The sequence below is a fragment of the Lycium barbarum genome, chromosome 1 (genome assembly GCF_019175385.1).
Source record: "Lycium barbarum isolate Lr01 chromosome 1, ASM1917538v2, whole genome shotgun sequence".
Taxonomy (NCBI): domain Eukaryota; kingdom Viridiplantae; phylum Streptophyta; class Magnoliopsida; order Solanales; family Solanaceae; genus Lycium; species Lycium barbarum.
This window is the reverse complement of record NC_083337.1, coordinates 136,651,193-136,723,281: the sequence shown is the minus strand read 5'-3', so window position 1 is coordinate 136,723,281 and position 72,089 is coordinate 136,651,193. Positions and strand designations below refer to the sequence as shown.

At 37.6% G+C, this 72,089-nt stretch overlaps 1 protein-coding gene across 7 annotated transcripts; it reads left to right on the top strand.

Moving 5' to 3' along the window:
* Positions 1-32,155: 32,155 nt before the first annotated feature.
* On the top strand, positions 32,156-65,592 carry LOC132639068 (MADS-box protein AGL42-like). Of its 7 annotated transcripts, none has more exons than XM_060355615.1 (8): positions 32,156-32,497; positions 32,718-32,903; positions 59,533-59,620; positions 62,925-62,977; positions 63,064-63,163; positions 63,547-63,588; positions 63,680-63,721; positions 65,142-65,592. In XM_060355615.1, exons 2-8 carry the CDS (start codon positions 32,722-32,724, stop codon positions 65,301-65,303), a joined length of 669 nt encoding a protein of 222 aa, XP_060211598.1. In that variant the 5' UTR covers positions 32,156-32,497; positions 32,718-32,721; the 3' UTR covers positions 65,304-65,592. The 7 variants fall into 7 exon arrangements, with proteins under 7 accessions (XP_060211598.1, XP_060211599.1, XP_060211602.1 ...); XM_060355613.1 differs by having other exon boundaries at positions 32,166-32,383; positions 62,916-62,977; XM_060355612.1 differs by having other exon boundaries at positions 32,169-32,497; positions 62,916-62,977.
* The last annotated feature ends 6,497 nt before the right edge of the window (positions 65,593-72,089 follow it).

The following is a 72,089-nucleotide window of genomic DNA, read 5'->3' as shown; positions in this document are numbered from 1 at the left end:
TAGAAATTGTGAAAGAAAATTTTGACTTTCACTTGTTTAAGCATAAAAATTTGATGAAATTGTTGAATTTCTTGTCATATGGATTGTTGTTTGTTGTTGAGTGATGTGAGTTGAGAGTTGGGTGTTGATATATGAAAAACAATGGGGCAAAATACGTGCTTAAAATCATTGAATTGAAGCCCCAAAAATCATGCCCATAACCTGTTTGTGAAAATGCTTCTGAAAATCTGAAACGACTCAGCGCGATCGCGCTGACACATGACGCGAACGCGCAGATGCAAATGAAATAAATCAACGCGAACGCGCTGAACAAAAGGCAATGAAATGGCGCGGACGCGCCTTTTTGTTGCGCGAACGCGCCTGTTTGTTGCGCGAACGCGCTGAAGAAAAAATGGCAGCTGACAATCAGAATGCTCGCACAGAGCTGCTCAAAACTTCTGTGACCAATTTCTTTGCCCTAATTGCCTCATTATACATCGTTCTAGGTATTCATATGTATTGCTTTTGTTTTGTAGGTACTTAAGCTTGAAAAATGGCTTCAACATCCAATGTTGCCCAAGTGCCCTTCATTGAATACTACGACACCACCACCTTTCCGTCAGCAAAATGTTCGAAGCTATATGATAGACTGCTGGGAAAGAGCTTCATCGAAGAGAGGGGCATCGTAACAGAAAATTTGGAAGAAAATATGCCCGAATTCTACGAAAGGCTAGTAACAAGCGGATGGATACGCTTTGCGGATGAACCAATCAAGGCAAATTATACCCTTGTGCGGGAATTCTACGCAAATGCTGCAGAGGCAGACATTACACATAGGGCAATTTTCAAAGTCAGAGGTGTAGATGTCCTGTGCAATGCTTCTCGAATCAATGCCTACTACAATCTGCAGGATGGTGACAACAGTGAGATGGCACAGAGGTATGAACAAATGAGGCAACAATGGTTTGTGACCCACCTTCACGGTGGGGAGCAACCAAAGTGGTTGACCACAATGCAAAGGAAGATTGACTCCACATAATTCACTGCTGAGGCCAAAACTTGGCTAGATATTGTGACATCCAGGGTGATGCCTTCTAAACATGATTCAGAGGTGCCCCTTGAGAGGGCTAAGTTAATTTGTGTTGTGATGGAAGGATTGCCGGTTGATGTGGGGAGGCTTATTATGTGAGAAATACGGGAGGTAGTGCTTGAAATAACTAAGAGTCTATTCTTCCCGTCATTGATCACTTATTTGTGCACCACTGATGGGGTGCCCACAAGGCCAGGTGACAAAGAAAAGGGCCTCGGTGGACCGATTCATCCATTGAAGAAGAGAGGGCCCGGGAATGTGCAGAAGAAAAGGAGGATTGTTGTAGCAGCCCCGTCATTTGGGCAGTTCACCTCCACTGCATCGGATTCGACTAGTGGGGCACCTGCTCCTCCCATGGGTATACCAATCTTTCCACCACTGCAAGAAGCCGCCAGGCCTTTCCAGTATATCACCACCCAGGTCCATGGGGTGGACAATCGGATTCAGCAGCTAGTGGCTAGTCTCCCTTCGGGCCCATATGGAGAGGGCACATCTACGGCTCCCTCTGGTCCTGGTGGTCTGACATTAGCAGGTGTGGTGGAGGACATGAAGCATATAAAGGAGAAGCAGGGTAAGATAGAGAGGAGGCAGAAAAAGGCAAGAGAGCATGCCAAAAAGCAAAGCAAGTTTTTGAAAAAAATGATGACTATTCTGAGGAGTGTATGCGGAGCACAGCATGAAGCGGAGGAAAATGAGGAAGATTTTGTCCTGCCAGAGCCCAGCAGCTCCAGTTCCGAGGGTGAGCAGAGATGACCATAACACCCAGTGCTAGTAGGTATGCCTAGGATTTTTATTGTTTTTAATTTTTTGTTTTTTGTATGCTTATGGGATGCAGTGAGGACACTGCAAATTTTTGAGTTGGGGGTGGCTATCTGGTAGTGTTGTATCATAAATATGTGTTTTGTAACCCCCTCGGCCTTTCTTTGCCAGAGTTCTTTTCCTGAGGGGGGTTTTATTTTGTTGAAACTGGCATGCTTAGGATATTACTTAGGTTGAGTAGAGTAATTTTGTCGTACTTGGTACTACTTGGTAACTAATGGCATGTATTGTGGTTTGTTGGAAATTTTGGACCCCTCGAAATTTTGAAAAATGCATTCTTAGAACAGGATTGATTAACATGATTGATTCTTTATATGACATTATTATTATTGGGGTATTGTGTGTGATAAATGACTACTTAGGAGGTCACAAGTGTAAAAATAATTGTCCTTAAGCCAATGTGTGTGTGAGCTGTTAGTTTGATTCTGTTTATGCATGTATAATCTAGAACTTGCCCGGTTGGTCTTGTATGAAATCCGAAAGTTAGTTTGGTTGTGAGATGATCTTAGGCTTTCTTTGTTGAAATAGTCACTTTGCCTAAATAAGCCTTACCAAAAGTTTTAAATACCCCTAGTTTCCCTTTTTGAGCCTTTTGACCTTTTTCTTGGCTAGCCAATTATGAAAACTTACCCTTTGTGCAATTAATCCATCTTCGCACCTGTTCCCTCCTTGATGCTACTAGTTAGATGAGGCAAAATGCCTAAGTTGGGGGTGAATTAAATGTGGAGTACATGTTAAAAACATAAGTTGGGGGTGGTGGAGTTTGCTAGTGGAGATTCGATGTGGTAGTTGCGTATATATATATATATATATATATATATATATATAAATCAGAAAATTGTAACACAAAAAGATTTGTAAGTTGGTTAGGAGTAAAACCACATCGAGGTCGAAAACTGAAAGAAAATAAAGGGGTGGAAAGAAAAGAGGCGAATTCAGGTGACAAGATGTTGTAGTGTTCAAGGAGGGTGAGTCACTAATATCCAAAAAGTATCCGACCCGTCCCTAAACCTACATTACAAGCCGAAACAAGTCCTAATGTGATCATAACCGAACGAGCCTAGGATGAGAACATAGAAAATAAGGGTAAGCCTATGGTATTTGCATGTGTAGATATGAATTTCTTTGTGAGTGTGAGTGTTTTTCTCTCCTCTTTTGTCTTCGTCCCATTCTTGTCGTATATATGTGTGTTGGGACATTCTTTGGTCTATGTGAGGGCATAAGGATGAGAATTGAACAAAATAAAGTGACCGCCTAAAGTAGCGTTTGTGTGCACCATAATATGTTCGATAATGTAATGTCATTCATTGAAGCTTCATTGTTAGTCGTAGTGTTCTTGAGTTGTGCATATTGCTTTAAAGTAGAAAGTTGGGGTGGTCGTTTAAAGGAAAACATGCATGCCGGTAGTTCAGAGTCAAAACCAATGTAGACATTGTTACTCTATGATATCTAGGTGTTAGATTGAGTCGTTGTTTTGTATGGCTTGCTTGAGGACAAGCAAATACTTTAAGTTGGGGGTGTTGATGTGGCGTGATTTTACGCCACAATCGACGCTTTTCGGCTATAAGTTTTACTTGTTTTTAAGCAAGTCTATGTTATTTTACGTGGTTTTTAGTATGTTTCAGGTAATACGGGGTCCCTAGAGCCAAAGTGTGGAAAACAAGCAAAAAAGCTGCAAAACTGGAAACAATTGGACATTCTGGAAAATTTCGTGGAAAATTACTCTGCGTGTTCGCGCAGGTATCCATGCGTTCGTGCCCACGCACGTTATTAAGTCCAAGCGTTCGCGCAGGAACGACACGCGACCGCGCTTCATGAAGAGCGTGATTCCACGCGTTCGCGCATAAATGTGGCGCGTTCGCGTAGAAGGATTTTCTGCCCAGTTCGATCAGAACTTGGGCTTTGACGATTTCTGCCATTCCAGTTCCTATAAAAAGCCAACTAGGGTTTTCTAAACATACCTTTGGCAGTTTTCACAAGTTTGGAGGCTAGGGTTCCTACAAAAATGTTCTCTCTTTTATTTAATCCTTGTTGATGGAAATCTCTTGGTGACAATTAAGATTGACACTCTTTTTATGCTTATTTATTCATCTGCATTATTCTTAATCAAGAAAGTTCTTGTTATTTTAATTATTCTTGTTCTTGAATGTTTTTCAATGGATTTGCTAACCCTTGAACTCGCCCATTTACTTTGTTTGAACCTCGGAAGAGGAAGAACGGAGTTGGGATAGAATAATTAACATGAATTTGGGGCGTTAACCCTCATCTAATGGAAATTGCCCTAGGAATAGGCAATACCACTTGTAGCTATATGCGGGTGTTCTTAATGCTCCTAATTGTTTGAGGGAACTTCAATTGGGTAGTCTAGTTAATCTTCGGAAGAAGTTAATTTAGAGTCATTATCCGAGGCTAAATAACATAAACTTACTATTATTTATAATTCGTGAAGTATATTGGATCGTTACTTGAGAAGTAGTTTCCTTTATCCCATTCTTGTTGCCATTGATCAATTTTATTGCTTTCTAGATTAGAATTTACATTTTCGTATTTTATCAAAACCTTATCAAAAATCACCATTGATGCGTTCGGTGTAGCTATTGTTAGTGATAATTCCTAATTTGCTTAAATCGCCTACATATTGTTCTCTGTGGCATTCGACCCCAACCTTGTTGGGTTACTATATTTGACAACGTCCGCGTTATACCATTAATAGGTGTAATTTGAGCGTATCAAAGGACCCTCTTATTTAATTCTGTTTTTTTTATTCGACAGACGGTATGTAGCCTTAGGGTATTTTCAAACTTTTATTCCAGACTATGTTTAGCGCTCTTGTACTCTTTGACCAGATTTTTGGGTTGTCGTGACATTTCTAGTTATGATAAGTATTTAAGGCTTGATAACTTCTTCTTATTTAATTTTTCGCTTATTTAACTTGTTATTAGTAATGTGGTTCGCCTACTCGGAGGGATAGTGTAGGTGCCACCATGACTCGCGAAGTGGGTCGTGACAAAAATTTGACCCATACGTTTATATTTTGTTAAAAAAGACCCATAAGTTGGTAGATATATTTACCAATCATGTTTACCAACCATTTGTATTAAATATTAATCTGCAAGTTGGTAAAATATATTTACCAATCATGTTTACCATGTGGGAGGATTATATTAAAGAGTAGTTACCTTACTATTCATGTTAAATTTTCCTTTTTATTGAACTAAAGTTTGATCAATTGATGTTGTATTTTTTAGAAAGAACTTTTAGTAGCGTATTAAATTTATTATGAACTATGATTTACTCATTTGATAAAATTGTATAAGAATTGGGAAACTTTTGATGGTTTTCACAACTTGTGGGGTTTTTATGTTTATAAAAAAAAACTGCAACTTAAGAAAACCAAATTGCGTGTCCAAACATGATTTCATCTCATGAGATGAAATCATGTCCAAACGGCTCCTAACTTTAAACTAATAAGGGAAAGTTCAACACTCAATATACCAACTTTATTGATTCATTTGCTTACTTAGGAGGGTCCCATAAGACATGGATTCTCATAAGGGAACCCCAGCAAGTTAGGGAGAGGGATTAGAACTGAGTTTGTTAGAAACTTCAAGTCCTTCTCCCTTCCCCTTAGTCCTAGGTAAGTCACACTCATGCTTATCCATCACCTAAGTGACAACTCTTTAACATAGTCTTTCAATCTCACAATGAGATGCTAACATGTGCATCATACTTGGATCCATATTTTCTTTTGCAATTAGTTTCTAGATGACAAACATACACAGCGAGGAACAGATGCAAGAGTCACATACTAGTCATGGCGTCAAATTAGGGAAAACTCATAGGGTGATCAATATGCATTTGGATTAGGCCAGATTATGGACAAGCACCTAACACAAACAATCATCAAAATATCCAACTATATGCAATTTTGTCAAATTCATGCTAACAGGTTTTAGGCTAAAATAGGAAACATTCATGTGGTCACATATCATAACAATGAACCAAGCAGGACCAAATTTAGCAATATACAAGAGCCAAATATGGTTCCTTAGGGACAGTACATAGGGTCAGGACACATGGGCATAGCATGTGGTCCTTAGTAAACATTAATAATAGGGATTCAGCCTAACAGGATAGGGGATAGTAGGTTAATATTTTACGCATGATCAGATCTAACAGAAACAAACTATATAATCCCAACAGGCTGAGTATTTTGTCATTTAGGCATTCAAACCCTTTCTAGTGTTATCCTTCATCTTAACACACTATAAGAACACATTTGACACAACAAATGACCCAACAATAACACAAATAGGACTGTATCACATGCTTGGGAAGAAACATAGGTAGAAACTAGACTAATATATACTTTATAGCATGATCTGAAGCTAATAATACCTATGATCCTACCACATAGTGACTAGACTAAACAAAACTCTATTAAGACAACACATAAGCATGCTTAACTAGAATGAAACAATCTACACCAATACATAAAACACATTTAACCAATACAGATTAAGCTAACACATAACATCATGCCTGATTAAACAAACTAAATCATAAAACATACGTAACTAAACAGACTAGACTAAGTTTACATACAAGATATGATTAGCGAAACAAACTTAGAAGAAACTAACACACAAAAAAAAAACATACTTAACTAGGCTACATAACCAAATACAGAGATTAGAAAGAAATTTTCTAGAAATAAAGAAGTAGAGATTACCTCTTTTATGCGCAGCCTAATGTCGAGAATGGACTTGGAGATTCCCTTTGCTTCCTCACAATCCCAACTCAGCCAACCCACAAAGAAAACAAATATTAAAATCCAATTCAAAGTCTGCCTAGAAAGTGTGAATTGGGGTTCTATTTATAGGACCCCCAAATCTCAAAAACCCTTTTCCCATATCGATGTGGGACAAACGTAAAGTGCGAGAAATGGCTTTGTTTTGACCATCAAAGGTCCAGATCCACGCATGCGAGTACATCAAGGGTTAAATCGAACCACAAAAGGTCAACCCCCTTGATTCTCCGTGAACCAATGAAAACCCAAAGTTCAAAATCGCAAACAAACAAGAACAATTAAAGATTGCAGTGCAACGTTTGAAGAAAAAGCAGAAAAAGTAGATAAAGGGGATAGATATACCGTGTTTGGGGCTGTTTGTGGTGGTTTTGGTTGAGAAATGACAGAGCAATAAATGCTCTTGCCATTCTCAAGCCTACAAAAATCGTACCAAAAAATACAGGGCCACAAAGTTGATATTTCCAGCAACTATGATGTCAGCGATGAGAGAGAACGAGAGGCGGCGCTAGGGTTCGGTTAACCCTGAAGAGAGAACATGACGTAAGGGGTCGTTTGTTTCTCTTGAAAGCAAAATGGGAAATAAGAAGGGTATATCCCCTTTAGTCTTTGCTATTGGGCCGGGTCATGGCCATTGGCCGGCCGACTTAAATTTAAAAAGGAATTGGGCCAACTCATGTATACATGTACATATTGTATATACACGCGTATATACGCGTATATAAGAGGGGAAAATGCAATTTTGAATTAAATAACAAACTTTGAAGAAACGTCACTAATCCCATTTCAATTATAGCCAAAATTAAACTAATTTAGCCTGATTTAAATAATTTTAAAACAAAGACAGCTAATTTTTTTTTGTTGCAAAGTTTCCGTTATGGCGTTAATCGTCTTTAAGTCATTAACTTCACCCATTTCAATTATAGCCATTTTGAGCATAAAAGTACAGTTAAACACATAGCTACATTCATGCAAAAATTAAAAGATTAGAGAAGTGGAATAAATCTTATTTAATTAATCAGACTTCTTGCATTAAACAGAGTAAGATGCTCATTAATTGATTTCTAATAATTTAAATTATTCCCTTGATCAATTTTAACAAATATCTCATAATTATTGCAAAAATATGTAAATTAATTTCCAAATGATTTATAGTATTATAGAAACTATTTTGCCAAATGAAAAATGACAAAATATTAACTAAACCATTTTATAAAATCATTTTGACTATGTAAAAAAAATACATATTTTACTCCGTTTAATATTCAAGGACTCTGGGTAATTAAAGTAAATTATGGGAGGTCAAAAATTAGGTGTCAACAATGACCCTAGTGGCAGTGGCATGAATCGTGCAGGTTTGGTCTACAAGTTGCGCCAATATGGTTCTCAAGTTTTCACTAAGGGACCCAGGCTGGCCAAAGCCCTCCTCGGATCACCAGTTTCGGGGTGTGTGTCCAGGGATTTGGTATTGGTATCGGCACGCTCCCGATCGAGTTAAAAATGCTCTGTAACGCTGTGAGCGGGGTGAACTTCATCCTCGTCGTCAACATTCACTACCCTGCGGCTGGCCTGCACTTCCCTCCATGCTTCAAGAAAGCAGCACCGCGTCCCCACTCGGGAGCCTATTCCCTCGGCTGAAGTCCTAGCAGGTTGCGAAGGGCTACGCGTCTTGCGCTTCCAGTAGCCTGAGTTTCGGGTGGCAGCAATCATGATATTGGAAAAGGCGATTTCACTAGAAGGGTCTTCTGGGTAGGCGATCGCTTTGCGGGGATACTTGTGTAATATTGGAAGAAATTCGTAAGAAGGTAGGGAGAGGCTTATACGAGAACGTGATGGCGTAGGATCGGTTATATTACCATGGTTTTTGCCCCTCCACCAGTCAGCAGTGAGACTCTTCCATGTCCTATTTAATCCCTAAGTAGCAAGTAGCAGGTCATAACCCAATTGAACATTCCGTGCACGTAGCCGGGGGCTATAAGAGCGGCGGTAAAATAAGAGCAAGTTATGTATCGGTGCTAACAACAAATTCGAATAAAGAAAGTAGGACAAGTCGGACTTACGGGTATGGTTCCAGACTTTCGGGAAGGGCTCCGGGGAAGCATGATGGAGAAGATATGTTCTAATCATTACAAATTGGTCACATTAGCCTCTGTCGAAGTCATTCTCTGCACTGGTTATTACCCCGCGGGAGCCCCGGGGGAATAAATGAACCATTTCACCCTGGAATAGACAGGGTGAATATAGTTGCATAAGGTGGTCGACGATAAAAGCAAGTCAGGTGCGGTCAGCAAAGTTCTGGATGCAGTAAACAATCCTCCATAATTGACGGGAAATTTGACCTAAGCAAACCTAGTACTTTCGGCAGAAGGTCTCGATCAAACGAGGAACTGGTAGAGAGAATTCAATGGTGAAGGGATAGGTGTGGACGATGGAGTATGCTTTAACGTGGTTTGTCATCCTTCCTTCTGTGCCAATTAGAAGGGCCATAACTTCGGGTCCCAGTCCCAATCCTGAAATACTTTAGGGAGAATTTTATTGGTTATCAGCGAGTTCATCTCACCTACTGATTCATGGCGGGTATTAATTTGAAAGTCTCCCAAATATGTGTAGTTCATCGACAGTATCTCTGCTGCAAGGGACCCCAGGTAAATTTTCATGGCAGTAGATGCCTCGGGTGCTTTCCCTTGCCTTTGAGACGGGGAACTTTCAGAGGAGTGAGAAGAAAAAGGAGAGGAGTTCGTAGGGCTGCTCAACATTAGTGACATAACAGGGATTGTATGCGCTTTTCTCAGTGAAAAGATTAAAAGTTTTCTACAAGGAAAGGTTGATGCATAGAAGGAAGTGAATAATTCACTCTAATGTGGTAGATATGGAGAGAATATTGGAATTTATATAAGGAAGGGAAATCTTTGAACTTATGTTGGAACGAGAAGTCCGCAGACATCTGAGGTGTTAATTGACACCACTGTTTCCATTGATTGCGACGATTGAGGTGATTAGACACCTCCCTTTCCCGCGTAATTGGGCCAAGTTCAAATCTTTTCCACTTCCTGGTCCCGATTATTTGAATCCCAAAAAGTCAGGGGACTATTTATATCAGACTAAATTCCTGCAACACAGCTGGACCTGTATCGTTAGGACACGTAGCTTAAGGAATAAGTCAAAGATGAGTCAGCATTGAGTGGCACCGGAGGAAATGCCTTTGCACCGGAGGAACCATTTGATCTGGTAGACTGTTGGAGTAGCTCCGGAAGAAAGCTCAACCGGCTACCGTTACGGATCAAGTTGAACGTAATGTACCGGTGTTATTAGGCTTAATGGTCCTCTTTATTGCTCATTATAATTACTCAATTAAAACTCATTATGAGCAGGGGTGTCATACATGGAATGTGTGACTCTAGCTCCTAGTATAAATAGGGATTGTCATTCCCATTGTAAACAGAAGAAATTCAAGAGGAATACACTCCATTTATACACAATTTCTTCATTTCTTTAGTTCTTTATTATTTTATTGAGTGTTTAGTCACAAGCTTGGCCGAAGGAACTAATACCGGACTCGATTGAGCCTCAAGCTATTCTCAACTTTACTTTTCTTTATTTTGTTTATATTCGATTTACTTGTATATTATATCGATTTACTGGTCATTTTGATACACGTGTCCTTGACCACGAACAAAAATTCAACTAAATCATTTTTCCAGTAAACATGATTCGTAAAGAGCAGGCCCAAATCAAAATAATTAGGTCACGATTTTCTGAAAATTCTCCTTGAAAGGATCCCCAAGAATTGGGGTATATGATACCTTTAATATTTTGGTTAGCTTCGTAAGACTTCAATCAGTTTCTATATAAGAAGGTGATTGAAATTGTGGAACTTCAAATGTGGATGCAAAAGTGGACTCCTGATTTCAAGCCCGATGAAGATCTTTCCATTGTTCCAGTTTGGGCGTTACTAACAGGTTTACCCTTTTATATGAAAAAATGGTATTGCATGAAACAGATTGTGGAGAATGCTGGAAAACCTATTGAGTTGGACACTGCTACTAGAAGTATGAACAAATCTAGTATGGCTAAAGTAAGAATATAAATTGATCTTTTGAAACCTTTAGTCCATACGGTTTGGATAAGGGTTGAGGATGAAAATTCACCTTTAAAGGGATTTACACAAAAGATTAAATATGAAAACATCCCTAAGTACTGTAAGAAGTGTAGGAAATTGGGTCACAATGTGGCTAACTACAGAGTTTTGGAAAGGAAAAAAAATGAGGAAAAGCTGTAAGTTGATCCAAAAGACAAAGGTAATAATAAAGCCCCTATGAATAATATGGAGAAGGATATGAAAAAAACATCACCCTACTAATGAAAATAATAAGGATACCCATGGGTAAATACAAAGGGGTAGAGAAGTGCAGACTAACAAGAACAATCATGTGAATGCTCGAAGGGGAAGAAGTGAACCTCCTAAAGGAAAATACATGCCTACTGGTGCTATATATGGAGTAGACAAGTCTTACCCCACTAATGAAAATGAGGGTAGAAATAACAAGACCTCTGCATATAATAATGACAAAGGAAAGGATAAAATTGCCAATGCAAAGAATGACACAAACACTCAGAGGACTTCACAAACTAGCATAAAAGATCAAGCTCTGGTTAACTCTCAACCATGTATATCTGGAGATAATCATTTAGCTCAGGCAGTTACCAATATTCAGTTGCAGATACCAGTGAACAAAGAGAATACCACACAACAATTTTGATCAATAACCTTAGTGAGCTTCAAGTTGATATCTTTAAAGGGGATTGGCAGGAAGTGAAGAGTAAGAGCTCAAGAAGGAATACTAGTCACAAGAAAAACAGCAAGAAGAAAAAAGGAACAGGGACAAAAAATGTAATTGAACGACAAGGTCAACCTTCAAACATAACCCAAAACTTTTTTGATTAACTAATGGAGGATGAAGAAATGGAGAATCAAGGAAATAATGAAGTCTCTTCCAAACAAAAAGGAAAAGCCCCTGAAGGAAAAGATGATGAGAGTACACAAGATGAATGGGATGATGTGTCTTCTTTAGAGGATGAACCACCTTTGAGGAGTCTTTGGAGAAAAATGATGGACCTTCAACTCAACCCAAAGAAGATAAAATGTTGGTAAGAAATTTGACCAGATTGAAAGCAGCACAAGAGAGTTCCAGGGATCCAAGAATTAGACAAATACTCAGAAAATTGGCCAAAGTACCAGAAAACCTCCTGTCATTAGAAGACAAAAGCTAATTTTATAAAAACCACCCCTTCAATCATCTTAATGATTAATATTCTCAATTGAAATATAAGGGGTATGATTTCCCAAGCCTCCGCTGAAAGGCTAAAATATTTGATCAATTTCCATAAAGTCTCTTTAGTTACTATTCAGGAACAATTTGTGAAAGATACTAAGATTGATACATATAAGAACATTCTTGGAATGCATGGTTGTTACGCAAATTGTAGTAACAAAATTTGGATATTTTGGGGCTTAGACATTACCTGTAATGTTTCTCTAGTGAAGACCAAATGGTTACTTGTAAGCTGAAACATCATTTTACTAATCAAGATTTTTAGTTAAGTGTGGTGTATGCTTAATCAAGATCTAGAGGTAGGGAGGAATTGTGGAACTATATGAGAGGTTTTGCTTCTATTATCACTAAGTCATGGACTGTTTGTGAGGACTTCAACACTATTTTTAGTCTTGTTGAAAAAGTGGGTGGTAAACCTCACAGACTTAATAAGAGCATCCCATTTATGGAATGCTTGTTTGATTGTGGGCTTACTAATTGTGGTTTCACTGGTAACAATTTCACTTAGAGTAATGAAAGGAAAACTGATCCGATCATATGAAAAAGACTAGACAGGGTGGTTCTTAATGATAAATGGACTGATCTTTTCTCTATTACTGATGTGCAGCATCTTTCTAGAGTAGGATCTGATCATTTTCCTATATAGATTACAATTGGTAATTCTCAAGCCACATATATTAAATAGTTTAGATTTTTAAACTTGTGGCCTGATCATGAAGATTTTCTGGACATTATGAGAAGTAACTGGGTATCTCAACCTATTGGAAATATTCTGTGGGATATTCATCAGAGAATTGAGAACACCAGCAAGGATCTTGGTATATCGTCAAGAAGCAAAATTGGTGATATCTTCATTAATGTCAAAGAAATTGGCCTAAAAGTGTCCCAACTAGAAGATAAATATGTTAGTACTTTGGACACTAATGTCAGAATCCAACAGGATAAGGATTAGGCTGAACTCATTTCTCATCATAAACAAGTTGATGCATTTTGGAGGCAAAAGGCTAATCTCAAATGATAACTAGAAGGTGATCAAAACACAAAATACTTTCATTCTATTGTGAAAGGGATAAGACACCATATTCATATGCATAGAGTTCTTGATGGAGGGTTATGGATCCAAGGTAATCAAGACATTGGTTTGTCTGTTGCTTCTTTCTATCAACAACTGTTTTCTCAAGATAGAATTGACATTGATCTGAGCATTCCGGACCATATCCGCAGCTTAGTCACTCATGAAAATAACTTGAACCTGATGAGTACTCTACTCTCCAAGAAGTTAGAGATGCAATGTTTGATATCAATCCCAATAGTTCTCCTAGACCAGATGGTTACAGTAGTCTTTTCTTCCAGAACACCTCGGATATTATAGGTAGTGATATGCTTAAAATGGTTAAGGTTGTCTTCAATGGCTTTCTTATGCCTAAATTCTTCACTAGTACTTGTTTGGTATTACTTTCTAAAGTAGATTCTCCTCAGTCCTTTTTTGAGTTCAGATCAATTAGCCTCAACAATGTAACTCAGAAGATTGTCTCTAAGGTTATGAATAATAGATTGGCTAAGATCATCCCTAAAATTATCTCTCCCAATTAATGTGGTTTTGTGAAAGGAAGAACTATTGGGGAAAATATGCTGCTTGCACAGGAGATCATTCATGATATTAGAAATCCTAACAAGGGTGAAAATGTGGTGTTCAAGATGGATATTAACAAAGCATATGATTTCTTGGAATTTGATCTGTGTTCTTATGAGAAAGATGGGGTTTTGTGAGGAATGGATTCATAACATTTGGAATCTGATCTCTAACATGTGGTATACTATCTTGATTAATGGTAAAAGACATGGTTTCTACAAGTCTTAGAGAGGGACAAAGCAAGGGGATCCCATTTTACCCTCTCTGTTTATTATTGCAGTAGAAGCATTATCCAGGATGCTCAATAACCTTTAAAATGATCCAAAATTCATTGGCTTTGCAATGCAAGCTAGTGGACCTAATTTCAACCACTTATCTTATGCCGATGATCTAATTGTATTTCGTGCAAGAAAATATTACCCTTTGAACAAAGTAATGGAGTGCTTGCATAACTATGTGAGTAATTCAGGGCATCTGATCAACAGAGACAAGAGTTGTTTCCTAATTTCTAGCAATGCTTCTCCTAAAAGAACTAATATAGTTGCTAATATTTTGCAGGTACAAAGGAAGGATTTTCCTATCAATTATTTGGGATGCCCCCTTATACTTGGAAGAAGAAAGATTGAATACTTCACAGATATGGCAACCAGAATTCTAAAGAGATTAGGAGCTTGGAACTGCAACTTATTATCTACTGGAGGAAAGATTTAATCAAGCATGTCCTCTCTGCTATGTTAATTCATCTACTGTTTATATGTCTACCTCCCAAGGGAATTATGAAACACATTGAGAAAAGTTTTGCTAATTTTTTGTGGGGAACTAAAGATGAAAAGTTGAAGCATCATTGGGTGGCTTGGCAAAAGATGTGTTATCCAACTGAGGAAGGGGACATTGGTGTAAGATCTATACAACACATTGCTGATAGTTTTGGGGCTAAGTTGTGGTGGCAATTTAGGACTAAAACTTTCCTTTGGAATGAATTCCTAAATACTACATAAGCTAGTAGAATCCATCCAGTAGCCAGAAAATGGAACTACAACCAATCCCATTGCTGGAGGAGAATGATGCAGGTAAGAATCAAGATTGATCATCTTATCCTGTGGAAGCTCAATAAAGGTAATTCTAATTTCTGGTGGGATAATTGAACTGGCTAGGAAAACTGGCTCAATTTGCCTTGGCTTCCACGTCAGTCAGAGGTCAGGTTTCTGACTACTTTCTTGATAATGGATGGAATATGCAAAAACTTCTTTGAATTCGTCCTCTTATTATAGTTTCAACCATCATCAGAATTACTTTTAAATTTACTGATATAAAGAATACTCCTATATGGACTCCTAATTCAGATGGTAAATTTACTTGCAAATCTACCTAAAGTCTTTAAGGAACTGTCATAATCCTTCCTTGTTTAAAAAATAGATTTGGAACAAAAATCTCCCTTTTAACGTTTCTTTTTTCTTATGTAGGGGTTTCAAAAAGAAAGTAGTTGTTGACTTGAATCTTGGAAGGATTGGTGTCAGTGTCCCTTCAATAAGATCTTGTTGCACTAACCTTGTGAATGTTCAGGAAAATGAAGAACACTTGTTCTACACAAGTATGAGTAGCAGAGAGGTTTGTGCACACTTTAACCAATTTTGTGGAATCATTCAAAGGAATTACTCTCGCAGACAATGAACTGACACTCTGATGGATAACAAAAGAATATAATCCTCTTCATGCTTTGGCTTTACAATGCATATCAGCTATTCTTGTATGGAAAATTTGGAAAGCAAGGTGCAAGAGTAGGTATGAGAATAAGGCCATAAAACCCAACAGAATTATTCAACAAACTCACCAGTAGCTTATTTTGATTTCCCACAAGAAGTTTCCTATTATTATCCCATTCTTGAGCTGGGAAGTCTATAGAAAATTGATGGATCATGTGAAATACCATTCTGTTTCTACTTTTGTTGTATGGAAATGTCCAAGGCTTGAATTTGTAAAACTCAATTCTGATGGTTGTTCAAAAAACAATCCGGGCCTGTGTGGGGGTGGTGGGATCATTACTGATGGTAATGGTCATCTGTTAGATGCATATGTTGTTGCTTTCGGCCAAAATACTAACAACATGGCAGAAGCAACGGAACTCAAGATTGGTATTGACTGGTGTATTCAGGAAAGAATCAAGAAGGTCGAGATTGAATGTGATTCCAAACTAGTTGTTGATTGGATCAAGAACAAGACTAATCCACCATGGAACTTATGGGATATTATTAATGATAGTCTCAAAAAACTGGAGGGATGGAAGATTCAGCACTGCTACAAGGAGGGAAACACTAGTGCAGACAAGCTAGCAAACTTGGGTTTACATTCCAATGGTAAAATTCACTTCACCAGATTTCAAGATCTTCCTAAAGAAATTAGAGGGTGTATTAATATGGACAGAATGCATTTCCCATCATTTAGGATTTGTACACGCAAAGGATCCATATTTTTGGATAGGGACATGTATAGAATTTATAACTTTGATGTCCCTTGATTGTATATGAGTGTATAGAAGAGGTATGTTGTGTACCTCTCAAACTTCACCTTTTTTGTGAACTTACTAGGAAATCCTACAGTCTTAGAAGAATGGAGCTTGTTCCATTCTCTATAGGTTCAGGGAGATTTTCTCCCTCTCTTGTAATCTTTTCGGGTTATAATACAGGTCCATCTCATTGAGATGGATACTTGATAAAAAAAAAAAGAAGTACTCCTTCCCTTTCAATTTATGTGGCATGCTTTTCTTTTTTAATAAGTATGTTATAAAAATAATGTCACATTTCTATAATTAGAAAGAATTTAATTTTAAATTTTCCCTTTTATCCTTAATCAAACGATTATATTCACACAAATGTTTAAGGTTTGTTTTAGATCAGAAATTTTAAAAATCTTTCTTTCTTTCTTACGTAGAGTGCAAGTTCAGTGCGGAGACAAGTGATACGGATGTGGAAGTGAGACTGGACTCACAAGTCGTACCAAGGAGAGAGAGAGTTTCAAGTACCTGGGGGCTATAATCCAAGGTAATTGGGAGATTAATGAGGATGTCACACCATATTGGGACAGAGTGGTTAGGATAGAGGCTCGCATCTGGGGTCCAGTGTGATACGAAGGTGCCACCAAGACTTGAAGGTAAGTTTTACAGAGTAGTGGTTAGACTGACTCAATTGCGTGGGTGGAGTGTTGTCCAGTTAAGTGTCACGACCTAATTTGCCTAAGTCACGCGGGCACTTACCTTTTCTACCTCGCCCAACAATAAATTAAGACATAAATAAATAGTCGAGTAAGAGGAAAGAATAAATATTCGGTAAGTCTCACGATAGATATATATAGTAAAGATAATGCAGAACAATAATAATAATACCCTCATGGTCTAGTCTGAGTAATACAAGAGCATCTAAAAGGAATAAATACATGTCTAGAATAATAATAAATAAACTGTCTATGTCTCTGAATAGAAATAGGACATAATAATAGAAGAGTATCCAATGCAGTGAACGGCCATGCTTATCCTGGAAACTCGGTGCCAATGCTGAAGCGACTATTAGCCACGTGAAACGGAAGCAGATCCAACCTGATACACTGCATTCATAAAGGAATGCAGCAAGTGCAGGTCAGTACAAAACAACAGTACTGGTAGGTATCATCGGCCGACTAAGCATAGTTAACACAATTCAGATAATAAAGCCAGGTAGAAAGATAAACCAACAAGTATAAATCAAACATATTCGAAGCCAAGTATGCGTCATTGCCTAAGTAGAGCATCTAATCCCAAATGTGCCAAGTCTCAATATATCAAGTCCGAAGCCAACATCACAAGTACATACCCAAACATCTTAATGTAAGCCATGATACAATGCAATGCAATAATATATGGATGCAATGCAATGCCATGCAAATGTTGTACACATGTACTCCGGACGAAAATATCGACATCTCGGTAGCACAACCCAAGGTGACTCGCGAAGTTTAAGTGCCACCCATCCCGGATCTTTGCCCAACAGACAGACGGGACCCCGAATCTTTGGCCACAGGGGAGTTCTCACCGGCACCACCCTGGGGGACCCACGGATTCCATGCACTCACTTAATCCACGATTCCGGAATGAACATCGAATATCGGACTCTCACATCACTCAAGTAAAAATCGAGTCGAACTTATCACAGTGTTTTATCAAGTACCATCGGTATCTCAATAATATATCATGAAGAATGAGAGTGCGTGCAAGGCATGTATCCACATCAATAATCATGCTTAATATCACAAGTACCAACAATGGGTATGCCAACAATATATCTGAATCACAAGTACCAACAGTGGGTACGCAAACAATATATCCGAATCAAAATTACCAACAGCGGGTATGCCAACAATATCATAATCAAGAAGGAATAACAGATGCCAATATCTACTAACAACACGTGGCATCAAGCCAACACTATAGAACAAACAATCACAACACAACGGGATGGCTAGTCCCAAACACACAACAGGGCCCAACCTAAGATAATATCCAACCCATCTTCATACCCGAAGATTCACATACTTTCTCCGACGATATAATCTAAATATGTGTTTCGTTATGTGAAGTCTCACCAAAGGTAAGCCATAACCTACTTGGATGGTCGAACCGCATCACCAACAACTCACTCATTTGCCTTGCCTTTCCGTTGAGTCTCAGAACCAAAGTAGTCTAAGCATAATCGAAATCTAGATTAGAAATCATGAAGAATGATACTAATAGTGCTACCATTCAATTTAGGTCAAATCCAACCCTAGGCAACACCAACAACTCACTCTTTTGCCTTGCCTTTCCGCTGAGCCTCAGAACCAAAGTAGTCTAAGCATAATCGAAATCTAGATTAGAAATCATGAAGAATGATACTAATAGTGCTACCATTCAATTTAGGTCAAATCCAACCCTAGAATTTGGGGAAACGGGGCCCACAAGGTCAAAACGGGAAATTCGAAAGCAAAATTTCAAATTAAGCACTAGGTGATCATAACTCAACCACTAATTGCTAAGTTAACTTATAGATTTATCCAATTTTGAATTTGAAGCAAAACCCCCAATTTGGGTGTAAACCCTAACTCTTTGATTCAGAAATTCAATACTAGAAATGGAAGATATATGATTATTAAGCTTAGATTCATGAAAAACTAGCATAAACCCCATCAATTTTACCATTAATAAGCCTAGATAGAACATCCATTATCTCCACTTTTATCTTCCATTACTATGGAATTACTAAGGAAAAGAGTAATCTATGATGATTAAGATTAATGAAAAAGTAAAAGGATTAGCAAGATTTACCTCCAAGAGTTTTCTCCAAATATCTCCAAGAACAGTCCCCAAAAGCTCTAATTTCGAAATGGAAATAAATGAGGGACTAAAGGCTTTTAACACTTCATTAATTATACTCACTGTCCGTCACCTGCTTTAGCGACACTAGGACCGCCCCAACGGAGCCGCTCCAGTGGTACCTTGACTGCTTCAGCGGTCAAGCCCAAATGGCTACCGCTACAGCGGCAGGGTGATCGTTCTAGTGGTACCACTGCAGCGGTGCTGGTGCCGCCAAAGCGGGCACCAAACATCAGAAAATCCACCCAATTCCACAATTCAACCCGATTTTCTGACTAATTCCCGAGGCCATCTGCTCACATACCACACACATAGACACACATAAAAACATGATACGAACGCGCTCGTGGCCTCAGAATTCCCAACGGAGGTCTCGTTGACCGAGTCAACCCCCAATGCCTTAATTCCAATTTCCCAACCCAAGTCCAAAAATGCATTCGAGTGCATTGGGAACGAAACCAAATACACACACAAATTCTAAATGACTATCCGAACCTCTCGGAATCGATGGAATTCCGAAAAAGATCGGTTTACCCAAAAGTCAACTTTTGGTCAACTATTTTTCACTTTAAGACCAATTTCACCAAAAAGTTGCCCGAATCCGATCTAGACACCTCGGGGTCAAAAGTGAGCTAATCAAGCTCGGAAAAGGGCAAAAATGTCGGAAAGACTATAACGATCAAACGGGTCGTTACATTAAGAAATCTCATATTTAGAACATGAAAGTTGCAGAAATGAGGATGTTGAGATGGATGTGTGATCTTACTAGGAAAGATATAGTCAGGGATTCGGGACAAGGGTGGAGTTGCCTCTGTGGCAGACAAGATGCGGAAAGCGAGACTGAGATAGTTCGGATGTCACGATCCAATTTACTAAGTCGCGCGGACACCTACCCTTTCCCACCTCAGTAGGGGAACCCTGATCCAATCATTACTCCATACAATAAGGAATTAAAAAAATACGGAATCATAAGTCTTAAGCGTACTAATATACGTAAAGTGCGGAAACCATAAATATAACCCCTAGATTGGTCTGAATAATACAAGAGCACTAAATGATATGTCTCGAATATACAAGTCTCAAAATAACAAATCTGTCTCTGAATAGGAAATAAAAACAGTAAAATAGAAGAGTCATTAGGTATCGGCCATCAAATGATCACCTTAGAATACTCGTAAGTCTACCTCAGAAATCAATCTCGGAAAGTGAAAATGGAACCTCTCTCAAACTCTACACCCCGAAAAGGAGTGTAGCAGGGTAGGATCAATATAAACAACACGTACTGAGTAGGCATCATAGGCCTACAACACTTAGGTAACATACATAAAAAAGCGATACGAACTCACCCGTGCCCTCAGAATTCCCAACGGAGGTCTATTTGACCAAGTCAACCCCTAATGGCCTAAGACCAACTTTCCAACCAATAACTCAAAATGCTCTCGAGTACCTTAGGAACCGAACCGAATACCTTACTAAGTCACAAACGACCATCCGAAACTCTCAAAATCGACAAAGTTCCAAAAAAGGTTCGTTTACCCAGAAGTCAACTGTGGGTCAAATATTTTTCACTTTAAGGCTCAAATTGTCAAAAGTCACACTAAAACTCATTCGATTATCTCAGGAACCGTACCACCTATCCCCGCGGGTCAAAATGAACTCATAGGACTCAGGGAAAAGTCAACGGGTGTAAATGGGTCAAAAACACTATAACCACCAAACGGATCATTACATCAGATACCGGTTAAACAATCATTCGTCCTCAAACGAAGAAAGAGAGAATGAAAGCGGACGGTAACCAGGAAATCATTACCATAGCAACACGAAATCCTCCACGACACGAGGTACGCCACAATCATTGCCCTCCTACCTTATCAGTCAAGCCCCCTCTAACTTAGCTAAAAGGCCCAATTCCTATACTTTCATACTCAAGTTCCTCTAACAACTGATACCCGAATAAAAGAGCTGCTTTCACCAAAACTCTCTGATTCGATATAACCATATCCCTAAAGCGACCAATAGGTCCCATAAATGTTCCTCGAAACAGCACAACCTTTTTTTGAGTCCTTAATATCCAAAAGTATTCGCCCAAGATATCCAGTCAATATTACTCGTAACATAAAACACTTACCACGAATACGATCCTATCTCGAGAATATAACTCTAGCCCTCACATAATAGGAATTTTCACAAAATCCTTTCTCTTAAAACCACACTAACTCATTCACTGTGGAGTGTTATGAAACTCTCAAACAGTGTACCACACCAGCCACTTCCTATAAACCTTAACATGTCGGTTACTTTAAATTCTTCTTACTAGTCGCCGATCACGAAACCTCACGGAATTTCATCATATCACTTAATCCTTTTCTGTAGACTCTTTTCTTTAAGTGTACTCACGGTCACACTTCATCTGAAATATGCAAAACCTCCCCATAACCTATATTGATCCAAGTAATCCCGAAGATGTAACTTGTTCTTACTGATTTTCGATCAACTATACCTTTTCTTGACTCTTCAATTCCTCAATTTCAATCAGACCACAATCATCGTCACCGTTTAACCATTTCCCGAACCCACACAATAGAATACTGCATAATCATAAGTCTTGCAAACTATCCGAGTCAATCCTGGAGATAGTAATGTACCACACACTCTACCCACTAGAGTTCCCTTAACTCACTCAACTCTAAAACTGAATACTCTCTAAATCCAGCGTATCACGTACACAGTCCTACTAATGTCCCCACGTATCTCTACCAAGGTGCCTTTGCTCAAATTCCCCTATCTTAAATTTCAAAATATTCTCCACAACTCGAATTTATTCAAACTTTATTATTGATTTACCACTTTGAACGTCCCAATTGCCGAACCAGAACACCCCTAACCATTCACGCGATTATCCCTTTCATTTGATCAACTCAGCCGAGTAGCAACACCAGTAATAGTAGGAACTAGCCGAAACTAACACAACAGGTGCAAATCTCTCAACCCTAATCCAATATTAGATGCAACACCCGATAGCCCCTTGAGTACTAAAACTTTACACTTTCCCAACACTAGAGTCATTTTATTAATCAACCACTGTCTCCCACTGGCCCACACATACCAACTCAACATTGAACCCTTATATCTATTTTACCATGCATGATCGTAACATAATCCTCAAATCGACTAGCTCTTGATCCCACGATCTCCTTATCGTTCCTCTAAACACGGCAAGTAACCTTGTTTTCTGATTTAGAACCAATAATCACTTTCCTGGAAGAACCAGCAAACCTCTACCATATAGTCACGTCGAAGACCAACTTAACTTTTCATGACTAAATATGGAATCTACTCTCGTTATAATTGCAACCTTATCTTGACAAACACGGCAGATACTAATTTTTTCCTTCCTAATAGCGGAGAGTGATCTATCCCAATTCTCTTCCTTGCTTCTCCCTCGCATAACACAAGGTACTCTTACCAATAAACCCATAGAAATCATACTTTGCTACTCGTTTTTCCCTAAATGTCATCCTTTATGTTCTTATCCTCAACCTCTCTTCTTTATTACACGCGGTCACTATACTTTTACCAAATTTGATGATCCTTATCGAACTTACACTCGTCCCCATATATCGACATCTAGTACCCTACTACTGATGAATCATAGACATGCCATTGGTAAACCCGTGCCATGCAAACCACTATAATCCCCCGATGAAGTTGAAACTTTTCCCATAACCAATCATATCATCGAATAAATCACTTTTGTTAAGCAATAAATGAACTTTTACCTCTTCCGAACAACCGAACAATGAAAACATGGAGATCATTTAACTCTTTGTACCATCTTTCTCATTTCTCAAGAAACCCCTGCAATAAATGAGTATTGACCACGATCCCACACAACTAAAACCTCAAGCTATAGCTAGAAACTGAACTTGGTCACGCGTCCGAATCAAGATGACACATCTCGTACCATACCAAGCCACGTCATAACGAAACCGATTGCATAAGAATTTAAGTACGAATTCCACCCTCCGTGGGCGATTAAGATAAAGACATTCAGATACCAATTGGAATCGACCAGATACCAATTCGAATGAAGTAGCATGAAGGAAAGAAAGAATTGAAAGTTTCCTAAATATCTCATAGCCTTTCGCAGATAAGTACGGAGCTCATTATACCGATCTGCAAGACTCTACTAGACATGCTGTAGTACTTATAAACCGTGTAACCTATGGCTTTGATACCAACTTGTCAAGACCCAATTTACTATGTTGCACGGGCACCTACCTTTTCCCATCTCGGTAGGAGAACCCTTATCCGATTGTTACTCCATACAATAAGGAATAAGGGAAAAGCGGAATCATAAGTCATAGTCATACTAATATACATAAAGTACGAAAATCATAAATGCAACCCCCAGATCTACTCTGAATAGTACAAGAGAACTAAATGATATGTCTCAAGTATGAAAGTCTCAAAATAACAAATTTGTCTCTGAATAGGAAATAAAGACAGTAAAATAGAAGAGTCTCCGGGTAGCGGCCATCATATGCTCCCCCTAGAATACTCGCAAGTCTGCCTCAGAAATCAGTTTGGGGAAGTAAAAATGAAACCTATCTCAAACTCTACACCCCGAAAAAGAGTGTAGCAAGATAGCATCAGTACAAACAACACATATTGAGTGGCATCATAGGCCGACAACACTTAGGTAACATACATAAAAACGCAATACGAACTTACCCGCGCCCTCGAAATTCCCAACGGAGGTCTATTTGACCAAGTCAACCCCCGATGGCCTAAGACCAACTTCTCAATCAATAACCCAAAACGCTCCCGAGTGCCTTGGGAACCGAACTAAATACCTGCCAAGTCACAAATGACCATCCAGACCTCTCGGAATCTATGAAGTTTCGAAAAAGGTCCGTTTACCTAAAAGTCGACTGTAGGTCAAACATTTTTCACTTTAAGGCTTAAATTTTCAAAAGTCACACTAAAACTCGCCCGATCATCTCGAAACAGTACCACCCATCCCTGCGGGTCAAAATTGAACTCATAGGACTCGTGGAAAAGTCAACGGGTGTAAATGAGTCAAAAACACCATAACGACCAAACAGTTGTTACATTGGACATGTCCAGATGAGAGGCACAGATGCTCCGGTGAGGAGGTGTGAGAGGCTGGCGTTAGAGGGTTGGAAGACATGTAGAGGTAGGCCGAAGAAGTATTGGGGAGAGGTGATCAGGCAAGATATGACAAGTCTTCAGCTTACCAAGGACATGACCCTAGATAGGAAGGTGTGGAGATTGAGGATTAAGGTAGAACGCTAGTAGTAAGATTATTATTATTTTCCTTTCTGGTAGGATCAGCATTATTTTCGTCATATTTTGTTTCTTTATTTTAGTATTCACATATTTCTTATTCTTAGTCTCTACTATTACTTGTTGTCTTTTCTGCTTTAGTTTTCTTGCTATCCTGATGTTGCTTCTACTTTACTTGAGCCGGGGGTCTATCAGAAACAACCTCTCTTCCTGCCAAGGTAGAGGTAAGATCCGCATACACTCTACCCTCTCCAGATCTCACTTTGTGGGATTACATTGGGTATGTTGTTGTTGTTGTTTCTTAAATTTTGAATCTAATCAAACGATGCCATATAAACTGGAACCGAGAGAGTATTAAATTATGTCTTCAAACACGCAATTTTGATTCTTTTTCATAGTTTGATAAGTAGAATTTTTTTGATGCTAAGTGCTAGTGAGACTTAGAAATAAAAATTCACGCGTACTTGCTCTTGTACCATACTGAGATGTGTGTGATCATTTTATCCAAAAAATTAAATTGTTAGAGAATTGTTTTCTTTACTTAATTATATTTTTATTATTTTTTATTAAAAACAGATCTTATGATATCTTTATTATTTTTAATTAAAAAATGTGCACTCACATTAATTCTTTTACACTATTCAATTAGATTGACCTACCAACAAATAACCTCTCAATATTAAGCAAGATATATATTAACAGGAAAAATTGATCAATTGATAGTGTCATATTATAACAGATTAAATTGCATTGAGTTTACACAGTAATGTGTATATAACTTAAACTCAAAAAGAAAAAAAAATTCTATTGTTTTTTCAGGTAATGTTTAGAACTCCTCTTCTACTAACAACACTTCTATAATATTCTGTTTCTGCCTGTGCTAATATTGTGAACATTTTCCTTTCATTTGCTTTTAGAATTTTCATTTGCCCAAACTGAGATGAGCAAAAATCTTTCCCCTCTTTTTAAATTTCGTATCCAGATATCACATAAAGAAGAACGGCGAAAGTTATATTCCCTCCGTTTCAATTTATGTGAATCTTTTCGGAGTATGAGGATCAAACTTTATAACTTTTACCTTCAATTTTGACATAGATTTTTCAAGTTTGTAAAAATAAAATTTATATATTTAGAAACTACATAAAAAGTACTATAAGTCGTGATAATTTATAATTCAAATAATTTAGAAAAACGATTAAAAAAAGGTGGTCAAAGAACAACCTCGTAGACTCCCCAAATAGTAATAGGTTCACATAAATTGAAACAGAGGGAGTATAAGATAATTTATAATTCCTTTTCTGGCTCCGTGTTATTCTTTGAGTCCGAAACCAAAATGGCCCAGTAAAAGATACATTGAACCAAAATACCCCCCCCAAAAAAAAGAGGCGCAAAAGTACCTTTAACACAGTAAGATACTGTGTTAAAGGACCATAATGGCACGGTTAAGTCCTTTAATATAGTATTTTACTGCTTTAAAGAATATACCTTCTCTCCATTAGCGCAGTAAAATACTGCGCTAAAGGACCTATGTGTTTTGGTTAAGCTCTCTTTCTTTTACATTTTCACACTTTTTTACGTATTTTAGTTGTATACTATGTGCGATTAATAAGGTAGGCTCAATACATCAAGGATATGCAAAATTTCTTATTGTCGTTTTAGTGGTTGAAAAGTGCTTGAAGTCCTTTTTTTTTTTTTTTAAACTTGTTGTCATTAGCTTTAAGTTATTTATGTTTTAGGATTTCGTGTTATTTTTAAATTAATGCGTAACTTTATTTTAAATATGTCACGATTTTTTCTATTATCAATTTAGGAGGTGACGCTATAAACGATAATAAAGACTAAGATAATATTTATACATATAAATAGATACGCAAAAATATATAATGTTTACTTAAATTGTATAACACTATTGTATATACACTATCATGGATGGGTCCCATGTGTGGTATGCCTGAGACTATCCTTAGGCCTAAGGCTCGTACCATCCCCACCGCGCTCGCCATTGTCTCTATCCCCCCTTTTCTTCTTAATAAGAGGGTGCTCTAAGCCATGATCATCCCTCACCCTTGCGCCCTTCTGCAAAACGTGCTTCTTCTTGGGATCTAGTCTCGCTGGTACGCTCAGAATCTCAGGCTGATCTGGGTCTGGAAATGAGACCCATTCTCATCAGGAGATGCCACCGCAAGCGTCAAAGGATGAACCTGAAAAATATATAAAACTTAGTACCATTTCTTAATTATATTGAATACATTAACATTTGTTGAATAATCAAACTAGTGTATCGACGGGTGCCTGAGCAGGCTCCTGAGATAGGTCTGGTGTAGAATATGAAGTAGTCTCATGGACGAGATGCTGTTCGAGGTCCAAATAAAGGTTAAAAATTAAATAAATATTCACCTTATATTAAATAAAATTAATTTTTACTAAAAATATTACCTGTGGCTCGATAATCTCATAAGAAGACACCTCTGGCTCGGTAGGCCCACGAGAGTGCCTGAGTGGGTCGCTCTGGTGGACCCACCGGCGCTGAATCCTAAAATATAAAAAATTACGAAATAATAAGTAACATATATATTTCAAATAAGTACTTTAAATAATCAAATAAGTATTTTAAATGCAAACCGGGATTAAAAAGTCATTGAAGTCAAGCTGCTCATCATCTAATGATGAGCAAAATGCCGCCCAAATAATGTCATCACGTTTCTCCATGTACGCATTCTGGCTCGATTGAGATGAAGACCTAGGTATCTCCGCAAGTAGGCGCGCCGGCGTAAACGTAGGTGACTGTTCCGCTGAGCTGCCACTGGACTAGAACGGTTGCGGATGCACTAGAATGGGAATGACCTCTGGAATGGGAGTATCTTCATCTGCCTCATCTACTAGATGGTGTCCTCCACCACTAGGTCCTCTAGCAGCACCGCACCCTATAGCAGCACTGCGTCCTTTGGCAGCATTACGTCCTCCGGCAGCACCACATCCTCCTCATCGCGCCGCCTGATACTCACCCTCTGGAACATGATCATCCATGCGCCGAAACTCTTCTGCCTGCTGGATACCGTCCTTGGATATCCGTACCATCTTCGCCGCAAGCCCCGCAACCCTGAGGTAAGACATGTGCTCTAACCCCAATATGTGTAATCGTTGTACGACTACCATATGCATTTGTGTTCAACAATAAAAAAAATAGTTAGTTTGAAACGTAATAATTAATACTATTAAAAAAATCTAAATATGATAAACTTACCAGCGCCTCATACTGCCCCACGAGTGTTGCGTATCCTACATCCCTTGCGGGACGCAAAGCTGGGTTGCCAATCAATCCACGTGTGATCCCATGATACCAGTGCATGCAATCCATGATGGGAGTCGCATGATAGACCACTTCTAAAGTCCCCCAACCTGTCCTGCCAACGCTAGAGTTGAACACCCATGAAACCCAGAAATGCATCATCGATGGCCGCTCGATCGTCCCACTGGTAATGTCGGACTCATGACGAACGTCGGGGTATATATTCTGAGTATTCCCAAACTATCGTAAGACGTGCTCGGGCATGTGGTCCTTAACGATGTTTAGGTGTATCAATGTACACCGCGACCTCCACGCAGCCTGACCAGCCCTGCAAAAGGCCGGCAATGTAACACCTCGTAGCTTCGGGCGAAGGTTTGACTCATAAGATAATAATATAATGGAACCAATATGAGGGTTATAGTAAGTGTTTTGGAAACTAATCAAGTCATAAGAATAGTCTTTGGACAAAGCAAAGTCAGAAGCCTTTCTACGGGGGATGTTTTCAAGTGAGTTTGTAGAAGGTCTTACTTTCAATGACCATAACCCCTTTATTATTTTGGAATTTGGAAAAACTTCCTAGATGAAAGTTGTATCCCTTTGAAATAGATTTCCAACGGTATATTATGGGTCTTGAACAGAGCTATGTACAAGAATTTATGCCTATTTTACCGAACACTGTGCAGAACCAACACATGTCGCTTGTGGGGGAGCGTGCGGGCGCGTGCGATGGACCCGCGTCACGGGCCGATCGTACAAAAACACCCTCTCTGAATATCGACCTGCAGGGGGTCGCACGATGCATGTGCGTCGCGGACCCAACTCATAAAAGGTCGGGTTTCGGGTTAAAAGTCGGGTTTACGCGTTTTAAGTTATATTTAAGATTTGGGGTTTATTTCCCCAACACCCCATTCACGAAAAATCACCCTAAATTCATAGAGAACAAGTCCCAAACCTCAAGAAACTTCCAAGGTAAGTTATATCATGATTCTAGGTTTAATTTAAGTCTCTAATCCCTTTCTAACTTGAGTAAACCCTTTCAACTTAATTCTAATATATACTCTAATAATCTAAGCAAGACATCATTGTTCCTAAACTAGGGTTTTCAAGAAAACCCATCCCAAGGTTCAAGAATTCAAGACTTTGGAAATCTTTTTCGAAGCTCAAGTCTTTAATTCAAGTTTTGGAGCGACTAAGGCATGTAGAGTTGCTATCTACGTGTGGTAACATCATTGTTCTTCCCCACACCTCATAATCCATAAATTATGATTCTTTACGAAAACTAGGGTTTCTATACCATGTTCATGATAACCTTAGGTCCATGTCCATGATTATATTATGTATGAATTGTTATAATTCCATCATTTAGTTCTTAATATTTCTTTATGATTATTAAGAATCTGTCCGTAATATATGAAAAACCCATATATCTCATTCCATGGGTTCATGCATGCTAGTTTATGATATATTATGCTATTTTCAAGAAAATACTATACATGTTTTACAAGTTCGTGCAAGCAAGCTATAATTTATGATATCCATGTACACGCAGATAATATTCATGAAAACCATGGTTAGCAAGTGCCACTTATTTTACATGTTCATGATTTTAGGAGTTGCTTTAATTACCGAGGAAGGATTCAGATAGCCTGAAACTACGTAGCCACCGTAGGATGAGGATCGCTCCACCCAGGTCCCGGACGATCTCTCATAATGACTGGATCCTTTCATATTTTATTAAATCTCATGTTCCCTGGCAAGGACTGAGTGTTCATGACCAGGTTTCAGTTGCTATCATTATTATTTCATGTCCCATGTTATTTCATTCAGTTGTTTTACATACCAGTACATTCAAAGTGCTAACGTCCCCTTTCTATTGCCCGGGGGCCTGCATTTCACGATGAAGGTATTGATTGACAAGACAGCAGATTTGCTCGTCAGGACATTGCTCGTATCAGCTTTTGGTGAGCCCCATCTCATTCGGGGTTGTGTCTTTACTTTTATTTATGTCAGTTATGCATTTAAGGTATGCCGAGGGCCTTGTCCCGATGAACAGTTTAGCAGACAGATTCGTGTCAGAGGTTTCATAGACTAGTCAGTTATCCTGTTCAGTTGAGTTGGTCTTAATGGCTACATTACCATAATTCTGCATTCATGATATAATATAATAATATTTTCAGACTTATGATTATTGAACTCCATGTTTTCACAATTCATGCATGTTTATCTTATATTCCGCATCAGTTCATGTCCTATGTAGACTCAGCAAGTCATGTGGTTCGCTTGGTCACATGCAGCAACGCACCGAGTGCCGTGTTACGCCCAGGCCATGGTTCGGGGCGTGACAGGCAACCCATCAAAAATAACAGTGTCCATATAAATAGATGCATAAAATATAGATACAAATTAGTGATCACCAAGTAGAAAAGACGTTTAATTAAATTAATAATGTAAAGTTAAATAGTTTTATTGCAACATCTGTCATCTGATTAAGCTGGTCCCGGAATGAAAGAATACTATGGTGCATATCCACATCCCGGTCAAAACCTTCCGTCCACCTCCTCGCGTAGGGCATGTCAATACCGAGGTGATGCCTAGATACGGGCTGAAAAGGCAGCATCCTCTCCCACGCCCATAACTGAAAGCGATGTTAGAAAATACGATTTTTTTAGTCGTCGTTTCAAGAGGTTTGTTTACATTAAAGGAACACACACTTAAAATATTACCTGGAGAAGAGCAAAAAATCCACACACATCGCCGATACAACCAATAGACACTCGGCACAGGCATTAGTAAAGGTATGCCAAAACAACACCGCCCCAGCTGTAGTCTCCCAAGCGGTCCAGATGCTCCAAGAAGATCAAAAATCGTAAGCTGACATAGGCACCCGATGTGTTCGGGAACATGATGCCCCCGAATATAATAAGCAGATACAAATGGGCATGAAGATCAACAATGTCCTGAGGAGACACCCATGTCCTACCAAGAGGAGGCTTGCACCGATTGTATAATAGCTCTTCATGTACCCGTAATCCAAACAGGACCTCAACATCCTGAAGTGTAATCGTGGCCTCACCAGTGGGTAGATGGAAGGTATGTGTCTTCGGCCTCCATTGCTCAACCATGGCCGTAATGAGCGCCTAATCATATTGTACCCGACCAACGGACATGCAACGATAGATATCGCCCCGAAACAATATCTCTAAGATGCGGGGGTGTGGGGGGCACTCGCATAAAAGAGCCCACGCTCTCTGCAGCCTATGGGGACGGAGCCTAGTCGCTATCCCTATAGCACCAGTCCATAATAACTCTGACCTATGATTGTTTTGCAAAGAAAGTACTGATCTATCATCGGGCCCCGGGTGAACATTCGGATCCATGAAAGAGTCGTGTCTGTGGAAACTAAATTATTCATTATTCTTGAAATTAAAGTGAAATTATATTAACTAATTAATCATTTATGGGGAATATGTGTATTATGTTGTATCATATTTTGTGAATAATTATATCTAATTACAATTATTCTCCGAACTACAATTAAAGAAATAACGAACTAATTTATTTAACGATTAACATGGGATAAGCAATTTCACAAATAAATAAATTAACAATGACATAATTAACAATTATTAGGATTGATGATGTTTTATTCTCTAATTAAACAATTAAGAAATAATTAACAAATTAATAATTCATAATCAATTAACAAAATATCAATTCATAATCAACAATTAATAGCTAATTAACTAATAATGGCATATTTTACAAATAATAGTAGATTACTATATTAAACAATTCATAAACAATTAACAATTCATAATCAATTAAAAAAGTAACAATTCATAATAAATTAATAAATAAGCACAAAAAAGAAAAATAGTAGCAAAGCTACTGTCAACAGCGAAGATCAACAGCCCAATTTTTTTTTTTTGAAATTCACGACTATTAAACGTTAAACATGCTAAGGATATACTGTATTTAACAAAATAATAAAAAAGTTTATAGTAGAATACCTTGATCGAAGTTTGTTGTAGAGTTGTTTTAATCGAGTTGTACGCCGCTTTTTTCTAAAATTCGAGCTTAGAATCTTGCTCTTTGACTTGAATATACCGAGAATCTAAACTTTCCTGATGAAATTTTAATAGAAAACGACGTTTTTGGAAGTGGAGTCCACCTCAAAACAACCTCTAATGGCATTTTTTGAATTTTTTATGAGGGTGGAGAGGACCAGTGCTGAAATCCGATGGGTTTTTGTAGGGGTCCTTTAGCCAGCATTTTACTGCGTTAAAGGAGAGAAGCTATATTCTTTAACGCAGTAAAATACTGCGTTAAAAGTACTTTTGTGCCTCTTTTTTTTTGGTATTTTGGTTCAATGTGTCTTTTTTTTAGTCATTTTGGTTCCAGATTCTTATTCTTTCTGTGTGAGTAAAGTCTATTTCAGTGATTACCAAAACAAGGTAACAATGAGCTTTTTCTCGGACTGGACTTTCTTATGACTTATGCTTACTTTTTTTGTGCTTTTCCTTTTTTTGAGGATAAGTCTGATTAGAGAAGCACAAAGGGAATAAGAGAAATACGATAAATTAGGAAATATCTGACTCACTGGTCTGAAAATAAAGAGATTGATACATCAACCGAATAACCATTTTTCATGTCTTTTTTCGTTTGTTAGTGCTTAATCTCTGTCTATCTTCCTCCTATTTCCATTTGCCGGCAAATCCATCTTTTTTGGGATTCTTATGCTTTTGGGTAAATTTCATACTATATATTTTCATACTTTTCCAGCTGAATACATCTCATCTCTTTTGAGTTCCTGAGAGCTAACTAGGGTTTTCAACTTTTCTGGATTTATTCTTGTTCAAGGTCAGCTAGAAGTTTCAATTTTTTATTTTAGAAATATTTAGGGTTTTTTGGCTCTTAATATTTCTTGCATAAATTTCTTCTATCAGCTGCAAACTTCATAGCTTAATACTTCACAAGCTACCTCATATTCTTGCTAATCTTTGGTAGGACTAACATTTATTCTGGCAGTCATGATATTTATATTTAGATTTTTTTTTAAGTACTTATGTGGTATGTGCAGGAAAATGGTGAGAGGAAAGGTAGAAATGAAGAGGATTCAGAATGCAACAAGCCGGCAAGTGACTTTCTCTAAACGGCGAAATGGAGTAATGAAGAAAGCTTATGAGCTATCAGTTCTTTGTGATGCTGAAATTGCTGTCATCATTTTCTCACAGAAAGGAAGACTTTATGAGTTCTCAAGCTCCAGGTAATTAAGTAGTACGTACTTGTTTCTCCTAGCAACACAATTAAATGAACTTCTTTAATACTAATTTTTTTTTTCTTTAAAACCCTTTATTTCTCTCTGATGTTTAAGGATCAAATTAAACTTTTACTTAACAACCAATCGATACATATATGTTCCTTAATTATCTGAAATTCGATTGTATATCTAATTTTCAAGAGACGAAGAAACGATTTTAGAAAGTACGCCCACTAGCTAGTCACACTTAATTTGTTTCTGAAAAGATATATCACTAAGTGGTAAAAGTACATTTCCTGATGCTTTTGCTTGCTTGAATTATAAATCCGATGTATGATGAAGTAAGGAATCATGGGTTTTGTGTACTTCCCATTTTTCAAGTACGACCATTTGCTTTTTAAATTTGCTCACTGTTCTATCTATCCTTCTTGAGTCATAAGTAGCCAGCATAATCTCTTAACAATTTCATCTTCCTATATATGAAAAATCCCATTAATCAATTTTTAGGTATTATTTCCTTCAAATTCCGATACTAGTATACTCTATTTTATTCGTCAAGATGTCAACTCTGAGCTGTACCTAGTAGCATTTTCTAGTCCAGTACTCCAGTCATTTGTTATCTTCTATGCGCTTATATCCTTGGTCGTTCTATTTTCTAGTACACCTTATTTAGTAAAAAAAGGAGCTACAATTTTATCCCATGCACTCTTTAATTAGAATCTTAGTCAATACGTGAATAAATGAAAAATAAAAAAAGAGCTAACCTCCGCTACATTAGGATTTGGCTAAAGCTATGAGAATTTTAGGCTGTGTGTCATTATGGTTTACAACTTCCAGATCCAGCAACATCACTGCGGCGGAGCTAGGATTTTTACCTAGAGGGTTCAAAAATATAAAGAAGTAAACACAAAATCAAGAGGGTTCAACATTTATATATATATATATATATATATATATATAAATTGTATATACAGTATAATTATTCGCCGAGGGGGTTCAGACCCCTGGTGCGAACTAGCTTCGCCCCCGGCTCTTTGTACCATTTTATGCAGTTTCAGTTTGCTAGAGTTTCCTGTATTATATTGGTTGAATCAATCAATTAATAGTGTCTCTTTTTGGTCATCAACAATCTTTACCTCATGAACTAATTGTTATGATGATGTTAAAGCCACACAGTCTATATGTTATGTTTTTTTTTTTTTTTTCCAGAAACCATCACCATCGTAGTGATGGGGGGTTTGGCAGACCCCTACCATGTCGATTGAACCAAAAATAGTTACATTGGAGGGGGACATGGCACCTTACCTCCATACTTAAGATTACATATATATACTATTCAATCTACTAATGCATTGAAACTTAAGGAAGTTAATGCATAACATCTAAGTCGCCTCAAGGTGGTTCAAAGCACCAGCCTAAGTTCTTTTTAACACTTCTCCTAAAGGAGGGGAAGTCAAGTTTATTCATTCTGAGCGGTCCTCTAGCCTCCGTTGGCAGGTCACCTTCATTAAAAAAAATTCTAGGGACTTGAATTTGGGTTGCATATTTTGCTAGTGCATCCGCCACCTCATTCCCTTCTCTAAAGCAACGCTTTATCAAGATGTTTCTGTGAGCCATCTTTGCCTTAGTGTTTTCTATAATGTCCAATAACCTCCAAGGAGGTTTTAAGGAACCATCTATCATTTGTACCACCATCTTGGAGTCCAATTCTACCTCAAGGGCTTCGAAAGGATGATTGACACACCAAGAAATTCCAACTAGAGCTGCATATGCTTCTCTATAATTGTTAATGCAGAATTGGGTTGGATATGCAAAGGCCATGACCATATTCCCAATTCTATTCCTAACAATACCACCGGCTCCCGCTTTGTTTTGATTTTTCATGTAACTTCCATCTGTGTTGAGCTTCCAAGTGTTGCCTGTAGGTTTGATCCATCTAATCATCTTACTGGTTATCACAGCTTTGAAGTTTTCCGCTTCGAAACAAAACTTTGCTCCAGTTCCAGGTGTAGTCTATAGATTTGAATTTTCTGTCTTATTGCCACCTTGATCTGAAAAACGGATTGAAAACATATATTAGAAGCAGTAATATTTTTTTGTTCAAATTTCTTAGTGCACCTTGCTCTCCAAATTTCCCAACATACTATCATTGGAGTGATAAGTAGAAGGAATTTGTGAACAATATTTGTTGGTTTTTGTCTCCACCATTGCCACAGAATTGTTTGAACAGTGGAACCAGTAATGCTGATCCCCAGCGGTCTGGTCATGATTTGCCATGTTTGTTTTGCAAGCTCACTTTGTGCAAAAACATGATTCCCAGTTTCTATGCATGCAGTCCTGCAACAACAACAACTAGCACCTTTGTCAATATTAAATCTTGTAAGATTAGCATCTAGAGGAAGGTTTTTCTTTAAAAGCTTCCACATAAAAAAGGAAACCTTGAAAGGAATTTCTTTTATCCAGATGAAATTATAAATATGAGGGGAAACTTCCTTCTTCCTAAGGAATTCGAAAGCACTGGAACATGTAAATAAACCATTGCTATTCAGATTCCAGATAGGTTGATATTTTCATCATGTTTACCGATAGGGATACTCTTGATCAGATTCAGAGTGTCCCTTGGTAAGGAAAAAGGATTATCATCAATCTGCCATTGCTGATTCAATAAGAAGTGGTTAACTTTCACATTACCAGGCTTGGCCGAAGGGTTTAACATCTGATAGAGAGACCTATGATGGGTCCAGTTATCCCACCAAAACAGACTGTTTCCGGAATTAATTTTCCAACTGATGTTGGCTTCAATATTATCTCTAATATGAAGCAAGTCTTTCCAAGCAGCTGAATCTTTTGGAGCAATGGTCTTAGAGTTGAGGTTGCTTCTTTGGCAATACTTTGATTTAATGAAATGTGCCCACAAAGAGGGTTCTGTTCTCAATCTCCACCTTCTTTTAGCAGCAAATGTGTGACAGATATCAAGAAGACTCCTGAAACCCAAGCCCCCTTCTATGGTAGGGTAACTCATGTTATCCCAAGAGGACCAATGATAGCTGTTTTTACCATCTTTCTCTCCCCAGAAGAAGTTAGTGTCACGACCCAACTAGGGGGCCGTGACGGGTACCCGGGGCTAACCACCGAGCACCGCTCATTCTATGACTTATCCTGCTAATTTAATACTCCTTTGATCAATTTATATTCAAATCATAAAGAAATCATCTTCTGTTTAAAATATATATACTTTTGTAAACATAAGCCTTTAGGCTATCAAAATCATATGCACATATATGTATATAAATTTCTACATAATGGCAACCTTGGGATACCACACAACCCACACTGCGTATCTACGAGCCTCTACTGGAGTACTAGACATATACATATATACACAAAATCATAGCTCGACTAGCACCTCCAAAATAGTGGAGTGCTCCCGTAAATCTGCTGATAGCTCCTATAGGTCGGCGCCGTCTCTCTGTCTACCTGTGGGCATGAACACAGCGTCCAAAGAAAACGGACGTCAGTACGAAAATTGTACTGAGTATGTAAGGCATAACAATGAAAAGACGTCAATGAGATAAAGGAAACATCAATAAGGAGCAACTGTATATGACTGTCACGTATAGAAGAAATAGCACAAGCTGACTTACTTCATATCATATATTGCTGCGGAACGTGCAGCCCGATCCATATATCATCATATATAAATATATTGCCGCGGAACGAACGGCCCGATCCATATGTCATCATACATTAATATATTGCCGTGGAACGTACAGCCCGATCCATATATAGTATAGTATGTTAGTGCCGAGGAACGTACGGCCCGATCCATCACCCATATATCCCGCGTCCGGGATGAAATCGTGATATGCCAGCTGTATAGGTGGCTATGCGTCTATAGCGCCTCACCTTTCCCCACTTCCCCTGAGAACATTTTCATATCATATATATATATATATATATATATATATATATATATATATATATATATATATATATATATATATATACATACGTAATATTCATAACATGCAGGAGAACCCAAGGAAAAGCTATAACTCCATCGGAGTGACGTAAGGTCGAACACCTCCGGGTATATTATGGATTAATCATGATCGTCATGTCTCACCTTGAAGGGACAATCATCATAAGGCGAGACTGTCAACGAAGACTAATATAAAAAGAACAGAGAGTAGGGTCATAATCTTGTAAGAAGTCATTCTATATACTTTTGGAAATATTAAAGGAAATATAATAGTCATCCATGAATAAAATTGAGAAGTCGAGAAATAGCTCCATATTCTTACATCGTCATTGAAATCATAACTTGGAACCTTTAAACATGAAATCGTCTCATCGTAGTCATCATAGGAAAATATTCTCATCTTTGGCATCATTGTAATCATGATAAAAAAATATGTCCATTATTGCCCTCATAAGAGCTTACAAACTCGTAAACCTTCGTTTTGGAACGATGTAGGCATTTGGAAAATATTTACGGGTTATCAAGGAAGGAATCATGCTTTGGAATCATAAGCTTCTAACTTTTGAAATTAAGGAAGTCATGGAAGCATTTATGAATTCACAACTTAGGAATCATGCCTTTGAAAGAAAGGGACAAGCCTTAACATACCTTTGTCGTTAACTATGCTATCGTTCGCTTGATTTCCCTTGACGTAACGTCTCTACCTTCAAGAGATAATTCGCACCATCGTGTTAGTCAATCGACGAGAAAAACGCGCTACTATTTCTAGGGAAAATTGGGCAGCGTTTCCTTTGTTTCTACTACTTTTCCCATGTCATATTTCAACTCCCAACACTCACAATATCACAATCCACAATCGTCATTTATGTACATTTAGTAAAATTCACCATTTTCTTCCAATTAACTCACATTTATGGTTTATGGCCCATCATCATAATTTCGCATAATTCACACCCATGTCTTGGTCTACACGTCATTTATAACGTATTCCTAATTACAACGCTCCAACATTTATGATTCAATTCCATTATCATTCAATTACGTCACTATTCACTCAATAATGACCCACTTTCTATGTTCTTCTACATTTCAAGTATCTAAGCCCTCTAATACCTCAAACAACATGAAATGGTCATAAAACTTACCTTGGATGATGGTTGAACAAGCCTTGAGTGGAGTTTTCCCTTCTAGCACCAAAACCCTACTTTCTATCTTTGGATTTCCTTGAGGAAGATGAACTTTACTTGGGTTTCATACACTTTGATTCATGGATTTGATGTTGTTAATCTTGGTTTCCTTTGATTTTTCATGTGGATGAAATGTTGAGAGGGTTCTAGAGGATTTTCGGACCAAAAATGGTGAAAAATTGGGTTAAAAACGAAGTTGGGTCTATATATAATGGTCCAGAAGATTCTGGACTGGCACCACATGCGACACCATGTGCGAGTCGCATGTTGTGTCGCAGGTCTTGCCAGTCGATCGGTTCTCACTGGCACAACATGCGACACCAAGTGCGAGTCGCATGTCGAACATGCGACACCAAGTGCGAATCGCATGTCATGCCAGAACGTGATGAACTGGCTGTCGTAAAATGGCCATAACTTTTGATACCGATATGCTGTGAGGGCCCACGACCTATGGTTAGAAAGCTCTTTCAATTATATACAACTTTAATTCTGTGGTATGTTTCCCAAATTCCGACTTAAAAATGGAGTTTTGGCCCCTCTAAACCAGATCCTCCGAAAGTGTTTCCTTAACTCGCCCTTTTTGGATGGCTTATGCCCATATTTGGCTTATGGGTCCTTCTTGAAACTTACTTGGCACTTCATTACCAAAGTAAGGGGAATTATAATTCTTCTCCAATAATTCATTAAGACACCATTAATTCGATACTCGTAACTGTCCTTCGCTAGTCAATTCACTGTACACGAACGAAAATTTTCCGAGGTGTAACATTCTTCCCCCCTTTTGGAACATTCGTCCTCAAATATTAAACACACGGGAATTCTACAAAAATTTCGCCAGAGTTTCCCCTGTAATATGGCACTACTAACCTGTCACAACAACCCATAATACTTAATGCCTCACAGGGCCATAACAATGACAACAATAAGGGCCACACACGACCGCAACATCAGAAATATAAAGCATCACATACCTCAAAATGTTGATATCTCATGTTGGATTTCTCCCGGGGATTAAAATAAAAGCGGGTACATGGATTTCATTTTCTCTTCTTCTTCCCAGGTCATTCCTTCCCAGTGGTCGTCTTGCCACAAGGTCTTGACTGAGGCTGCTTCTTTATGCATTCGTAGGTTGTCACATCCCAGGTCACTGTAATCAGCGTATAACATGCACTTATGTCATATTCGAAGTAATTATCCTATTTATCCCTAACACTAACCCCAACTCCACATTTCAACTAATTTTACCATATATTTCCCCTCAACTGTCCCGGGGGTAGCATGACCACGCTATTCTTGTTTACCTCTTTCTAAGCAGCCACTTGGTTTCATGGGCGACGTATAATTACTTGCAAGTTACATAATTGTTCTTGCATGATTTGTGTACATACACATCTGTACGTGTACATGTGTCCGTATCTGCATCCGTATTCATAATCATACTCATTTACATATCGTATCCATGGTCATATTCATATTCACATCTTTTACATAGCATGTCTGACTACGAAGGTTCGGTGTTTCACGTACCCGACTATGACTAGGCTCGGTGATTATTCGAACTGCAAAATCTTTTGTCTATCCGTAGCAACTTACCGCGTCGTGCTCTCTTCTTTCCTTTATTCATCTTATTCAATTTGATTTTTATATCTTACATCCTACTATAGAAAACCTTAAGTCTCTCTTATCAATTGTCGCTTATAAGTCACAATATCATTACAACGACTCTATCATTAGTGCATTTGTCTCCATTCTAGTATCACATCGCCATCCTTTACAATGTCCCTTGAGTTGTTTGCTCCCAATGTCACGTGGTTCAAGGTCTCCGCGGATGATTTCCAATGTAGCCTCAGATGCCTGCTCAATCCGTATTCGTTTTTTTTTTTTTTTTTACCAATCGTTAAACTTATTTCCGTACAACTCTCACTCTTAGTTCCAGAGTCTATATCTATCACATCTTAGGGTCCATCATTCCAATTTCTATACTTGTATTCTTTTTACTTGCTTCCCCCCTTTAAGGGTTTTACTTGTACCATTCTTAATTCCGTAACCTCACCTTCAAATCTTTAATTCACATATCCCTTACTATACTATATCTCATTTGTGTTGCTCCCCATAATTTATAACTATGATAATTCGTGTGGGAGGTCTTAACATACTCACTTTGCAACTTTGTAATCGAGTGATACAATTGGCATAGCAGTCCGAACAATAATGTATTTTACTTAGCTCCTTCGGTAGTTATCACTCAATGTCTAAATTCGCTCCAATTACAAATTTCATCCCATAGGGGTGCTCACTACAATAGTAGGTCTAGTCATCCACACTATCCATATAATATCACTTGCCCTCTTTTTCAGTGGTCAAAGTTCGCTTGTAATGTCATCTTTGTTCTCGAGGGTCTAAGTCTCATGCGTAACTAATACCCCTTATGTCTTATGCTCTTTTACTCTTGATTATACCATTCACAAAATACTACGACTTGCCATATCCCCCTTTTTTTGTCAAGTTGACTTTTCTTTTTGTCGTTTCCTTGCTATACTTTACTTACTGTGTATCCCAGTTATCGCTCTGTCCTCATTATATCCTGATCATAATCAACCCTATAGAGTGACACTTCTTGGTACCATTCGCAAATCTTGCTCATAAAATAGATTAAACTTTACGAAGTGAGCATACTTAAACTATTACTCTTTCTGATTATCCCTATTTCACTTATCACATAAGTCACTTCACCAACGTATTTACATCTATTATAGCCCTTCATATCCATATCTCTGTCTCCGTGATGCCGTTACTTTATTTTGCTAATAAACTTATCGTATCTTCCTCGTGCTTATCCCTCCAATCAATACTTCAATATCACCCTCTATTGGAGTTACCCTTTTTCTCCTATGACATGGTTTAGTACTACCTTATAACTACTGTTACCATCCATCCAATAGTATTTAACTCACCTCGTGTAGTTATTAATGATACTCCTAACTTAATATCGTCCTGCCGTTACCTTGTCGCGCAACATCTCTTCTCGCTGGAACATGTCACAAGCTTATATTTTATCTCCTTTAGATTCTAGGAAAATTTCGGCAGAGTTTCGCTTGTAGACATAACAATCTCGAACCTGCACATAGCCCAGAAACCGTCCGATTTCTCAATGGGACATATATCGTAACACCTAATACGTAAGCGAACAACACAAGATCACTTACCATTAAGGGATATAAATAATAGTGCTTGTCTCACAAGTTGTGCCTGCACCCTCGGTTTATGAGTCCAACATCCACATATATACACATATTATTTATATTCACTCGCTGTCAATCAACTTACTCGTAAATCATGATTCTGGCAATCACTGGTTCACTAACAAATATAAACATCTCAATCTGCTTGGTTGGCCCAGTCTTTTACTCTAACACAGTCAATAATATCTGAAGTAATAGATGACGGCATAAGGCCCAAATCAATCGATGCATACATATCATAAAAGGATACTGACAATATACCTGGAACAATGTCAGGGAAGGACTCAAGATCTTGTCGCTCAGTTAATGCATGGATATGACGCCGGGATCTACTCGGACTAGGCGTCCCTCTTTGGTCTCTACCAACACCTACTAACACATATGGCCCTGGCCTTGGGAGGCGTATCGATGACGAAGAGTCAACTACCACTCTCGTAGTTCGAACCTTAGCTTTACCACGTAGCGATGGGCAGTCACGCTTTAAATGGCCTGGCCGAGCACAGGCATAACAAACATCCGAGCCAAAACGACAGGGTCCCCTATGTAACCTGCGACACTGAGTACATCGTGGTACCGAGAATCTCGTATGACTAGAACTACTCCGAATTCTGGAATTGGAAATTCTGAGGCCCTGGGATGACCCAGAATAAGTAGATCCATCAAACCTGGGTCTCGAGAACTGCGGAGGAGCACCACTTGTCGAATGAACTGAGGACCTAGAGAATTGTCGCCTTGAATCACCCCTAAACTCATGATCAAACCCTGAAGAATTACCTTCCTTTCTCCAACCCCTGTTACCGTGGCCCATATCTTGCTGCTGGGCTTGAGTGGCAACCAATTGAGGCAGTAAAAGAATAGTCTGTCACATCTCTTGGCCAGAGGCATCTGGGGGAGGAACGGGGAATGCTGGAGCTAAAGTTGAGGCTCCCCTTTGATCCTCGAAAGTAGGTGAAGTATTGGAAAAACGAGGTGGGGCCTTATTCTGGGGTTCGCCCTCCTTCAAATATATAGACGGCTCTCGATCGAGCCCTTCTTCAACCACCATCTTGCCCTTCTGGGCTGCTGTAGCTTTTCCCTTCATCAGCTTCGCTGAAATTATAACGCACCGTTAGGGAGGGGATAATCTTATAATACAGCTCTATCGCACGATTTCTTATGATGAAAGATGGTCATTTTTCCTAAATGCCCTGTAGCCTCCTGTTTATCAATGTGGCGCGCAACACAATATAAACAAGACTCTACTAGACACGGCTCGTAGACACTTCCTAAGACCGAACTGCTCTGATACCAATTTTGTCACGACCCAACTAGGGGGCCGTGACGGGTACCCGGGGCTAACCACCGAGCACCGCTCATTCTATGACTTATCCTGCTAATTTAATACTCCTTTGATCAATTTATATTCAAATCATAAAGAAATCATCTTCTGTTTAAAATATATATACTTTTGTAAACATAAGCCTTTAGGCTATCAAAATCATATGCACATATATGTATATAAATTTCTACATAATGGCAACCTTGGGATACCACACAACCCACACTGCATATCTACGAGCCTCTACTGGAGTACTAGACATATACATATATACACAAAATCATAGCTCGACTAGCACCTCCAAAGTAGTGGAGTGCTCCCGTAAATCTGCTGATAGCTCCTATAGGTCGGCGCGGTCTCTCTGTCTACCTGTGGGCATGAACACAGCGTCCAAAGAAAACGGACGTCAGTACGAAAATTGTACTGAGTATGTAAGGCATAACAATGAAAAGACGTCAATGAGATAAAGGAAACATCAATAAGGAGCAACTGTATATGATTGTCACGTATAGAAGAAATAGCACATGCTGACTTACTTCATATCATATATTGCTGCGGAACGTGCAGCCCCATCCATATATCATCATATATAAATATATTGCCGCGGAACGAACGGCCCGATCCATATGTCATCATACATTAATATATTGTCGTGGAACGTACGGCCCGATCCATATATAGTATAGTATGTTAGTGCCGAGGAACGTACGACCCAATCCATCACCCATATATCCCGCGTCCGGGATGAAATCGTGATATGCCAGCTGTACAGGTGGCTATGCGTCTATAGCGCCTCACCTTTCCCCACTTCCCCTGAGAACATTTTCATATCATATATATATATATATATATATATATATATATATATATATATATATATATATATACATACGTAATATTCATAACATGCAGGACAACCCAAGGAAAAGCTATAACTCCATCGGAGTGACGTAAGGTCGAACACCTCCGGGTATATTATGGATTAATCATGATCGTCATGTCTCACCTTGAAGGGACAATCATCATAAGGCGAGACTGTCAACGAAAACTAATATAAAAAGAACAGAGAGTAGGGTTATAATCTTGTAAGAAGTCATTCTATATACTTTTGGAAATATTAAAGGAAATATAATAGTCATCCATGAATAAAATTGAGAAGTCAAGAAATAGCTCCATATTCTTACATCGTCATTGAAATCATAACTTGGAACCTTTAAACATGAAATCGTCTCATCGTAGTCATCATAGGAAAATATTCTCATCTTTGGCATCATTGTAATCATGATAAAAAAATATGTCCATTATTGCCCTCATAAGAGCTTACAAACTCGTAAACCTTCGTTTTGGAACGATGTAGGCATTTGGAAAATATTTACGGGTTATCAAGGAAGGAATCATGCTTTGGAATCATAAGCTTCTAACTTTTGAAATTAAGGAAGTCATGGAAGCATTTATGAATTCACAACTTAGGAATCATGCCTTTGAAAGAAAGGGACAAGCCTTAACATACCTTTGTCGTTAACTATGTTATCGTTCGCTTGATTTCCCTTGACGTAACGTCTCTACCTTCAAGAGATAATTCGCACCATCGTGTTAGTCAATCGACGAGAAAAACGCGCTACTATTTCTAGGGAAAATTGGGCAGCGTTTCCTTTGTTTCTACTACTTTTCCCATGTCATATTTCAACTCCCAACACTCACAATATCACAATCCACAATCGTCATTTATGTACATTTAGTAAAATCCACCATTTTCTTCCAATTAACTCACATTTATGGTTTATGGCCCATCATCATAATTTCGCATAATTCACACCCATGTCTTGGTCTACACGTCATTTATAACGTATTCCTAATTACAACGTTCCAATATTTATGATTCAATTCCATTATCATTCAATTACGTCACTATTCACTCAATAATGACCCACTTTCTATGTTCTTCTACATTTCAAGTATCTAAGCCCTCTAATACCTCAAACAACATGAAATGGTCATAAAACTTACCTTGGATGATGGTTGAACAAGCCTTGAGTGGAGTTTTCCCTTCTAGCACCAAAACCCTACTTTCTCTCTTTGGATTTCCTTGAGGAAGATGAACTTTACTTGGGTTTCATACACTTTGATTCATGGAGTTGATGTTGTTAATCTTGGTTTCCTTTGATTTTTCTTGTGGATGAAATGTTAAGAGGGTTCTAGAGGATTTTCGGACCAAAAATGGTGAAAAAATGGGTTAAAAACGAAGTTGGGTCTATATATAATGGTCCAGAAGATTCTGGACTGGCACCATATGCGACACCATGTGCGAGTCGCATGTCGAACATGCGAGTCGCATGTTGTGTCGCAGGTCTTGCCAGTCGATCGGTTCTCACTGGCACAACATGCGACACCAAGTGCGAGTGGCATGTCGAACATGCGAGTCGCATGTCGAACATGTGACACCAAGTGCGAATCGCATGTCATGCCAGAATGTGATGAACTGTCTGTCGTAAAATGGCCATAACTTTTGATACCGATATGCTGTGAGGGCCCACGACCTATGGTTAGAACGATATTTCAATTATCTACAACTCTAATCCTGTGGTATGTTTCCCAAATTCCGACTTAAAAATGGAGTTTTGGCCCCTCCAAAGCAGATCCTCCGAAAGTGTTTCCTTAACTCGCCCTTTTTGGATGGCTTATGCCCATATTTGGCTTATGGGTCCTTCTTGAAACTTACTTGGCACTTCATTACCAACGTAAGGGGAATTATAATTCTTCTCCAATAATTCATTAAGACACCATTAATTCGATACTCGTAACTGTCCTTCGCTAGTCAATTCACTGTACACGAACGAAAATTTTCCGAGGTGTAACAGTTAGCAAATTGCATTTCAATCTCATATAGAGATGTAACAGGTGGCATTAAGGCAACAAAAATATGAAGTGCTTGAGATTGAAGAACATGCTTAATAATGGTAGCCTTACCACCTGGAGATAAGAATCTTCCTTGCCAACCTGCAATCTTATTAAGGATTTTTTTGGAAATGTCAGAAAAATAAGAGATTCTCTTCCTACCACAGTATATGGGACAACCTAAGTATGTGAAAGGGAAGGAAGACTGTTTGTAACCAGTCCACCTTCTTATCCTCCTGTTATAAATCCTATCCGTCTTACTATGGGTGAGAAAGAAAGTCTTATCATTATTAATCTCCTGACCAGAAGCCTTTTGATACAACCTTAGCAAATTCATCATGAGCTTAATAGAAAACTTATCGGCAGAAGTGAAAAGCACAAGGTCATCAGCATAACTAAGGTGATTAATCTGGGGCCCTTTTTTAAGCATAGAGAAATTAATGAACCTATCATTCTGATTAAGATGATTCAAAGCTCTTGAAAGAGTTTCGGCTGCAATAATAAAAAGAACAGGAGATAGAGGGTCTCCCTGTTTTAAGCCTCTAGAAGATTTAAAAAACCCATATCTAACACCATTAATAATTACAGAATACTAGTTGTTAGAGATCAACCTATAAACTAGATTGATAAAAAAAAAACATCAAAACCCATCTTTCTAAGAACAGAAATTAAGAAATTCCAATCCAATTTATCATAAGCTTTAGACATATCTAATTTAAAAACAACATTGCAACTGTTAGAGTTAGGTCTAATACCATGAATAATCTCTTGTGTTAAAAGAATATTCTCGGTGATTTGCCTACTTTTAACGAAACCAGATTGATTCTCAGAAATGATCTTAGGCAAAATATTGTTAATCCTTAAAGCAAGAATTTTAGACAGTATTTTGTTTGAAAAATTACTAAGACTGATAGGTCTAAGCTTAGAAAAACAATTAGGTGAGGTGACTTTAGGAATCAGTGTCAAAAAAGAATGAGTATAGTACTTTGTAAGGTCAGACCCATGAAAAAAGGAGAGAACAAAGGAGATTACCTCTCTTTTGATGATGTCCCAGCAGTATTGAAAAAAAAAACCATTAAATTCGTCTGGCCCTGCACAACTGTTAGGGTCCATAGAATCTATTGTCGTCTTAATCTCTTCTGCTGTGGGATATTTTGCTAATAGGGTGTTGTCCTCAGTACTGATCAGATTGTCGCAACCTCTGATAAAGTTCAAATTCCTATCCCTTGGTTTTTCACTGAATAAGTCACTGAAATGATCGATGGCAGCTTTGGAAATATTTAAATTTCCTTCGACCCATTGACCATTCTGATATTTAATTTTATAGATTTGAGCTCTTCTTCTCCTAGCCTTGATGGTACTATGAAAGTACTTCGTATTTGAGTCCCCTTCTTCTGCCCATTTGATTCTAGCTTTTTGTCTTAAAATAGAATCATCCATTTTCAACCACTTGATGTATTCAGCTTTAGCCTTATTAAGCAGCATTCTATCAGTATCAGAATCGGAATTTAAGTAAGCAGTTTCTGCGTCTGAAACTTCCTTCTCAAATTTCTTGACATTTTCAAAAACGTCCCCAATACTGTTTCTAGAACACTTACTAAGTTCCTTAGCCAAAGTTTTCAGGTTTTGTTGTAATCTCCACATAGGGTTGCCATATACTTCAGTATCCCAGACTTTTTTAACCAAAGGAAGAAACTCTTTTTGATCAGTCCAAAAATTAAGAAATTTGAAGTATTTGATTACATGTTGGTTGTCGTCGGAGCAATTGACAAGGAGTAGGTTGTGATCAGAACCTGTTTTGGATAAATGCTCCACATTGATATTTGGGAATTTAGCACTCCATTCTTCATTATGTAGCAACCTGTCTAATATTTCATACTTAAATATTTAGTTTGGGGCATGTGGGCGTATTGGAGTAGTGTCCTACATTGGCTGAGAGAATGAATTGTCCTGTCTTTATAATGATCTTGGACAATCTTCACCATGTAAGCTACTAGAAACTTTGTAGCTAAGCTAGACCCAAAATTCATTTCTGTTCTTTTTCTTGAAAAACATAAGGAACACATTTATTTTCGATCTACTGTGAATCCTATATCACATGAAACTCATTTGGTTTTCCATCTACAGTAAAGTCTTATACCACACAGACCACATTCTTTTTTCATTTCTTGCTGGCTTTAATCTGATTGATTGAAACAATAGAGCAGTAAGGTACTTCTAGTATTGATTACCGCCAGGATGCTTGTACATGTAAGCTTATCTTTTCAAAGTTCGATCACTATCCTTATTTCTTGAGTAACCTCATCCCTTTGGGAACTTAATCCAACAAAAATCAGTGTTGCATAAAAAATATTGATTTTTTACAAAGAATATGTAGAATAATGTTCACCCTTAATGTGTTTAAATACAACTTCAAAAGTGATAGTAGGGTGGTCAACTTAGAGGGCGCCCGCCTCCTCTTCAGACGTGTCCTCGTAAGTAAGTTGGAAAACAGATAAGTTGTTTTTCAAATTTGAAATCCAACTCAAAATTGAATTTGGAAAGTTTATAATCTGAAATAAAGTAAAAATTATTCCAAAAAATGTGAATAATTCTCATGATCAAACAGGTCCATTTGGGGAGAAAACTACTCGGCAGCACTTTAGTTTCAACTGAATCCTTAGGTTATGTGGGACAAAAATTTCACTATTATGGGGCTGTCATTCAACACTGGGCAGTTTGAACATGATTTCAGAGCATGATTTGAAATCAGTCATTTGAAGTTGAAATTTTATTTGGAATAACTTATGTTATATTTTTTCGTGTAAGTATGAAAATCCCACAACTTGTGAAAAATATCAAAAGTTCCCTAACTTTTATACACATAATTCTATGCTATACTGAACCATTACACAAGTATTTGTGTTGGAAAATAACGATCCCACCCAGGAATAATATCCACGTTAAATAGCAAAAATAAGAGAGTAACAACAATACCAAATCTTTTAACGGGGATAAAATACAATACTTGAACGGAGCACTATAATATCACTTAATACAACTTGCTAGTGTCAAGAGATTACTGCACTTCAAAAGAAATAACACTCTTTATTTTACAAAACTCACTTAAATATTACTCCCACTCTATTATCTCTCGAACTATAGAAAATAGACTGCGAGTACTCTATTCTCTCAATTACTCTCTCTGTTTGGTGTACATAAAATGAGGAACGGCTCCTCTATTTATAGGGAAACTTGCCTAACTTTGGACCAATGAAATTGCTGGATTTCTTTTGCAGTTTGCAAAACAAGTTGCAACAGCTCACAACCAATTCAAAACTAAATGTGACAAATTGTTTTACAATTGCTTCAGCCGCCTACTTTTGCCTCTATTTCCTCCAATCACATTTTTCCTTCTTTTTTCTTTATTTCATTTGTTACTTTTATTTAGGGCCCCACAGATCTCTCCCTTAATTTTGATTTTCTTTTTCATTCCAAGACTTGATCTTAATCTCAGAAAGTCTTCAAATTTGAGAGGCTTTGTAAAGATGTCTGCAACTTGATCGTGAGATTTCACATACTTGAGTTCTACCTCATTCTTGGCAATGCATTCTCTGATGAAGTGATACCTTGTGTGAATATGCTTGCTTCGATCATGATACACCGGATTCTTGGCAAGTGCTTGTGCCGATTTATTGTTAACACAAATCGTTGTGACTTCAATTTGTGGCAAATTGAGCTCCTTCAACAATCTTCTCAGCCAAATTGCATGACACGCACATGATGTTGCTGCCACGTATTCAGCCTCACAAGTCGAGAGAGTAACAATGGATTGTTTCTTTGAACTCCAAGAAATAATATAATCACCCAAGAAAAACACAAAACCAGTTGTGCTTTTTCTATCATCAATATCTCCCGCATAAGCACTAGCACAAAATCCCACAAGGTTAAATTCATTGGAAGAAGTATAAAACAGCCCAAGGTCTATCGGTCCTTTTAGGTAATGAAGAATTCTTCTAGCAACCTTCAAGTGAGTAGAGGTAGGAGCTTCCATGAAGCGACTTACTACTCCAAAGAGTATATCTGGCCTTGTACAGGTCAAGTACCTCAAACTTCCTACTAGACTTTTGAATAAAGTGGAGTCCACCTTTTCTCCATCATCAAACTTTGATAGTTTTGTTCCACCCTCCAGTCTCTATTGGGGTGTTCACGGGGTTGCAATCGAACATGTGGAACTTCTTCAGAATCTCCTTTGTGTAGCTTTCTTGAGATATGAAGATGCTTTCCTCCATTTTTTTCACTTCTAAGCCCAAGTGATATGACATGAGCCCTATGTCCGTCATCTCGAGCTCAAGGGACATAGCTTTCTTGAAAGCTTCAAACAATCTAGGGTTATTACCCGTTAGAATAAGATCATCAACATAAAGACAAACAAGCAGAATATCTCCATTTGTATGAACTTTAATGTAAAAAGCATATTCATGGAGACATCGAGTAAACCCATTGTCTTGGAAATACTTGTCGATGCGACTGTTCCACGCTCGTGGAGCTTGCTTTAATCCATATAAAGATTTCTTGAGCTTCAACACTTTATCTTCATGGTTTTTGACCAAAAAACCCAGTGATTGCTCAACATAGACTTCCTCTTTAAGATATCCATTCAAGAATGCCGACTTGACATCTAGTTGATGGGTTTTCCACTTCATTTGTGCTGCCAAGGTGATCAGTAGACGGATTGTCTCCATGCGGGCAACAGGTGCATAGACTTTCTCATAGTCAAGGCCTTGCCTTTGTTTGTAGCCTTTAGCCACAAGTCTTGCCTTGTATCTTTCCATCTCTCCATGTGCATTCTTCTTTGCCTTGTATACCCATTTGACACCAATTGCTTGATGACCCTTGGGAAGAGTTATTGATTCCCAAGTGTTGTTCTTCTCTATTGCCTTGATCTCCTCCTCCATGGCTTGTCTCCACCTTTTATCTGTAACAGCTTCATCAAAACTCGTTGGTTAGCTGTCAGCAAAGAGACAATACAAAAAATCAAAATTAGTAACTTCTTCTGTATCATCATAGAGCTCTTAGATGCTCCTCAGCCTCTGTGGCCTTTCACTTGAACCTTCTTAAGAAGAAGGAGATGCAACATTTGCTGGAGAAGGAGGTGAGGTTGCATCCTGTGCAGGTGTCATGGTCTCATGCTCTTCATCATCTCTAAAGTATGGAAGAAAGTCAGATGTCCTTTCTTCTTGAGCCTCCCAATTCCATGTCGCTTCTTCATCAAATTCAACATCACGACTCACCACCACTTTGTTGCTGCTTGGGTTGTATAACTTATAGCCTTTTGAATTTGTGTCATAGCCAACAAACATATGTTTGACACTCCGATCATCAAGTTTCGCTCTCCCTTGATGTGGCACATGAGCATAGGATATGCTCCCAAATATTCTCAAGTGCTTGACACTTGGCTTTCTTCCACTCCATGCTTCTTGAGGTGTTTGATCTCTAACACTTCTTGTTGGAGACCTGTTGCTCAAATACACTGCACAAGAAACAGCCTCGGCCCAAAATTCTTTTGGCATATTTTTAGCTTTCAGCATACATCTAGCCATATTAAGAATTGTTTTATTCTCTCTCCACAACTCCATTTTGTCAGGGTGAATAAGGTACTGTTAGAGGGCGACGAATTCCATGAGACTGACAAAAGTCATTAAATTCTTTTGAAGTGAATTCTCCTCCTTTATCGGACCTTAAATCTTTTATTTTATAGCCACTTTCTTTTTCTACAAGTGCTTTGAAATTTCTAAATGCAACAAAAGCTTCTGATTTTTGCTTCAGGTAATACACCCAAGTCTTTCTACTAAAATCATTAATAAAGAGCAGGAAGTATTTACTTTTATCAGAAGAAGGTGGATTGATTGGACCACATACATCAGTGTACGTGAACAAGCTACAATGATTTGATTGCTTTTTTTTTTTTCGAGACTGGTAACAATAGGTTTGATTGCTCTTGACGTGGCCTCCTTCAGAAAAATCCTCCTTGCATGTTTTCCAAGAAAAAGCTTCACACAACTTATTGGGATGGTTGATTGAAGGTATCCCATTCACCATGTTCTTTTCACCCATTGATTTGAGTGCCTCAAAGTTCAAGTGTCCAAATCGCATGTGCCGACACCATGATTCATCTTGTACATTATCCTTTAAACACTTTGCATCAATTATCTTAAGATTCAAAGAAAATAATCTATTCTTTGCTATACACACTTTTGTGATTAATTTTCCACTTGAATTTCTAAGCCAAAGATGCATATTCTTCATATGAATATCATATTCTTTTTCAAGAAGTTGGCCCAAACTCAAGATATTACTTTTCAATTTTGGCACATAATAAACATCTTGAATTAACTTGTGGCCACCATCTTTACAAGAGATCAGAATTGTACCTTTTCCTTCGATTTGTACCTTTGCAGTATCTCTAAAGGACACGTTGCCTGTCACACTCTTAAAGAGCTACACAAACATATTTTTGCATCCACACATGTGGTTGCTTGCTCCATTATCAAGGTACCACGAACTGCAATCATCCTTATCTTCTTCTTTGAGTGCCATTAATAATGTTGACTCATCTTCTTCTTTCTTGTCGTCAACAAGGTTAGCTTTTTCTTCAACATTACTATGAAATTCCCAAGAGTAATGTCCAAATTTATGGTAGTTATAGCACTCAATTTTAGATTTATCATACCTCGTTTCATTGGTACCCTGGTAATAGCCATGTCCTCTTCCTCCTCTTTGTCAACGACCACGACCTCTAAATGATTGTTGGCTTCTCCCTTCGTTAGTGAAGTTGTTGCCAATATTCCTTCTTCCACGAGTGCCACAACCTCTTCCTCGTCCATTTCCTCTATAACTCTTTTCACCTCCAAAATTTTTGAAGGATGCCTGAGTTTTTAGAAGTGCCTCCAGTGGCTCTTCTTGTCTCCTTTTAATCTTCTCTTGTGGGCTTGTAAAGAAGCCTCCAATTGCTCTACCATCATAGAGTCTAAATCTTTGGACTCCTCAATAGCACACACTACATAATCAAATTTTGGTGTTAAAGAGCGAAGGATCTTTTCTACCATACGCACATCATCTACTTCCTCCCCGTATCTTTTTAACTGATTTACAACGACCATCACTCTTGAACAGAAATCCGAAATGGATTCGGATTCTTTCATTTTTAAAAATTCAAAATCAGCCCTTAAAGTTTGAAGTTTTATCTTCTTTACTTTATCTACTCCTTGGAGAGAATTTTGTAAAATCTTCCAAGCTTCCTTTGAGGTGGTTGCATTGGCCACCTTCTCGAACATGCCATCATCCAGACATTGGTGGATGAGAGTGAGGGCTTGTTGATCTTTCTTTCTTGTCTTTGTCAAGACATCTTTTTCATTTTGACACAAAGTCTCCTCATTATCGGGTTTTGCATACCCTTTGTCTACAATAACATCTTGGGAGCCAAGAATGGCTTTCATTCGTAGACACCACTTTTCATAATTTTCTTTTGTGAGACAAGGATACTGAAAAGACAGTGGACTATTATTTGCCATGGCTCTGATACCACGTTGTTGGGAAATAACGATCCCACCCAAAAATAATATTCACGTTGAATAGCAAGAATAAGAGAGTAATAATGACACCAAATCTTTTAACGGGAATAAAATACAATACTTGAACGGAGCACTATAATATCACTTAATACAATTTGGTAGTGTCAAGAGACTACTACACTTCAAAAGAAACAACATCTTTATTTTACACTACTCGCTTAAATATTACTCCCACTCTATTATCTCACAAACTACAGAAAATAGAGTGTGAGTACTCTCTTCTCTCAATTACTCTCTTTGTTTGGTGTACATATAATGAGGAACGGCTCCTCTATTTGTAGGGAAACTTGCCTAACTTTGGACTAATAAATTGCTGGATTTCTTTTGCAATTTGCAAAACAAGTTCCAATAGCTCACAACCAATTCAAAACTAAATGTAACAAATTGGTTTTACAATTGCTTCAGCCGCTAGGTGGAGTTAGACTCTCAACTGATTACCAACATGATTAACCAAAGAAACACTTCCAACATGAAGCTGAAAAGGATCATCATAGATGCCATCAGGTTAACCAAGGATCACAATTTGACAGTATCACACTGCCTAAGGGAAGCTAACCAGGTGGCTGACTTTTTTGTAAAATTGGCATAATCCTTATATAATCCTTCTCAACTTCCTAGAGAGGTTAAATGTTTAATCCAACTAGACAAATGGCAACTCCCTTCGATGAGGAGAAGATATGATAAAAGTAATTTTTTTGTAAGCTAACTTTGCTACTCTTTGTAAATGAAAGGGATGCATAGGCTTCATCCCTCTATGTTACTTTTGACTCTCAATGTAATATGTAGTGTTAAGAGGTTTTGGTGCATGTTCCCCTCTAACTATATAACCTTTTTGTGCATTGAAATAGACATGGTAGGGGTCTAGCTTAACCCCCACATCAACAGTCTCACAACCCTTCATGATGGCTTAATAAAAATAAAAAATTGCTTCAGCCGCCTACTTTTGCCTCTATTTCCTCCCATCGCATTTTTCCTTCTTTTTTCTTTATTTCACTTGCTACTTTTATTTAGGGCCCCACAATTTGAACTCCTTATTGCGCAATACAATCTCTATGGAGGTGTACTTTCAAATATTTATTTGAACTAGCTCGGATAATGCTATTGGAAGTTCGGAGAGAAAGAACACTAAAACACACACTAAAAGAGGAGTGGAGGAAGGATAGTCCTTAATTACCTGGCATGTTTAAAATGACTACAAATATATGAATATTTATAGGTGAACTGCTTCAAGTATCTAGCCTATGCATATTAATTTAATTCTAGGCTTCTCATTTTTTAAAGTACATTAAGACCAAACATCAATACATGCCTATCTTAAAGAAACACATTTGAACTACTAGTTTACGAACTAAAAATAAATAATATGCATGAACAAAGTTTAAAATTCAATATCCCCCTTAAACTTGATTCATCACTCCAAAGGCCATTCTTAACTTCTGAAATTTTTTAATCTTCAACGGCTTGATGAAAATATTCGCAAACTTGATATTGAGATTTCACAAACTCAAATATCATTGCTCTTCCTTCTTGGATATGTAATTTCTAATACAATGGCCCGGTACTAAGTGTTCATATGCTTGCTTCTTTCATGAAATACGGAGTTCTTAGCTAATGCCATGGCGAATTTGTTATCACACAAATCTTCGTTCTTCCTTTTGAAGTTGTCTTTACGCAGGGCCTTAGTAACAATGTCAACAATCTTCTCCTTAGTCTTATAATCAAGTGTTATAAGAACCCAATCATTCTTATATGTTTCTTTTCCTTTTGAATAGAATTTTGGCAAGCCATGAACCATGTCCTTTGTTCTAGCTAATTATGTTTCAATCTTTTGGCATAGTATGTTTTCTTCAATGAGAGTGGAATTTTTCAGTGTCAAGTCCCACACTCCCACATTGATAGGCTTCTAGTGAGAGGATATTTTTTCTTCTCTTGTGCCATATGTTTAGAATAACTACTGTTTACGAACCACTTGCTTTTTCCTCCACTCACCTCAGCCTTTAAAAACAACCAGAGATAAGTCTTAGGAACTCAGGCTAGGGTGCGTCACTTTTTATGAGAAAGAAGATGAATTAAAAAATTTTGGTCCATCCTGGTAGCCTTCCACTTTTTAGCGAAGAACCGGGTTCAGTTTTCTTCTTTTCATCAACATAATACTCATTTTTGTCAATGTCTTTGAATTTTGATATGCATGTATTCTTGAAGCGCCCACTATTTCCACAGTAAGTGCATAAGTGATTATCAAGAATAGAGATGTACATGCTTTTGAGATTGTAAGGTATCTTAGCCTTTTGATATCATGTACCTGTTTGTTGTTACTGTGTCTTGCATGCTAAGATGTTAACACTTCCGAGGACCAGGTCCTTTTAGGTGTTCTTTCCAATTCATACTTAGTCTTGTCGAGATCTTCTTGCAGCAACCTATACTTTTCATTCTCAGCATAGGGATCATCCTTAAAACCTTTCAACGCATTCTCTAGGTTTTCTTAGATGTTATTACCATGATTTTTATTTTGGAAAAGGTTACAAAACACACTCTAACTTTGGGCAAAATTGCTATAACACACTTCAACTTTGCGGGGGTCCTATGACCCCCCTGGACTATTTTTTTGTGTATTATTGAGGGTATTATCGGGTGATATGGACAAAAAAGTGAGCACATAAAGGAGGATTATTTGGAATTCAACATGGCAAATAGAGACGAGTCTGTTAAGTTTTAAGTCCACCCTTGCGCGCTCAACCAACATGTGCTCACTTGCTTGTCCACGTCACCCGATAATACCCTCAATAATACACAAAAAAATAGTCCAGGGGGGTCATAGGACCCCCGCAAAGTTGGAGTGCGTTAGAGCAATTTCGGCCAAAGTTAGAGTGTGTTTTGAACCCTTTTTCCTTTTTATTTTTAGAAGGTGCGGCTATAAAACTGAAAAGTTCTGTTTCCAAAACTAATATGTCCTACTAATTTTCTTTTAGAGTAAGTATGAATCACATCTTTAAGTTTAGTAAAGTTTACCTCAAAGTCATCATCTTCAAATTTTGAGTCAGGGTGGACCATCAATGCTAGAATTTCTTCTGAGTCAGATTCCTCTTTGGCCATTATTGACTGATCATGTTCTTCAGCTTCATCACTTGATGAATTCCCCATTGTAGCCAGTGATTTCCTCACGATTTTATATGCCTTCACATTGGACATTATGTATGGAGGAACTCGGTCCCTATTTCCCTTTTCAGAATTGTTCTTCTTCGACTAAGTTTCCCTAACTTGGACACTACTCAAAAAAATTAATCAGGACAACCACATCTGTGACATACTTCAGTGTTACCGTTTCAGGTACTACTCTGGATTTAGGAGTGCTGCCTTTTATTGAAGAACAAACCTTTCCTAATCGTTTGTTGGAATCTGCGAGTCAACAGAGCCACTTCATTCCCAACAAATTCTTGATTTTGAGTGGCTTTAAGAATCAGGTTCATGTCCTTGCATATTGCAAAATCTTTTTGATTTTGAAGCTTTTTCATCTTGTAGGTCCTTATGTTCCCCGTGCGCTCATCCATAGTTATAGTTATTAAGTCCCTTGCTTTCATTATTACAATGACCTTGCTTTCCCTAGATTCAGGAAAAATATCTAGAAGTTTTCCAATCATCTTACTTCGAGAGATAATATCTCCAAGAGAATTTAGTTCATTAGTGATGTCAATGAACCTATTGAACGTATCTCGGAGGGTTTTCCTCTCGTTCATCTTGAAAAGTTCATATTGCTTGTTTAGCAAGACAATCTTTGACTTTTTGACCTGACAAGTATCTTCATGGGTAGTCTGCAGTGTATCCCATATTCGGTCAGTAGTTTTGCAAGTAGAGATTCAACTACTCATCAAGTTCAATGTCTCAAATATGGATCTTCTTAGCTGTGGTATTCTTTTGGACTATCTTTATGTCTTCATCAGTGAACTTGACCTTTGTATTAATTAGGACCAGTTTCTCTTCCCTTGTCATCTTTGGCCATGCAATTCTTTGGACCATCCTGGATGATGGCTCAAAGTTCCAAATCATCTCCAACTATGAAATCTTGGATTCTTGCCTTTCACCATTTATAGTTTTTTTTTTTTCAGTGAAGGATAGTATCCTTGTGGTTTGTTATCCTTCTTGAACTCTGGGTGGTGCAACTATCTTAGATCCTTTCAAGGTGTTAGTCTTACTTGAAAGAACCTGCTCTGATACCAATTGTATTTTAGCTGCCCCCTAATGTACTGAAAAATTAGGTTGTTTAGTCACCTAACAAAAGTAAAGCGAGGAAATTAAATCACAAGAATTTTACTGTCGAAAACTTTGCTCTAGGGAGTAAAAAATCTCGACTAACCTTAGTAAGATTTGCTCCAAAACTTCACTAAAAAAATCAAGCAGTTTAAGAGTACAACTCTATAACCAAATGAATAAATTTTAGTATCTTTTCCCTACAATTCTCCCTAATTGTGGTTACTCCTTTCAAGTCTCTTCGCTAGTCCAGAAAGCTTTTACAACTCAATTACCAAACACATATTACAAAACTTCTAGTAAAGTAAATAGGTTATATAATTCACGAACAAGTGAATCAACCTAACAACTTAAGAACTAAAGCAAAAACTTCCTCTGGAATAGGTTCTTTCATTGACAGTTTGACTCTCACAAAGTACTCCTCCAATGACTGCTATTTGCCAAGAATTAACTCTCAAGATGTGTGAATAGCTTAAGTTTCAAAAGCATCAATGATGTGCTTTATATAGGAGTAGGAATGGTAGAAATATTATATACTTTGTTTTCCAAAACCAAACCTAGTTTGGTTACAGAATTCAATCCATGTCAAACTTGGTTTCATTAAATGCGTTGGCTTTCACACGGTTTTTGCCTATTTTCGCAACTCTTTCCATAGATGCAAGTGTAGAAATATTTTCATGTTTAACCACGCTTCCTTGATCCACACATTTATTCCATACACTTAATTCCTCAAGAATTTCTTCTTGCAATTGGAATCTGCTTAGTAACCACTGATTAACAGTCGTCTCCAGTTATCTGCATAGGACCTCGTCCTTTCAATGTCTGCATAATGTTTCTGCAACCTTGTTGATAGCATAACCAGTTCCTCTAAGAGACATGCTAAGGGCCTGATTATTGTGTAATGTTTTGTTAATCATCGAAACATGAATTCAGCTCAGCTAAAAGATATTGCAAAACTAGCGAAGTCAAATGATGAGCTTACAAATATTTTCACAAAATTCCTCACTGATCCCGGTATTAGTTACATCTCTAACAAGATTTGTACATATGACTAATTATTTGCACCAGTTAAGTGGGAGGGTTAGAATATTAATGTATAAAGTGTCTCACGTGGAAATTGATTAGTATGTACTGTGTAGAATATAAGCAGGCCTCAGTATAATAATATAGATATAAATATTAATTTTTTTTCATGTATTTGCTTCTCACAAATAATACTTAATCATCCGAGTTTGAATTTAAATACTAAAATCGAGATTGAGATCCATAAAAACCAGTAGGCTAAGGCCTCATTTTTCTACACTTAATGAATATATTAATCTTGATCATTCAAATCTCAAACATTAAGTCTATTATTTTTTAGGTCTAAATCTTAATTATTTAGATCTTGCTCATTAAATACGTTTGTTTTGTTTGTTTTACAACCACTTAGTGGATCTGACTAGATATGAATGATCAATGTCTTAATATCATTAAGATATCTATTTAAGAATTTCTATAAAGATGGTGGTTCACCACTACCCTATCCACTTTTGCCTCTAATTGTTGTTGATCACCATTATCAACTACCACTGTCATCATTATTAACTACCACCACCCACAAGCACCATCATGAACCACAAGACTATCGCTGCCAATCACCATCGCAAGCCGTCAACACCATTAGCCTCAATTTGCAATCATCACCACTAATTACCATTACAACCACCCATCATTTTTATATATCGTCAACCATTGCCATCATTCACCACCACTATTAGCTATTACTATCACCACCACAATTCAACCGCCACCACAATCTACCACCATTACCATTAGCTATTGCTCACAACAACCAATACCATCCCCAATTGTTACACATAACCACCATCACTAGCTATCACCACCATCAATTGCCATATAATTTTTTATTTTTATTAATATAAAATAAAATTAATTTAATATTTCATTTGAATCTTATATTTCTAAATTTGTTAGCAAAAATAGTTTTATCTATTTAGATGTTAATCTTAATTATCTAGTATTTAGATCTTAATACATGTTACGATATTCAGTAATTAAACCTAGTACTTAGTTGAATATATCTTTCATGTTGGAATGTGTTTTACCTTTAAGAAGTCTTAATAATTACTTCATCTTCTGGAATAATTCAGCATGCAAAAGACCATTGATAGATATCGTGAATATGCAAAAGAAACGCTGATGAACAACAACGCCTTTGAAGTGGAGCAGCGGATGAAGGTCAGATTTCTTAACTAATAATCATCATTACAGACATAGTGCTATTACTAGCCATTGTTTTTTTTTGCACGGATTGCCCTTCAAACGCGTTGGTCTTTAATTTTTGCCCCTCAAATTGTTGGTCTTTAATTTTTATCTATCTTTAATTTGTATGAATAACGAAACACAACAGTGGAACTGATAGATAAACAAAAGTATTGAAATTGGCATGGTTCATTCCTTCTTTAACTAGAGAATTAGCAACTGCATTTCCTTCCCTAAAAGTATGTCTCAAAATTGGATTCCTCAACTTTTTCATTAATAACCTTCAATCACGTAAAGAAATGGCATCATCTTTGTTTAATTTAAAGTGACCTTTGGCTGGAGGGGCCATTCAGCGTAAATAGTTCTGACTTCTGAGGCATGATTGAGTCGTAGAAGCAATAGTGCACTAGCAGTCTACTTTCCACTTAGGCAAAAGAAACGGCATTTGTGAAATTATTATGATGGTATCTGTTGTGATTAATTAATCCGCAAGCTAAATGGTATAAGATCTTTCCAGCTATAAAATTTACTTTTGATATAATAATTGATAGTAGCTCTGAGCATATTAAGCAGCGTGTATGGAACGGATTTTGCGTTAGTGATTATGTATTGAGGATTCTCATAGAACTTGGCAGAGTTTATGCAATAAAAAATATGCAGATAAGTGATTTTTCAACAATGTTGATGCCAATATTATGGTGGTAGAGTCTGTGTCACGCTCCAAAACTTTAGTGAGCATAATCGACGACACCCCATGCCATAACTGTGATCCAGCGAACCACCTAGACATTTCTAAGTATCCATAAGTCGTGCATAGCATGATAAGTGAAATCTTGTAACTGTAAACCATAAACACGGGCTTAATAGCCTAATATTATTATCTTTTTATACTTAATGCATAAAGTGCAATGATATTGTTCTAAATAAATATATGACCCATGGTGTACAGGGAAGCTGTTAAAATCTTAATGGATGTTTCTCTGATAAATTATTAACCTTAGGAAGACCAAGTCTTGAATTTCGAATTTTGGGTTTCGATCTTGGGAAAAAAAGATGATTTAACAAGAATCTATACTTCCAAGGTTTAAATCATGCTAGTATCAGTGTTAGGTAGTTGAAATTAATCCAAAAATACTCTTAAAAGTGAAGAAGATATATATTATAGAACAATAATGAGTGCAAAAATAAAAAAACCTTATGTTTTTTCTTTTTGTTTTTCTACGTGAGGCATCGACTAATTATATATATAGCTATATCTTTTCCAATTTAAATTGGGGTTGGACTCTTATAATGCCAATCTTAGTAATTCAAATAATCTTAAGCTATATCAATGTTTAAATCCTATGTAAATAATATGAAATTGGACTCTACAAGTTCCCTCTGTCAAAAAGTTAATTACCTTGATTGTTGGTTTGTCCCCCTTGGCTGAGAGCAGCTTGAGAGAAAAATCTAGGTTAAAATATCACTTCCCCATTCTCTTCCCGAACTTGTCTATTTATTGGCATGGGCAGGCTGCAGAACCATCGCACTTGGTTTCACTGACCAGGTGCTGCAACGCGACGCAATCACTAACAAAAAACAAGGAACTAGCGACGGTTACCATTCTCAAAAAAATTTTGTAGCTAAACTGAAAAATTCCATGGTAATCCCATTTGGCTATGGATTAGCGACTGATGGTAAGAAAATTCAATTAGCTAGGATCTATTTAGGACGAGTTAGCTGGGGATTACCGACAAATACTGTAGCTAATTTCATGATTTCTTGTAGTGAATTGTGCCAAAGCTAGCCCCCAGTTCCAGGCGCCCTGCCAGGCGTGGCGTGCTGGCTTGGCGCCCATGTCTGCCCTCTGTTGAGTCTTCATAGAGCAGTCCGTAAACGGATTTTGTAGTGAAGATACCATTGTTACTTTGGATCAATTATAAGGTGGTCTTTTTTGGTCAAAGTGGAATGTGAGTGCTTTTGATGCAGTGAAAGAGATGGGTATGCAGTTCAAAGGAAGTAGTAATTAAACTGTGAGGATTTTTTACTAGTAACAGAATGTACACATAATCTATTATGAAATCCTATCAGTTATTCAGGATCGTAAAATTATATGATTTTCTCATTTTACACAAACAATAAGTTTGAACAAAAAAACATATCAAAATCCATGATTTTTTTATTTTTTCTTTTATTTTTTTAAAAAAATCTTGAGCGGATGTGGTTTGATTTTGCTTTCTCTTGAGAAACTTGTTTTCTATCCCTCTTTATTTTACTGTTTTGTTCAGAAATAGCGTGGATGAAAAATATGTTACTCTATAGTTAAAAAGGCATAGAGCTGACTGGTTACTATTAATCCCATTCTCCATCAAAGTGGGTAGTGAGATGTTATAACTAAAATTAACTTCCCTTGTCTATCCTATTAGAATTGGGAAAACAGCACAAAATACCCTAAAATGTAAAATACTTGCCCGCCCATGTCTCCTCCTAAACTAAGTTCGCTTTTTACCCTACCAGCCAAAAATATTTACCTGAGTACCCCTCACCCACTTTATAGTTATATATCATGATGGTGTCATGGAGGACTAAGAGAAGGACTGAAGCAGTCCTCCATGATATCATTTCAGTATATTTAGGTATCACGATAGTATCACGGACGACTGAGGAGTCTCTCATTCAAGGACTGAAACAGTCCTCCACGATACCATCACAGTATATGTATATAAGATGATGGTATCATGGAGTTTTTTCTGAGAAAAGTGTGTCTTTTGAATAAATGAGCATGATACCATCTCAGTATATCTATATGCTATGTTGGTATCATAATTTTGGGGCATTTCGGGTAAATAGTTTCAGGGGCATGAAAGTAAGAGGGTGTATAGGCAGGGTGGAGGGAGGAAGGGCCAAGGGTGTTCATCCCATTGGCGAAAAATTACACTATTATATATATATATATATATATATATTAGACGTTGAACCCCCGGCCTTTGACTTGTTCGTGTGTTCGCATTTGATATTTTGAACCCCCGGTAGAAATTCTGGCTCCGCTACTGTTATGGGCCAGTAATTATTTTGTTTTCAGGAGCATTGACGTTCTTTCCCCATTAGAATTTAGCTAATTAATGATTTATTAAATCAAATATAAGTATCGACACGTGGGCCAAACCTTATATAAACCCCACTCGTCTTTGGAAATCAGTGAGCTAAATTTCACGTAATCCTTGTTCTTAAGAAGAGGTCCCAACATACTGTTTCTTAAGCTTGCTTGTTCCATAATTGATTTCATTTGCAGCAATTGAAGGAAGAAGCAGCAAACATGACAAAGAAGATAGAGATCCTAGAAATTTCCAAACGGTATTGTAGTCTTGGCAGTTAATTTGGTTTTCCAGTACATTAACCTTCTTGGCATTTTGTGATATTATTGAATTTCAAATGCTTAGGAAGCTTATGGGGCAAGGTATTGGATCATGTTCAATGAATGAACTTCAAGAGATCGACAACCAGCTGGAGAGAAGCCTAAAGAACATCAGGATGAGAAAGGTATTAATATGTGTTATTTCGTCCGTCCCAATTTATGTGACACTTTTTGGATTTCGAGATTCAAACAAGTCATTCTTTGACTGTAATTTTCTCATATAGTATCTTTTAAATATTTTAAATTGTCAAATATACATTGTGACTTATAGTATTTTTTACGTAGTTACGAAATATGCAAATTTTATTTCAAAAACTTAAAAATTCTATGCGTCAAATTCAAGATCAAAATTAAACTGTTTGACTCTCGAAATTGGAATCATCCCATACAAATTGGGACAAAGGGAGTACTCCATATGGTAATAGCCAATAGGTAATATAATTGCCCTAACATATTTAGGCGATTTGAGTTCATTGGTTAACCAATTCTTTTCTTGGTCATTTTCTAGTCTCAATTATTCAAGGACGAAATACAACGGTTAAGAGACAGGGTATGATGAGACAATTTCAATGCATTTTTAGGGGTTTTGCTGAGTACTTTTTAATTTAATTTCACTGAAGTAGCTTTTCGTTTTCTTCCAGGGAAAGCTATTGCTTGAAGAAAATGCAAGATTATCTGAAAAGGTGAACTCTCACATATATCTTGTCTTTCGATTCGAGTTATTAATCATATATATTGTCAAGTAGGAGCATAGACGAATCTAGGATTTTTGGAGCATGGGTTCAGTATTTTAAAAAAAAAAATGTATTAAGCGAGAATTGATCCCTAAGTCCCCTAGGTAAATAAATCAACTTTCAACCAAGTGCACCATTTAATCTTTTGTATAGTATGTGTTCCAATAGGTAGTACTATACCAATTTTAGAAAATATATACTAAAAATACCTAGTTTTATGTAGGGGCGGAGCCACCTTGGCTTGAGGGGTGTCATTTGAGTAAAAAAGTAGTAACTAAGAAAGTTGTTTTAAATAAATTAGCACGTACTTGAAGAAGTTATCTAACCACAATGTAAGCTAAAGGAAAGAAGATTTGAAAGACATTAAGTTAAATACACGATTTCGGAATGCATTTGACCCAAAGAAACAAAGGGCAAATTAAGTTTATCAAAAGAGTAGCACATAATTACACAAAAGATAATTACGACAAAATGAGAGGAAAATCGGAAGAAAGAGGAAAGTGATAAAAACTTGATTAAGAGAAAAGTGTAAAATCAATAATTAATTTAAAAAGCCATGGTAAGTCAGATTTTTGGTGATTGGAAATGGCATTTCTAGATAGAGTGAGTTTGTACTAGAAAACTCATAAGTTAAATGACTTTATTGATACAAACATAAGTTAAATGACTTTACTAACTAATTTCATATAGTTGAGTGAACTTTTGAGATATTTACCTAGTTACAAGTTATAATTGATTATCAGCTTAAATACTTATCATAGAAATTCACTTGTAGTTCACCTTATAATTATATTGTTGCTAAAAGCACCCACCTAACGCCTAGAGCTGGACATCTGGTGCGTGAACAATTTTGATATGGGGAGCCAACATCATAAATAATGAATTGGGGGCGGGTCTGGCTCTGATATCATGTAAATAAATGGATTTTGGGACTAACTCAACCCCATAAGCTAGCTCATGAAGGCATGATTGCCCAAGTGCATATAAGGGGATCATTTACCCTTTAACCCATTGATGTGGGACTCTTTTAACACTTTTAGATGATATGGTCACACACTTCAACATGGTACCACAACAGACAGAAGTCTTGGGATCAAATTTCACCACCACCCATTATCAATGTTCTTTTTCTTCATACGTTTGGCCCATGAAAAAAAAAATCAAGCCCACACGTGAGGGGGTGTGTTGACAATATAACTAAATATGTAAAGTATGTTCACTTTTAGATTAGATGGTCATGCACTTCAACAATAACGATATATTGTTTGAATATTTCTTGCATCATTAGTATTTGGTGCATAAAACTTAAACTCTCCAAATTTATGTGTGGATTGTTTTCTGTTGACAATTCTTATCATGATGCTGCTAGTGTGGACTAAGGCCAAGGCAGGCACCATTAGAACCACAGGCTACCCAAACACGATCAGCCCAAGCCCAACAGAAAGAAATGGGAAACTGTAGCCATGGAATCCAGAATTCAGATGTGGAGACTGATTTGCTTATTGGCCTTCCCAACATTTGTTGGTCGTAGCTTCTGGAAACTAAAATATCGAAGTTATATTATTGACCTCTACCATGTTAGTTATGTATACATACTTGTACTATTTTTTGTTAGCATATATAATAATGGTTAGCTTTGCTCAAATTCTGTACAAGCATAAAGGCATGCAAATTCAACAAATAAGGTATGCGGATACGAGTGCAAGATCTCTTTTCTCCTTTTTCCCTTTTCAGCTTCTAGGTAAATGTATCTCTGAACAACGGTTGTAAAGAAGCATAACTTATGGCATAATAATATAATCTCCTCTTTTTCTACAATATTGATTGCATCCTTCCGTCCAAAATAAGTGAATTTTTGGGTTGTGAGACACTCTTAGAAAGTTAATTAATTACATTAATTAAATGGTCATTTCACAATATTATCCTTTTAATTTACTTTCTCCAAACTTTTCTTAAAAGTAGAAATAGTCAAAATCGGGATTTCAAAAGAGTTTTGAAAAACTCTTTTGAGAGAAGGGTAACTTTAAGAAAAATTAATTAATACTTCCTCTGGTTCATAATAAGTGTCTACTTAACCTTTTTATTTTGATTTAAAATAAGTGTTCACTTAGAAGAAATTAAATCTGTCTTCCAGATTGTTCCATATTAAGTTCTAATTAGTGACCACATCTTAATGTGTCAAGTTAATAGTAATATGCAAATTTTAATTAAGGGCAATTTTGTCAAAATACCTATTTTTTTAGGAGTTAGTATTTTTTTAAAGGATGTGCTAACTACTAGAAACAGAGGTTTTTACCATCGACATTCAGTGCTAACTACTAGAAATAGAGTTTTTTACCATCGCCATTCAGTGAGAAATTTATGGTATAAAACATAATTTTTCCACCTCAATCCCACTGTACTAGCTCACGGGAAAAACACATAGGTTCCCCATTGAAATGCTGGAAAACATCTGAATTTTTTCATGTGAAAACACTACTATTTAGGTTTTTCCTACTGTCATTCAGTGAAAATAATCATTAAATATTTTTCAGTGGAAAATTCAATGAGAAAATAGTGATCTTTTAGTAAAGGCTAGGTTACACCTCAGAAATTTTATATTGTTGAGTCGTAAATAGACTAACGCAAGCTTAAGACGAACATGAAGCTCCCATGACTATAAGAGGTGATTGGCAACATGAGAGTATATGCGATAAGATTTTTAAGTTATACGACTTGGTGGAACTAGGTTCGTCAAAGGAAGCAAAGTATAAGTTGTGTTTGGGGAGGATTTTACAGTTATCGAGCTAATGGATATTTAGTGAGATCTTGAGGACGAGTCATAAGGTTCGTTAGATTGTTAATGAAGTATTGAACAAGTGCTAAGAAGGTTCCATAAGGATTTGAGGTCAAACGAAACGACGAGGACAAATCCGGAGTAAATGGCGGATTGTACGGTCATATATACGGACTGTATAATTTATACGGCCCGTACATCTGTCCGTAAAACCCTTCCAGAGAAGGATAACCATCTGGAGGAAATGTACGGTCCATTATATGGACCGTATAATTTATACGGTCTGTATAGTAGACCGTATGTTTCGGGTCGGGTCCGAATTCTATTTTTATATATGCACGGTCCCTCTTTCTTTTTCTCATTTTCCACTTCTCCAACACTTTCTAAACCTCAAGAATCTTCTCCATATCACACTAACACATATCTAAGAAAAAAATCAAGGATCAAACATCAAGGATTGTAGAATCAAGGGTGTGAATACTTCCTAGGGTTGATAGAAGATGAGAATCTCTTTGGGTGTTGAAGTTGTGTTCTTCTCAAGTGGAGTATTTACATTCAAAGATCATCTCTACATAATAAAGGTGAGTTTTACAATTGTTTCGTGTTAGTGATGGTGTTGAATCGTTGAAGAACTTGAATTGGGAATAAGTATGGAATATGAACTCAAGTATGCAAACAAGAGTATGTTGAGCTGAAAGATGGGTTGAGTTATGATTCATGGTGTAATATGAGTATAATATTATTACGAATGACACTAATGATATTGAAGAAGTATTATATGAATGATGAATATGATGTTGTATTATAGTTAGGGTTATGGAGAATTGTGGAAATGGAGTTGGAAGTTGAATAATGTCTAATTCGAAGGAATTTACGTATTATGATATTATGGGTGTTGCGATGATGTTTGGGAGCTGTTTTATTATATGGGAAAAGTTATCGAAAAAAAGGAAATGCTGCTCAATTTTCATTAACCTTTAATCGCTTTAGCTTGAGCTTAAGTATACTTCCGATCATCTAATTTTAGTACGAACGCTTTTTTGTATATAGAATTGTGAGTCCAAAAGAAGAGCGCTTAGACGATATAGTTAAGGAGGTATAAAGGTATGTGAGGCCAGTCCCCTTCCTTCAAAGGCATGACTTCTATACTATAATTTCTTTCCTATGTTCCCATGACCTTCTTACATCCCTAAAAATGAAAGTTAATGATCCTTAAAAGCTCCCTATGAGATATGTGCTATGATAGTGATGATGATAATGATGTTTTTCAGGACGTTGATGCTTCTATGTTTATGATTTCATTGATGTTACTCTTTGTTGTTGTCTCACCTCATGATATTAGTTTCTTTAAAGTAGGACATAGCGATGCCGATGTTCCATAATGTGATCGGAGGTTCCCGACCTTACGTCACTCCGATAGTGTTATAGCTTTTACTTGAGCTCGCATGCATGCTTGATATTATATACATAATGATGATACACCGTTCCTAGTTGGCCGGGCAAACACCACTACACCGGGTGTAGTGGGCGGCTATGATGATACACAGTGCCTAGTTGGCCGGGCAGTCACCACTAGTGGGCGGCGTGAGATGTTTACCCCGGACGCGAAAGACCCAGACGTGGGCTAATGATGTTATTACAGATTATGTATGTATGATATGATTAAACAGTAAAGGCGAGCATGCATGATTCTGCCTCAAGAGGCACGCAGTTTCAGTTACTCTTTTTATTATGCCTTCTGTATTTTCTTATTATGTTACCATACATGTCTTACATACTCAGTACACTGCTCGTACTAACGTCTTCTTCTTTTATGGACGATGTGTTCATGCCCACAGGTAGACAGGGGGACGATCCAGATTCCTAGGAGCCGGATCAGCTTGCACAGGAGCACTTCCCTATTCCGGAGGTGCAGTTTTTTTTTTTTTTTGATATGTTCTGTTGGGTACATACTTGGGTATGGCGGGGTCCTGTCCCGTCTTCATGACTCCAGTGTTTCAGTTAAAGGCTCGTAGATACTTATGTGTGGGTATCACGTATTATGTGACCCTCATTGTATATTTTGTATATCATTCTTTTGTTGCCGTGAGGACTTATGTATTCATGCATATTTTGTAGAATAGTTTATGGTCAAATCGTGGTAAGCATTATCTTGGAGGTTATATATATACAGGTTGGGTGAGATAGTAGTATGATGGGTGGTTCTCGGTAGTTAGCTCCGGGTACCCGTCATGGCATATAGTTGGGTCGTGACAGGCTAAGTGGACACTCATTTTAAACCGACTCAATTTCAAATTTAATCTCAGTTAATCAATTTCGAACTTAGTTTATGAAATTTCTGCTCCTTTTCATCTAGTTTCATGAGCATATATGTCAGCATGTGAGATGTCACATGCTTGCACTTTACTTGGCAGCTGAAATTCAAAATTGAGTAAATCAGAGTGTCGTAATTGGCATCAATCTAAAAGTTCCAGGATGTAGGTATTATTAATTGGAGAGATGCAAGCAGTAAGGTAGAAAATATGAATGAAAAAGTTTCTCATATATAAAAACTTTAGACTCTCATATATAAAAACGAAGAAACTGAATATTATCTACTAAATCAACATTTGGATTCTTCTTACAACTAAAAAACTAATTATTCTACAAAAATATAGCAATAATCGATGCAACATCCAACTGTAGTAATGGATTAATCAATAAGAAGTGGGGGGCACTAACTGATGTGTTACACCCCTCGTTTTCGTAGTGGTTGAACTTATGATTTCCCAGCTGAGTATGCCTTGGGAATTGAGACCCGAGACTGAGTTTTGAAGATAGAAAGTGTCTTACCCAGTGTGCAATGGTACCAGCAAGTATTCCTAGTGATTTTACAGAGTTAGAAGTTGAACGAGTCGAATCGACGCGGTCTGAACTGAATTGGAAAAGTCTGCAGACACCAGTCAAGATTGACGGGTCGTCGAACCTGTCGATGGGCCGCCGTTGTGCGGCGTCGCCAGGGTTCCGCAGCCATGCATTCTACAGGCGCAGGTCGACGAGCACGTCGACTGGTCGTCGACCCGCTCATCGAACTGGACCACTAAAGCAGTTAATTCTCCGAGTATAAATACATGGTCCATGACCTTATGTCTTATTTCTCCCATTTCTAGATCAGAAAACCCTAATATTTTGCTCTCCCAACATTTGTGGCATAGTAGTGAAGATTTGACAAGACCCGAACCCCGTAAACCCGAGCTTGTGAAGAAGAAGGTTGTTTCTAGGGTTTCTCCAAGAATGGGAAGCTTAGGAAGTTGAAGTTAAAGTGATTCTTGGGATTCTTGGCCCCTAAAGGTATGTAAATGATTTCTACCCTTGTATTTAAGTTAGTTACTAAGAGTTTTGGTGGTTCATGTGAAGAGCAGATAGCTATGAAAGTGATAAGTCAATGAAAGGTTAAATAGTGCTTTTGGGATTATGTCAAGAGATGACTGAGGGATGTGTTTGGGTGTATCTTGTTATGAGGGTGTTTCCATTAATGTTATCCTTGATATTGTAGTTGAGATTGGATGGAATCATGAGTTGGAGATTTTCTACGTTTTCAAGGGATATGTTGTCCATAGTGTTAAGCTCTTTTGTAATTATGATGATTAGTGAGTAAGGTGAATAGCCTAATTAAGGCTTATGTTATATTAATTGTAGATTTACAAGTTCAAGAAGTAGAAGTTCGGCGATTTGATATACGTCAAGGTATGTTAAGGTTATTCCTTCTTTTTTTGGCATGATCTTATGATATGAACCGATAAGCGAGTAAGAGAGTTTCCATAGTACTCTATTCCTATAAGCACTAAGAGAAATACAGTTGATGTTCCCGTACGCCGGCTATGGTATTTTCCCCATACACAGATCTTATGATTTCTTGTCCTAGTAGTATGAGTTTAGTAAGGCCCATGAGAGGCAAGTTGCCATTATATTATTTGAGAATCCTGTTGTTCAAGTCTTACTTGTATTATGCATTCACTTTCAGTTCTCAGGGGTGCAGTAAAAGGCACACTTGACAGGGGGTGAAGGTGTGACATATGATATTACGTTCTATATATGAAAGACACACTTGACAGGGGGTGAACGTGTGGCCTATGAATGGTCCATGAGTGGCCTATGATGTTGGAATATATACATGAGAAAGGCACACTTGATCATTTTAGCTTATGAGTTCATATCTTATACATGATTCCTATACATATTTATACATGTTGTCTTTATGCCTTACATATTCAGTACATTATTCGTACTGACTCCCCGTTGCTCGGGAGGCTGTGTTCATGCCCGCAGGTACAAGTAGACAGGGAGGTGGTCCTGCTTAGTAGGACCCTTATCCAGCAGAGATCAGTGCACTCCATTTGATCCGGAGTTGCAGTCTATTTTGGTAGGCCATCCTTTTGAGATGTATATAGATGGCTACGACGGGGCCCTGTCCCGTCCTTTCTACAGCTTTATTCCAGTAGAGGTCTGTAGATAGTTGTATGTAGCAGTCAGACGATGTAGCCTTGTCGGCTTATATTCTTTTGTGTATAGTATATATAGCAGCCTAGCTGGCTTGCACTGTTCTTCCGCATGTTGTGTATATACATATGTAGATTGTATAGAGTTCAGATGTTTCCTCTTTATAAGATTAGTTTGTGCCAATTATAGGCTATTGATGTTCAGCATGTTTCAGATATGAGTTAGGGGTGTTTGGTCGCTAGAGGTCAGACTCCTCGTCACGGCTCATCGGTTTGGGTCGTGACATGATGGCCCTATATGATGGTCCATCTCAGCTTTGAACTTAACAGTTTCCCGTAATATTATTGCTAGGGCCTGCTATTGTTGCTACGTACCATTTGGATCTTCTGGGATTCTGCTCTTTAATTTTTCTATCATGGACGATCAATTCATGATATTTTCTCTTTTGGCTAATTGTATTTACATGATCAAATTCGTCCAATGGTAGCTCCCCGACCAGCACATGTGGGAAACTATGTGTACAACTTATACAAGTACGAGCGAACCATTTCTAAGTACGTACTTTTATGTCAAATCATTCTCTACCAACTGTTTATCTTTCTGCCTAGCATTCCATTTATGAACTAGTTAACCCTATTCCTAAATCGGGAAGGAAATCACCCTAAGATTTCCAACATACCTATGTAACCTCTTGGCACAACATGCACTCATGTAAACGTAACATAGTGTAGATCTCTCGTTCCATAGTCCCAATGAATTGTCCTACAGATAATGGCCTATTGCATCTAAAAATATTTATCTTCCTCTTTAAGCCGAGGATCTATTGGAAATAGCTTCTTTATCTCTCATGGTAGGGGTAAGGTTTAAGTACACTCTACCCTCTCCATGTTGGGAAGAAACAAGCAAATACCAAATTGCACGACAATGTAACAGCGGAAGAAATATCCAAGTCAAAACTTCTCATACTATTTGAATCAAGAGAAGGCAATAAATACTAGCACAAATGGAAATCCGGGCAGCAACTATACCAACAACAAGATGTCAAAAGCAAGCAAAAATAAA

Coding starts and splice junctions, on each gene's coding strand:
- LOC132639068 (XM_060355613.1), top strand. CDS start 32,722: ATGGTGAGAGGAAAGGTAGAAATGAAGAGGATTCAGAATGCAACAAGC. Junction 32,904..59,532: donor TATGAGTTCTCAAGCTCCAG/GTAATTAAGTAG, acceptor GGAATAATTCAG/CATGCAAAAGACCATTGATA. Junction 63,589..63,679: donor TACAACGGTTAAGAGACAGG/GTATGATGAGAC, acceptor GTTTTCTTCCAG/GGAAAGCTATTGCTTGAAGA.